The sequence below is a fragment of the Coffea arabica genome, chromosome 1e, assembly GCF_036785885.1.
Source record: "Coffea arabica cultivar ET-39 chromosome 1e, Coffea Arabica ET-39 HiFi, whole genome shotgun sequence".
In the NCBI taxonomy this organism is placed as follows: Eukaryota; Viridiplantae; Streptophyta; class Magnoliopsida; order Gentianales; family Rubiaceae; genus Coffea; species Coffea arabica.
The window spans coordinates 35,624,809-35,696,897 of record NC_092311.1 but is presented as its reverse complement, the minus strand read 5'-3'; the positions used below and the strand labels follow the sequence as shown (position 1 = coordinate 35,696,897).

The following is a 72,089-nucleotide window of genomic DNA, read 5'->3' as shown; positions in this document are numbered from 1 at the left end:
TATTTGTTCTTCCTTTTTCCTTTTGTTTCTTCTCGTGTATATATTTCTTCTCTTGCACTTTATATGGTTAGAATGTCAGATAAGTGATCCCATCTCCTTGTCAAATCATAGCAGGCACAAAAATGGCACCAATATTATAGCTCAATGGGCACCTTCCTCACTAATCCATGTTTAATTCATGCACTAGCCATCAAATTTTTGTTATTGCTATTAAGTTTAATTAACTACTTTAGATGCCTTTTTTTTCCAACTACACAGTAGTAATAAACCCCAACTTCAAAGGACATACTAGCAATTTTGGCCTCCGTGATGTCAGCAAAGGGGCCCAATTTTCTATCAAAAGAAGTCAATGAAATTTTTAGAACCTCAAGGGATGTCAGTGAAAATGTCAGAAACCTCTCCTGAGGTTTTTGAAATTATCCCTATAAAGAATTCACAAATCTTGTGATAGTTTATTATACACATGATGTCAAGTCATACTATTCTAGCAAAGTTATGATAGCCAGATGACAAATTGTAGGTGTCAAAAGGATAGTTTTACAAAGTGGGAAAGACCCAATTGACCTGTTTATATTTATGAAAATATTTTGATACTCTCTTATTTCTACAAAAGAATAATAGCTTTGGGATTAGTATCCAAAGTTAAAGAGACCAGCATCTAAAGTTCAGGAATGAGTACTAAAAATTAAAAATTGTTTACCCTAAAGAATACTCACGTGACGAATTAATTTTCTATATTGTTGAATTCAACATTTTAGTAGCACTCTAGACGAAGTATATGCTTTAAATTGTTTCGTTTGCTAATTTTCTTTTAATTCTATTCATAGACGTTGTATTATCTATAGGTACATAGGGCAGCAGTCCAAAATCCTAGTATTATAACACGAACATAGTGGAAAATTACAATTGCAGTCCAACGCCTTCTAAAACCAATGCAGATAACAAGGGGGTGGCGGAGGAGGGGATGCGCAGGAGTTTGGCACTTGTGATTTAAGATAGTCGGCAGTTGGTGTTTTATGTAATAATACTATAAATAAGGAAATGAATTGACATAAATTTATTAATAGGTGGAATGAATTAAAATTATCATTGCACAAATTGAAGTGATACAATTGACGGGTTTTTTTTATATCAATACAAGTTTAAATCCGATTTTATACTCGTTAAACTGCAAGTATATAGGCCAAAATTGTAATGTAGAGTATGTATCGGGTCGATCCCGCAAGGAGCAAATTAATCAATTACTAGGTCCTTGTTTTCTCTATTATTTAGACTTATGAATAAATTTGAGCAGAGAAAGTATATTGCTATTGTCTACAAATCTAGTTTAACAAATGCTAAATGCAAATGGAGAAATTTCACTCAAGGATGAATCTAGGTATGTAGATTCCACTTATGGCATAAACAATACAAATGAATGGATTTGTCTCTTGTTATTATTTTTGTTAAACCAGAGATTCATTTCCAATATTACCAAGTCTCATTCTCATGATGAAATGGCCTAGAGTAGTTCAGTTTTCCCTATTTTCATGGTGAAATGCTAGTTCTACTCTGTTTTCTTTCATAAAATGATAAGTAATCCACTTAAGTGTATTTCTATTTTCATGAACATACAACTTAAGCTCTACTCATGTGTTTCCATTGTTACTACCAATTCTCATTGAACAATAACAACTATAAACATGCTATTGGTGATCAATCAATAACAAGTAATCACAACTGCACAAATAGACAAATTAATACAAGATATAACAAGTGTAAATCATATTCAATTCATATCATTTAGCCATAAGTTCATCTACTCCCTAGATTAAGAAGTTTAGCTACTCATGAATGATATAACAATCAAATTCACAAATTTATTAATGCAAAACATCATAAAGTACAAGTACAAGAAAGATAAGGGAAAGCTTAGCCAATTGATGGTGAAGCCCTCAAATTTCTGCTATGTTCTTGTACAAGATGATTTCAAGTGAAAATTCCAAGTGCTTCTTCAAGGACTCCGAGCTAGAGAAAAAAAATGTTAAAAGAAGAAAAACTAGCTACGTATGGTTCTCCCTAACTTCTCCCTTGTGTTTCTGCATAAAAGGTGGTAGAAAGACACTTTTTTTTTCTTTATGATTTCAACCACTCAGATTTTGTAAAGGAAGTCAAAAGATATGTTGTTTTGACTTGTCAATAACTTATTTTGTCTTCCCTTTTGTTGCAGAAGCATGTGCCACCGAATTCTCTCTCCCAAGATAGCTGGAAAGTTGTGTGAAAGGTGAGAAAAACGGCTGTGCCACTTGCAGAAGAGAGAGGTAGATTCGAGCCTCGGATCCGAGTGGTGAAGAACGATTCGAGCTCAGATCATTGCTGATCCGAGGTCTTTCTCCTATGGATACGAGCTCAGATCGTTTGACCTCGGTTGTACTGCTCCAGAAATATAGACGAGGGCTCGGATCTCCATTTGTTCACACGAATCCGTGCTGGTTAATTTCCAGTTTTTTGTTACTTCTTTTCCTTTTTCTTCATTTTTGCTCCTAGTATCCTTGTACTTTATCCTCCAGATGATCCTTACAATTTTTTGTCATCTCGTGCATGAATTCCATATATCAATATCCTTCACATTTTTACAAAATTAACAGTTAATCCACTCATTTATCAAATTTTGAACACTTAAACAATATTTAAGCAATTATCACCCAAAAGAGTTCAAATAAGGCTTTAATCTTTTCAAAACATACCAAAAGTTCATGCCAAACTTGTATAAAATGTATGTTAAATATTCACTTATCAACAATTCTCCTATAATTTTTTTGAAATAAGAATTAAAATTAAAAAAATTCAAATAACTAAATTCAAATAAATCTGTTCATTATTTTCAGAGAAATAAATGCATATTTTTTATTTTAAGTAAAAAATTCATATTTTTTATAATTGAGTTTTTAAATCCAAGGAATTTTTGTGATGAATTTGAAGAAGATAAATTTATTTGCTAGGACTAAATTATAAGTTAATTGAAATATTTCTTGTATTTAGTTACAATAAAATAGAATACGTTAACCAAACACTTAAAAATTTATCTGTAGTTAAGGATGCCTATTGTAGTCAGAACTCATTGGATTATAACTAAATTCAACTAAAAAATTGTTCTAAATGTGGTCATTTGTTTTATTAATAGGTGAAAAGAATAGTAATATAATTTTGTTATGGTGATGGTATTAATAATAAGATAAATAGATAGATTTTTGACATTTGGTCGCTTATGTAGAAATATTAAAAATTAGCACAAGTATTCAGCGAAAGAGCAAACAATGACCATAATTAAACCATCAAACGTGAGGTATCCCTAGAAGTAAACTATCAAACCATACATATAAATATATAAATAGATCAATTTTATTATCAAAGCAGATCACCAATACAAACAACAAGCTACTAATCAAATGCATCAGGCATTCCAAAAGTCAAACAATCTCACATATAAATCAATTACTTTTATAAGCAAAGTAAATCAGCAGCACAAACTACAATAACAGGAAATCAACAGCACAAACTACACACTAATAGCAAAATAAATTCCATACCTAAATACATTTATATGAAAATATTGTCAAGTATTGCATATCAATAATAAACAGTTGCGTACCTTATTTAAAAATATTCCCAGCGAAACTTCTTCTCACAGTCGCTCCAAATCTATTAAGACAAAAGGCACACCATTACAATTACACAAAACAAAAATAAAAATTGTATGTAAACAACATCCAATTTAACAATGCCTCTATTGAATTCCTAACTAAAACTACCATTTAAGAAGATAAATAACACCATCAAAGTGGAAAAAAAACCATAATACTTACCTCAAATTGAACCACTAGGAGCAAGGCAAAAAACGGAGTACAAAACTAGGACAAATAAACCTTTACAGGAAGTTTGAAAGATCATAACAGTAGAATTTGAAGCAAAAGGCATTCAGAGAGGTGCAACTGAAACTAATGCTCAGGCATGAAACAGTCATTATCTTCTTCCATTAATGTTGTGGCAAACCATGCTCTCCAAGGTTTAATTGAGAACTAAGGAGCTTTAAGTAATTACTCCAACATAAAGGCTATTAGCACTTTACCAACTGCTTGAAGGTCACTACAATAAAATGACATTCCCAAAATACCCCTCCCTAATTAATTCCTGTCACTAATTTGTCAAAAATACAACCAAAATAATGGTACATTCCTACACTATCCATTCCTTTTGGAAACAACACTTTATGGGCATTTGCCACATAGAAGACCATTTATGCCAAAACTAAAAACTAAAGTTGTATCAACAATTGTACTTTGCGCTATAACAACACTTTAAACAACATCACAACCCTAAAATGCCACTACTGTTGTGGTTGAAATCTAAAAACCATCTTTGTCCTAAACTCGTTCTCATACAGTATAAGGAAGGAAATTCATAGAAATTCTATAAAGTACATACATAAAAGGGATTTATGTGTCAGCTGTCTACAAAATGTTGTATTTATTAAAATTAATATTTTATGTGCTATGAATAAATTTTATATGTACTCGAAATTCAACAATATTAGTTCTTTCGTCTAATATGGGTAACTTATTTTACTTTTGTGCTTCTCCCAAATTATATGTCTATTTCTTTTTTAAATAATTTATCAATTTACTAATATACCATACTTAATATACAATTGAGATAATTTTAAAAACCTCCCTGAAGGTTTTTAAAAATTTCACTTGGTTCTCTTAAGGTTTCAAAAATTACATCTACCTCCCTTGTCCAATTAAAATGACAATACCAACTTTAATATTTTAATAAAAACTCCCTCATTGCCATGTTTATACAAAGGATGGTTTTTGTAAATTTTTCCTTTTTTCTTATTCATTTATCTTATATTTCATTAGAAGTCCAGAAGATCAATATTATTCCTAATATTTATCCAGATCAAACACTAAACTAGTAATATTTTTTGATAACTTTTAATATCATCCAATTATTTTGTAACTCTTTTTTTTGTGTCAAAATCAAGAATAAATCAACAATAATTAAAAATAAATAGCCTAAAATCACTCCCAAATTATGGCTCTGTTTAGATTAGTTATTTTTTTGGGTGTTTTCAAAATATTTTACTGTAACAATGTTTATGAAAAACTTTTACTGTAGATATTTTTGTTGGTAATTTAAAGGTGTTTTTGAAATATATTTTGAGATATTTTTAAAATTTTTAGTGTATTTTTTAAAAATTTAGTGTATTTTTTTAAAAATTAATACTACTACTCACCACCATCACCTACCACCGCAACCTCTCTCTCCCTCCTCCGCTCTTTTCCTCCTCCTCCCCTCACTCTTCCTCCTCCTCCCTCTTTCCTTCTCTTTTCCCTCCCTTTTCCCATCACAACCCCGTCCCTCCCCTCCTTCCCTCCACCCAATCTAGTTACGGACAGGTCGAGGAGGGGAAGAGGGGAGGGGCGGAAAAGGGGAGGGAAAGGGGGGGAGGAGGAGAGGAGGAAAAAGAGCGAGACACTACAACAAATTTGGTCTTTTGTGACAATAAAAAGTTATCACTAAAAATAAAAAAGTCATCATTATATGAGTATAGTGATGACTTTTTCTATTATCACATATTTGTCACTAATTTTATGTCACAAATGGGTACGTGTGACAACACTTTCAAAGTCATCACTAAATCTTGTTATTTAATGACGAGGACTAAGTCGTCACTAACGGTTATCATTCTGTGGCGAATTGTCTTGTTACTATTTCACATATTTTTTTATCATAAAACGTAGCAAAAGTCGTCACAAATTTGAACTCTACAGTGATGACTTGAACTTGTCACTGTCATTCCTAGTATTCAGTGACAAGAATTGTCATCACTTAGTGAACTTACAACTTTGTCTAGAAGAACTGCAATTGTTCATTACAAATATAGCATTGTCACGGCTCTCGTTCCGATAATTATAGTAAAAAATTAAATTTGGCTAAGAGTGACAACTTTGAAGGTTGTCGCTGAGTTTTGTCTTAAGTAGTTGAAATTGGCCACTACAAATATAGTTTTTCCATGGCATTTTCAACAATTATAGCAGAACATTCAATTTGACAAAAGACAAAATTAACATAGAATATATGTCACAAATTCATATATTTGGCCATCACACATCTATAAATTAATCAAAACAAAAGTGAACCACAAATGTTGGGTCCCAAATCCCATATATTCAATTCAAGTAGTAACAGCCAATGCATATCATTCTCAAAAGATAGAGTACTAGATTTCTAAACTAAAGCATAGACTACAACACCAATGTCAGATTCAATCATCTCTAGCAGCATATCCAACAGTCTTCTCACGATCAATATGAAGCTAGACTGCATTGAAAATAAACTTTTCTTTAGAGTTTTAGCATATCCAACTACTGTGAACTTAATAAGTAAAAACAAGAAATCAAAAAAAGAGTTTCAACCAAAATAAAAGCAAAGAATTTATCTCCTCACCTTTTTTGAAGTCTATCATTTACGCAAGTCTTTCATTTGGGCAATCAACTCTCCATACAGCCCCCTAATTTCAAGTTGTTGATCTTACAAGCTCTTAATTAGCTCTTTTCGGGCATTGAATTTCTCTGCAATTTATGTAGCTCATTGCTCTGCCGCATTTGCCCTTCTTCAATGTTCTTCAATTTCACTCCTCAAGTGGTCAATCTCCATTGTTTGCCTCTTGGTTGTGCTGCGGCTATGAAGCTGTCCAGGTATGTATTCAAGTTGCCGTTGACAAATTTCCTTACTACTCATTGAAGTTGTAGCTTTCATCTCTTTCATTGTTGCCTAGACAAGACAGTATAGCTTTGGTGTTAAAAGGCATGTCACAAAGGAGTTGTAAATGCATAAAAATAGAATGGCATCTCGCACCAAAGTTTCTTTCGTTATATCATTTATCAACCCTCATGTCTTCTTTGATGTACGACTGATGTCAAACATTTCTATCTCTGAAAGCTCCACTCCCTCTTTCTTTTTCTGTCAAATAATCAGTTTAAATTAAGTGTGAGAATGTAAAAGGACAAAAAGCATAATGGAATCTCCAAACAACAGAATTGATTACCTTCTCTTCAACAACTCTAGCAAGTGACTTTGTTCCCACAGTAGTATGAGTTTCATTCTTGGCACGATTTACTTTGTTACGGTCACTGATTTTCTGTAATATATAAACAACCAAGCTAATACTAAATATTTGAAATAAATTTTATATTTAGGTAAGACTAATTCAAGTATGTAACTAGACCTTGAATTCTTCACTTCCAAAATAGTTGCATATCCATGTCCAATCCTTAATCGATACATCTTCAAGAACATGTTGAATTGCTTCCTCCTTTGTTTCAAAAGTTAGAAAATACTTGTGCAACCGATATCGGTGATTCCGATACAAGTTGTTCAACTGCCTATTTATAGCAGTTTTTGAGGTGGTGTTATTCTCAAATTGGAAGTCATCCTACAAGACAAATACAAGTACTGAAAAATTTAAATAGAAGTACATAAGAATATTGCTTAAGTATAAAGATCAAACAATTTGTTCTAGTAGTGATATAAGCAAAAGAATACAAATACCGTAACTGTCTTGTATAAGTTGTCTCTATATTTAGCTTGCAGATGTGACTATTTGTCAACATTAAGCCTTCCAAACTTCCTCACAATACATCCACTCTCACTAATAAAGTATTGAAAGTCCTTTCCTACTATGCGCTGAATGGAAGGGTCAACTTCAATAGTTAGAGTTTTATTATCCTCTTGTTTGCGGGCCAATGTAATGTTTCTAGTACGACTCCTTCTTTGTGGTAATGGCATAGCTATGGTTAAACAAAATTCAAGAATAAATTAGTTATAATAGTTGAAACAAAATAAAAGAACTAGAAATGTAAGTGCAGAAGTTTGTACCACTATTATCATTTTTACCATCATGAGATCGCACAGTCTCATTTGCATCTGATGCAAATGATTTTGAAGTTTGAGGCAGCGCATTGTTTGAACCAGCAGTAACATTTTGTAGTGAAGATGCTGGCGTCACAAAGGTAGCAATGCCATTTGAGTTAGTATTTGCAGATAGACCTTGTTGCTGATTTGAAGGTGATGATGGTTGCTTTTGCTGTGCTTATCTTTTAAGTGTTTGGGCCCTCGTTCTAGGTCCAGCCATCTCAAATCAACAACTAACCAAACATTAAAAAAAAAAAAATTCAATGTAGTCTAAATATCTCATTTTTATGTAGTTTAATAGGCAAAAGATAAATCAAACAAGATGACAGAAGCAATACAATTAAATTAGAAATTGTATTCGGGATATCAACAACCATTAGATTCAAATATTGAATCGATGTTATCTAATATGAATCAGTGTCACTGTGTGACAGCCCCACCTCCCCATAAGGCGAACCAGAGGGTTCGGCGGGTCGCCTGCCCAACTCTCGCCAGGACTCAGTCGTTCACTACAATCCTCAAATGAATTACAAGAATAAACCTCAAATATTACAATATAAATCTCCAATATACATCAAATTCTCCAAAAATTACATGTCATAAGCGAAGCGGAAACAATTCCCAACTATACATAAAATGATTTCCAAATCCAAATTGTACAAAACATAGGCCATCCAGTCACGTGCACAAGTACTACAAGTCCTTCCTTCGCCTTGAGCCCTGTGGAGGGGAATAAAATATTTTTGGGGTGAGTTAGAAGCTCAGCGAGTAACCAGTAAAATCATTAAACAAATATATTTCACAATGTTGCATTTCGATCATTTCGATGATGTCATGATTCAGAGATCAAATGTTCGTTTAGTGCTCTCGTGAGCCAGGGAAATCATAGCACTTGAACACCCAACGCTCAAATATATCATTTAACATTAACATTAACATTAAGAGGGAACCCCTTCTTGAGCTCCAGATAAACATGAACATGAACCATAAACAGAGTGGAGACGTTGGTGTCCAGCACAAGACTTTCCCAGAACTCATTGAAGCCAAATCATGTCATGAACTCACATGCAAGCACACATGATATGCAATCGAGTAAATAATGCAAGAAACAATTCATAAGTAGTTTTGGAAACAGTTTGGGGTCACTCACCTCCATGGCTCAGAAACCATCCATCATATATCATTGCCTTGCTCAAATCCCAGTCTTAGATCACAAACTCAATGCAAACAAGTCCTTTCAAAGTTCGGACAGCACTTCCCCTAAATTTGTTAACTTTTCCAGCCATCATGGCTTCATTATTTCCTCATCCAGTCCCAAAGGTACACACACAACAACAAGTTCATCCAATAGCCATTCAGCAAGCTCCAAGTAGTACTAGTACAAGTCAAGTTAGGGAAAAGTCCGGAAATGAAAGTTAAGCTCAAAACCAGAGAAACAGTTTTGACGTCATTTTGCGGTAATGGTGCCAAAGGCGCTACGATTGTCGGATGAAGGTACAAGACCCATCGTTTCGAAGCTAAGAGACAGGGCTACAACATTAGAGAAGGTCACTCAACCCAGTTTTGAGTGTAACTAGGTCAAAAATGCAAGATACTACACCAGAACCGGAAAAACAGATTCACAGAACGCATTCTAGCGGAAACATCATAAATCAGGCTATCCAAGTCCAAATCCAGAAATTCCAAAACCAGATGAAAGCTAAGACACAGGGATAAATTTCATCAGAAGACCTCAACAACCAATTCGGGAGCAATTCCAGCCAAAACAACCAATTACAGACACAATTCTTACATTCGGGTAAAACCAGGACAGCAAGGGTAATTCTGACTTTTCTCACTCTACGCTACTCCGATTGACCTGAAATTTTGTAGGCACCTCTAAAATTTCATTCCCTACAACTTTCATGTTTTAAGCCAAGGCCAATTCGGCCTCTATCTATGAGCTATAAATTCGGGCAGAATGCACAATCATAAACCCTAACTTTCCAAAATTTCTTCCAAAACAGAAATTGTTTGCAATTTACCACTTTTTCCACCTCATAGAGTCCTTAAACATCATTTCCAATCATCATATATAACCACACAACCATGTTCATATTAAAACAGAAAAATCCCCAAAAATTATAAAAGTTCATCAATTCAACCACAACTCAAAATATAATCCATCAAACCATCTCTTTAGCCATCACAAGTCACTAATTCACCATTATTGGAAACAAACAATGAATCTTTACACACCATACCTTGATACCTCACAAAAGATAGTAGCTTAGTGGTTCCTTCTCCAAAATAACTCCACCAAGACCTTGGAATCTCCTTAGTAACCAACTTTTATGGAGTGATTTGCAATTCCATCGGTTAAAACTCAAGATTGAAGTAAGAAATTGGAGTGAAAGATGAAGGTTTTTCTCTCTCTCTTGCTCTCCAAGTTTCAGCCATGAGAAGGAAGAAATGGCTTGATTTTTGGTCAAATTTTGGTTTTAGTAAGTTAAGGTAAGATGGTCAAAAGTCCAATAGTGAATAGGATGGTGACACTTGTCACCTTTTGATTTAAAACTTATCTTTTTGTCTCTCCAATACAAATATCTTAACACTTTGTAAAATAATATCACTTAATACAAAATGCCAACAAGTTGTCAAAAATATAATGCATTTACCGCACTAGCGGGTCCCACGTACAAAATACGCTTTTAATTTCTCAAAAATTAACCGATACTAGAAAAATCATTTTAAAACTATCTTTGCTCATAAACTTTATCTGGGGAATTTTTCTAATATAGAAAATGTAGAAAAGGCGGGCGATTAAAAAAAATAAACCCTAGAAAATTAGAAAATTTCCGGGTTCTCACACTCGTACTTTTCGGGGCGTCACACACTGCCACTAAGAATATCCTCATATTCTTCATTATTACAATTGTTGGGGTCCCCATTGTCACTGTCATCAATAAAGTCTTCTTCAACTTGTTGATTTCCTTTCTTTGATTGGTCACCATGAATAACGGATGAAGGCACGCACTTTAAGAGATTGCCATCTTCTCTTGAAATTGGTGAGGGGTTATCGAGATCTATTATAATATTGAATTCCCTCCTTATGTTTCCTCTTGATATATCTTCTCAACTACTGCCTCTTTGTCCACATGTTCAAGAACATCATAACAGGATCGAACCTCTAAACTACAAACCAATTTCTACCTAATTTCAAGTCTTGAATATAAAATACTTGTTCCACATGTTGAGGAAGGATATAAGATTGGTCTTCATACCATCTTCTTGATGAATTCATACTTGTGATACCCCAATCCTTGTCTATTTGCATGCCAGAACTATCATCTATATTTCACCAGTCATTTAAATAGGACAACATTTTTCTTTCCAAATCAGCACCTCACTTCAATAATTTCTTTTATGACACTATAAAAATCAATGGTATTATTACCATGCTCGCCTTTCACTATGATGCCACTATTTTGTGTTTTTCTCTCTCTTTCACGATTTTCAGTGTGAAATTTATACCCATTAGCCATGCAACATGTATACATATCAATTTTATTGTCTAAACCTAAGGCCAATGAGCGAAATTTATCATTGCAAGGTTGAGAACCGTATAACACTTGTTCAGAGATTGAGAAAAGTTAACATGATATATTATTTAAACTATAGTCATAAGAAGTCCAAACAACTAATCAGTAAATTAGACCCTACACGTTCTTTGAACCATGTGGCAAACTCCTTATCATACCGTTGAATAACATTTTCAATGTATTCAGCTTCTAGCAAGGTTTTATACTCATTGGAAAAAAAAATATGTTAGCATCATTTTATAGGTGAGTCACAGTCATAAAATTAAGTGCAATTAAAACTAGTATATTACTTGATGTAGTCATCGAGCTCATCATAGTTATTTAGCAAAAAGGTATGGATCTTTGCTAGCTCTGAATCAGGTAAATATCGATGTTTAGACCCTCCAAATGGACGAGCAGAGCATGAAAATATTGACAGCTACCCGTGCTTGTCAACTCTTTCATTGTTACGCTCGGGCCTGTTGAATATTGTCTCGACATTATCCAAATACATAGAACAGAATGTCGAGCATTCTTTGTCTATGTATCGATCGATAATACATTCCTCTGGGCGAGCCTTATTCTGCACATAACTTTTAAGTATTCTCATTTTCCTTTTTTAATAAAAATAGGAAATATCAGTATCTCATTGGAGTAAGTGAGATAGATTATAATAATTGACTAACAAAAAGACACTATGTACAATGGCATACCTCTCAAATGGGAACATCTAATGATATTGAGTTGGGCCAACAAGAATTGCTTCGGCCGGTAAGTGAACTAGCACGTGTAGCATTATGTCGAAGAAGACAGGAGGGAATAATCTCTCCAATTTGCAAATAATCACAGGAATTTTTCTATCACACTCCTGTAGTACATCCCTATGCAATGTTCTAGCATACAATTTTTTAATCAAATCACTTTATTCAAACAGCACTTGTCGAACTTCTTTAGTTAAACTTTCACGAATTGCAAGTGGGAGTATTTGTTGAATGAAAATGTGAAAGTCATGGCTCTTCATTTCGGAAAGTTGGAATTGCCTATTCTTTATGCATCGAGATATATTTGAAGCAAAACCATCCGAAATTTTGATAGAAATTAAGAAATCACATACTTTTATCTTTTCCTCCTTTGTTAGGTGGTAACAAGCAAGAGGCATGATGTAAAAATCACCATTCTGAATCAAGTGCAACTCTTTTTTTATACCTAACTCCTCAAATCATTGCGACACTGCCAGTTGCCTTTAGTTTTACCATCAATATCTATAATAGTAGCAAATACACTCTCTGATACATTTTTCACTACATGCATGACATCTAAATTATGTCGTAGTTTTAGATTTAACCAATAAGGTAAATCAAAAAAGCAACTTTTCTTCGTCCAATTAAGACAACTGTCATCACGTTTGCGCTTCCTTGCCTCGATTTGCTAAAGAGTTTTTCCAAACTGCATTTGAATTTTTTCTACTTGTTCCAGAACAGGATTCCTAAAATCCACTTTACCATCAAATGGCTTTCTTTCTCTACGCCAATGATGATCAATATGCAAGAAGCGACGATGGCCTGTTTAGCATAATTTTTTCCTATGTTTCAAATGCATACAGGATGTTTTTGCCATGCAAATTGGACAAGCCTGATACCCTTTAGTACTCCATCCAGATAACATAGCATATGTGGGGAAGTCATTTATAGTCCAAAACAAAGCAGCACGTAGTGTAAATTTCTGACCAGTATGTGCATCATAAGTTTCTATACCATTCTAAAATTCATTCAACTCATCTATTAGAGGTGCCATGTAGACGTAGATCTCATTTTTCGGGGATTTAGGACTAGAAATCAACATTGAAATGAAAAAGAATGGGTCTTTCATACATTTTCAGGGAGGCAGATTATATGGTACAACAAAAACAGGCCAAATGCTATAAGTTGATGTCATCGTTCCAAAAGGACTGAAACCATCAATCGCAAGGCTAAAACTGAAATTTCTAGGATCATAAGCAAAATTTGGATATAATTTATCAAAATATTTTCATGCCTGGGTGTCTGTCGGATGCCTCATGGTGTTACCATCATCTACACGCTTTTCTTTATGCCACCGCATATCTAAAGCTATTTCCTTGTGGGCGTATAAGTGTTGAAGCCTGGGTTTCAAGGAAACATTGCGAAGAACTTTTCGTGAAATTTTTGAACCCTTTGACTTGTAGCGGGACTCTATGCAATTTGGATTTGGACAAGTGTCCAAATTTTCATATTTCTTGTGGAAGAGGACACAATCATTAACACAGGCGTGTATTTTTTCATATGTGAACCCCAAGTCTCGAATAATTCTTTTAGCATCAGAGAAAGACTTAGGAACTGAAACTTCGGGAGGTAGTGCCTGTTAGGGTGGTGTTTATATTTAACCTTTGATAAAAACAATCACCTATTAAACCTAAAATCTATATGGTGATTATTAAGAAATAAATTAACTATAAAATTTGCGGAAGCGTACCTGGATTCATATCGATAAACAGATATTTGAATCTTTTAAATATTTGGGTGCCCTTCTAGATCAACAAGTATTTGTCAATCCTTGAAAGAACACTTTAGTTTCTATTTGGTATCTATCCTGACGATGGGATATCAGGAAAGAGCTATTTTGTGGTACTAAAAAATACGACAAATAGAATACCTGTGACCTGGGGACCATAATCCTATTTATAGATAATAATCCTGTTACCCTTTGGATCTCTATTTCAACCCATCATAAAAATAGAAAATACCTATAAATCTTTACACATTAAAGGCTCACACCCTATTAAGATACATTAAGTCCAAATCATATTTGATCACTTTAATTGGATTTAACCTTATTTGATAGTTTGTAACACATAATTATTCACATATAAGTCTAATGTTGGATTAAAGATCCAACAATTTCCCACTTGGATTATATGTGTAACCTTATAGTTTTATTTTGCAATTAACTATATGAGTTTAACTTTACTGTCATTACCAAAATATATCTGTAACCAATTCGATCTATTAATTGCATCAATATAGGATCAAAACGGCTTTTGTTACAGTTTCGCAATTCGACCCATCAATGGTCACATATATTCATATAATTGAATGATATAAATCATGATTTGGATGTGTAGCATGGAAATTTCATACAATGTGATCATAACATGCCTATTTTTAATTGGTCCATCTTAAATTTTCATGAGATCAAACCATACCAAAGTCAGAGTGTAAAATAAATCCAAACTTTATTTATGCATAAAATATCCTTAAATCATTAATAACCGAAAGATATCATAAGAGCATTTAAAATAACAAACTTTCACTAAAACTGTATATCATTTAATAACATGACACCCATACGAGCAGTATGCTCATGAAATATTTTAGGTGACAATCCCTTAGTAAATGGATCTGCAACCATAAAGTTTATCCCGATATGCTCTATCGATAATTATCCACTCTGTACTTTTTCTTTAATAGTCAGGAACTTGATATCTATATGCTTAGATTTCATCGAGCTCCTATTATTATTGAAATATAGGACTGCTGACTTATTGTCACAAAATAATTTGAATGATTTTTTAATACTATTCGCTACACGTAATCCTGTAACGAAATTTCGCAGCCGAATTTCATGATTGGATGCCTCATAACAAGTTTAAACTCTACAGCCATAGTAGAAGATATTATGAGGAACTGTTTAGCGCTCTTCCAAGATATGACACCTCCAGCCAACAAGTAGATATAGTTTGACGTTGATTTCATAGTATCTTGGCATTTAACATAATCGAAATCAGTATACCCGATGATCTCTAACTCATCTGACTTTCGATACGTGAGCATGTAATCTTTTATTTTCTATAAATACCGTATGACCCGTTTAGTTGCTTTCCAATAATCTAATCCAAAATTATTTAAATATCTACACAATATTCCAATAATGTATGCAATATCCAGACGTGTACAAACTTGAGCATACATCAAACTCCCTACCACTGACGCGTAAGAAATCTTTTGCATTTCTTTTTCCTCCAAAATATTCTTAGCATACTGTTCTAGACTAAATTTGTCTTCTTTAACCATAAGGGTGTCACCTGATTAAAATTTTTCATGCCATACCTTTTAAAATTTTTTTCGATATAACTCTTTTGTAATAGTTCTAAAATACCCTGAGAGCGATTCCGGTGTATCTGTATGCCTAATACAAAAGATGCATTACCAAAATTTTTCATCTCAAAATTTTTAGTTAGAAATTTTTTGGTTTCATGCAATAGATCCATATCGTTGCTGGCAAATAAAATGTCATCAACATACAATACCAGAAAAATATACCTGCTCCTACAGAACTTATGGTATATACAATCATCTACTAAATTCATCTCAAAATCAAATAAGATGATCACTTGATGAAATTTGAAATACCATTGTTGAGACGCTTGTTTGAACTCATAGATGGATTATTTAAATTTGTAAACCATATACTTTGGATCTCCTGATACAAAATTTTCTAGTTGCACCATATAAATCATCTCATCAATATTACTATTGAAAAACACAGTCTTTACATCTATATGATGTAAGTCAAGATCGAAATGCGCCACAAATGCCTTGATAATTCTAAAGGAGTCTTTTGAAGAGATTGGAGAGAATGTTTTTATATAGTCGATATCTTCTTGTTGTGCAAATCCCTTGGCGACAAAACGAGTTTTGTTTCTTTTGATTTTAAATATTCATTTATAACCAATGAATTTCACTCCTTCTGATAATGGGACAAGATCTCAAATATCATTTTCTTTTATGAATTTAATCTCCTCATTCATGACATCGATCCATCTTTTAGAATTTGAACTTTTCATGGGTTGACGGAAGTTGATTGGATTATCTACCATCAATCTAGTGTCATCCTCATATTCTTGGAAAAAAATAATGTAATCATCTGGTACTGTACTTCTAATTTCTTTAGTGAATTTTCTTAATGGCACTGATTTTTGGAGAGAAAAAGTTTGTTCTTCGACATTGTCTTGATTTATCATGTCATGATCAAGTTCGGGAATAGGATCCTGAACAAGATCAATGACACTTGTGAAAATATTAAAATATTCCTTGTTAAAGACAATATCCCTTACTGCATTTTCTCCCCCAAACTCGACATTCTCAAAGAATCGGGCATTTTCTGTCTCAAAAATTGATTTAGTTGTGGAATCATAAAACTTGTAACCTCTGGATCTTTTAGAGTATCCAATAAAATAACAATTGATTGTTGTTGAATTCAATTTCTTTTCATTTGGCCTGTAAGACCTTGTCTTAGTTGGACACCTCCAAACATGTAGATGCTTCAAACTGGATTTTTTTCCTGTATAAAGATCATAAGGAATTTTGATAGTTGTTTTAGTTAAAACTCTGTTAAGGATATATGTTGTAGTCTTAAGTGTTTCTCCCTAAGTGACTTTGGTAAGGTAAAATGACATATCATACTCCTTACTATGTCTTTAAGCATTCTATTGTGTTTTTTAGCTACACCATTCATAGTGGGTGAATCAGGTATAGTGTATTGTGGGACGACACAGGATTTCTTTAGGTATTTAACAAATGGTCATAGACGTTGTTCACTTGAATCGTCATATCTACCATAGTACTCACTATCACGGTCAGATCTGATGCTTTTAATTATTTTGTTAAGTTGATTCTCAACTTCAACTTTAAAATTTTTTAACACGCCCAGTAACTGACTTTTCTAAAATGATATATATGTAGTCATATTTTGAAAAATTGTGTATCAACATTATAAAATATTGTTGACCATTCTATGCAGATGTAGGAAATGGTCCACAAATATCCGTATGTATAAGTTCTAAAACGTCTAAAGACCTATTAGTTTTAAATCTCATTTTATTGATTTGTTTTCCCTTTATACAGTTAATACAATCATTAGAATCTATAAAATTCAAGGGTCGAGAATTTCATTTGACACAATTCTTTTTATTTTTCGTTTAAAGATATGTTCCAATCTTTTGTACTATAATGCAGTCGAATTCTCGTTGGTTAATTTTCTCTTTATTTCTCTAGTACTCGAATGCAGAGATTCATTAAATGAGTCAATTATATCAAGTAAATATAAATTATCGTAATTCATTAAAGACTCAGAACCAACTAATTTTGAATCATGAAACAATTTAAACTTTCCATTTTCAAATGAACAAAAATAGCCAAATTTGTTCAAAGCAAAAATAGAAATCAAATTCCGTCGAAAAGACGGTACAACAAATGTCTTATTGAGATCCAAATAAAAATATGATTTTTAACAATAATCTAAAAACTCCAATTGTCTCAACTTGAACTGTTTTGTCGTCGCCCACGTAGATATATCTTTCATTATCATTAGATTTTTGATAATTCAGACAATCCTGCATAGACACACTGATGTGAGTTGTTGCACCAGAATCTAACCACCATGTGTGTCTAGGTACCGAAGTTAAATTAATTTTAGAACAAACCAAATTAAGAAGCATACATTTTTTAGTACGCCAAGCGTGATAATTTGTGCAATGTTTCTTTTTATACTCTTCAGTTTCACAGAAGAAACAACTATTCTTTCTCTAATCATCTGATTTCTTTTGTTGTTTCTTTTGTGGCGTTGTACCTGTAGCTCCTTTTTTCTTTTTTCTCTTAAATCCCTTGCTTTTATTATTAGTGGTTGACACTAGATGGGCATTTTCTATTTGATTTTGTTTCAACCTTTCCTCTTCCTCGACACAGTGTGAGATGAGTTCATTTAGAGACCAAGTCTCCTTTTGACAGTTGTAACTCACCTTAAACTGGCTAAATGGTGTAGGAAGAGATATTAAAATCAAATGCACTAATAACTCTTCAGAAAGTGTCAATTTAAATGTATTTAATTTTGAAACAAGATGAGACATTTTCATAATGTACTCTCTGACATTACTTTTACCATTAAATTTCATTGAAACTAGGTGTGTCAAGAGCGTACTAATTTCAACCTTTTCGTTCTTAATAAACCTTTTTTCAATATCTTGAAGGAACTCTTTAGCGGTTACTGTAATTTCTGACATTGTTCCTATGAATGCTTCTGAAACGGCCTTTTTAATGATCATCAAACACAAGCGATTTGATCTCTCCCACCTTTCATTATTTCTCTTTTCATTAGAGGTACTCTGATCAGTAAAAGACGGGGGAGAATCATTCCTTAATGCAAGGTCGGAATCCATTAGTCTAAGTACCCAACTAGTTATATTTTAAAATAAATTAATTTTTACAATAGAAGTCACTTTGGTGGCATTTTGTTTCAATTAATTTATTCCAAAAATATATATATAATTATACCAATATTCAAATTTAAAATTATACAAATTAAATAAAAAATTTGATCAAAGTCAACTTTGGTCAAACGTGCTCAAACCAGTGAAATCAGGTCAAATCAGTCAATTGGATCAATACTTATTGGACCAAAAGTCCATATCCATAATTTGACCCAATTTTATCATGCAAGCCCAAACTTTTTTTTTCTTGCAGTCCATAATGTCTTATAAACTGTATATTTAGTGAGCCAAACATATGGACTTTTGTAGGGTTTAAATATCTTGTTTATCTTTATTAGGGTTCACTTAAATTAAAGAAACCCTTATATCCTTAACATAAATAAAAACATATTATTTCTCAAACAAGAACACAAGTCACGAAAGCTATATAATCAAATTACTTAAAAAGGAACCCTCGGTAAACGAAACAATCCTCAGGTCGCCAGGTAAACAAGAGTGGTGCCTTTAACATATAAATCATATAGGTCCTACGATGACTTGTGCAATAACATGATACCCGTAACATGCCTTATGTAAACAATTATAAATATGAAAGCTTTATGAAGACTTGTCCATCATGGTAAGATCCACAGATTAATATGTAATAAAAAACATAGTAAATCATGACCGCCGAAACATGAAACCGAAACATAAAGCCGCACCGAGAAACAATCATGACACGAACAAGAATCCAATTAGTGACCAATTGGCCATTACCAAGAGTTTTCTTGTTTAGCCGACAACCATATAACCAAAACCCAATTCGTGAGACATAAATATATATATATACATATATATATATATATTACTGAATCAAATTATTTCTCAATAATCAATCATATTTAGCTATGATACCACTTGTTCGAGTAGTGTTTATATTTAACCTTTGGTGAAAACAATCACCTATTAAACTTAAAATCTATATGACGATTATTAAGAAATAAATTAACGATAAAATTTGAGGAAGCGTACTTGGATTCATATCGACAAACTGACATTTGAATCTTCTAAGATATTTAGGTGCCCTTCCAGGTCAACAAGTATTTGTTAATTCTTGAGAGAGCCCTTTACTTTCTCTCTGATATCTTTCCTGACGATAGGATATCAGGAAAGATTTATTTTGTGGTACTAGAAAATACGACAAATAGAATACTTGTGACATGGGGACCATAACCCTATTTATAGATAATAATTCTGTTACTCTTTGAATCTCTATTTCAGCCCATCATAGAAATAGAAAATACCTTTAAATCTCTACACATTAAAGGTTTACATCCTATTAAGATACATTAAGTCCAAACCATATTTGATCACTTTAATTGGACTTAACCTTATTTGACAGTTTGCAGCACATAATTATTCACATATAAGTTTAACGTTAGATTAATGATCCAACAGTGCCTTTTTAAAGATCTCTGGCAATGTGTTAAACGAGTTTATAGTCCACCCATTCATCGTTTTGAAATGTAGAATAGTGACTACAAAAGATAGTTTTGAGTAAAATTTGTTTCCAGGATAAAGTTCCGTTTTTGCATTTTCCAACAATTTTAGGAAGGCATCAGTTTCACTAGCATTCAACATTGAACTCCCTTCACCATCATCTTCCCTACTAAACCAATTCCCACCCCACTGTGCAGTGCCTATGTCATTGAGCATATGATTTAAATCCTCATTGTCAGTATCCCCTTCTTCATCACTGCTCTGATTACTATCCTCTCGAATTTCCTGTCGAAATTGTCCACCATGGTGTATCCATCTGGTATAACTTTTTCTAATTCCAAATGTAAATAAGTGGTCCTCCACCACACTTTTTGTATGGTTGCAAAAGTTATTGTATTGTTTACAAAGGCAAGCTATTGTAAGTGTTTTGTCTTTCGAGAATATGCGAATTTTAAGAAAGCAACCACCCCAAGTTTATAAGACTCGTCCTTTCGATTATCAAGTTTCATCCAATTTTTGTCCATTTCCTAGAGTTACAAATCCAGAACATAAGTCACAAATTTTATGCTACACATTACAACCAGAAATAAGCATGCATAAGCTAGTTATGAAACAATAGATTTCTTGAGGTGAATCTATAAAGATATAAGTGCAATTCCTAATGTGCATAAGTAGGCATGGGATAGAAGAGTAAATTACATGCTTTCACTGTACTGAAACAATTTACATGCTTCAAGTAATCAGGTGTTCATATAAGACAAGAAAATCTCTACTTCTCTGTGTTTTTTCCAGATTATATGTTAAACACACAATTTTGCTAGCTTAGACAATCATCCATGAATTTCATTTTGAAGGAATAAGGAATGGAACTGCTAAATGGCAGCAACTGCAAATCTGTTAGTGTTGTTGCAGTTGCATCCTTTAAAAGAGAGACTGACAAGTCAAAAACAATCTATTAAAACATAGTTTAAAGAAGTTACCTGACAAGTAATGAAAAATTAGAAGAATAGAGGTAAAAATGGGTCTAATTGTCTCTTGAGTCCAGTGTAAAGCAGCTGCAACAATGGCAATGAAAAAGCTGTGAACCATTTTTCAACTGAGGCTCCAATGAAAAAACTGATTAGTTAAGAAATATACAGAAAACAGAACACCAAACATAATGCACCAAGTGTAACAACCTATTTAATAGGAGTAGATATGTTACCATCAGAAACAAAATCAGTTGCACAGAAGGCTGAGCAAAAGAATGAACTACATGCATAAAGCTTCTAAGATTCAGGAGATGGCTAGCTATGTGTTCTGCCTTGCATTTAGCTTGTTTCCTAACTGTTCTGCAAATGTACTGCTGGGGTGATGGTGTGATGGGAAAGGTTGTCGAGAGTGGGAGCAAAATTGGATAGATTGTGGCCTAAGCTGGTGAATCTAACCAGGAATGCCTGTCTCAGTTCAGAACTAATCCCTCTGGTTCTAGAACTCTGATCATTACACAAAACTACCTTTTAAAGTTTCTTCTAGAGGGATTACATTTTTAAAGTATTTTTGGAGTTTTTTCTAGGGAATTACCATCAAGTACTTTTCAAAGTTTCAATCATCTTGGTTCGATTATTGAAGACTATCTTTCTTTTGCATCTAAGCAGTACCACATGTAGCAGCATGTCTAGCCACGCAACAGAATCTTTTATTCAACTTGCTATATAAGCAAATAACCTGCTCCAACATGCCATGCGGCCGGAGATAGGGTGCAGCCAAAAAGATTATGGAAACTCTGTTTTGGACTTTTTTAAGAGGGTACGAATTTAAATAAACTGTTAAGAGGTTTAAGTTTTGTTACCCGTATGCTTAGATTTAACTTGTTTGTCTTCCAGTATCTTAGTAGTGACTGCATTTCCATGCAAGACTCGATCTGGATCTCTACCCACGATTCAGCTCAACATTCAGCTTGCAACCCTCCTTCCCACTTCGTTTCACTCTCACAGCTCAACATTCAGCTCACACGACCTATATTAGACAGAAATGTTAGAAAATAGATGGAAAATATTGAGATTATTTACCTCAAATTATGCCGTGACAACCTTAGGTCTTCAGCTTCCTTATGATTCATTTAACATATTATTTCTTATGATTCAGTCTTCAAGCTCTAGTTTTTCCCCAAAATTCATGGTCAATTTTCCGTGGTCTTGCCAGCAAGCAACTATGACGAACTAGGGATATTTGTTATTTGCTACTCTACTAAAGCTGCCCTATCAGTTTGGGTAGCTCAATTTAAGGATGCAAATGGTGGGTCAATTTAGGGATATTTCCTATCTGCTACTCTACTAAAGTTGCCCTATCAGTTTGGGTAGCTCAATTTAGTGATTATCTCAGTAAATTTAGCAAGATCCCAATGGAGAAAAGGAGAAGAGAATTCGTGTCCGAAGGCAAAGAAAGAGGGAAATGAGTTTTGTCTGAAATTTGGATAAGTGTTGTTGAGTGTTTTTCTTCCAAATCAACTTCAAATGACGTCATTTCTGCTTCTTTTAGAACCCCGTCTCTACTCCTTCAATTTTCAGCTTCCTACTTCCGCTATTGCACACTAAAAAATAATGCCTTCTCTCTCTAAATTGTTGAACCTATTTTATAAAAGTAATGCCTTCTATCTTTTTTTCTTTTCCCAATCTTTGTGTAATTAACATTGTTTATTATTTTGAGCTTTTTTAGTTCACGAGTTGTATTAAAACTTTGGAATATGAAAATTTAGTATTTTTGGATTTTTTCTTTTTTCCTAACATAGGTTTTTTAGGATCTCTTCAAAAAATAATGTTAAAAAACTAAAAGACTTATTAAAAATATGTTTATGATTCAAAAAAAGATCTTTTAATGCAAATATTTTTGGCATCAATTTAATAATTTTATCAATTATGCATGAATTGTGATTTGACAAGACCAAACAATCTATTTAGTTGATCAAATAACCAAAATGGGTTACTAATACATGCATGAAACACTAAATCTATTTGATACAAGTACTGATTCATAAACCATAAACAATTTGATTATTGTAAATTGTAATACGTAACAAACTCCAATCATGCAATTGTCAAGATTTTTACTTAATTTCATATTAAATTTTATTATTCGTTGCCATTATTTTCACACTATGTTAATTAGTAATTTCCCATCTGTTGTCAAGAGAGCTAAATAATGAATTCATGATATTTTTTAACTTTATAACAAGGTTGGCTGAGTTTGGAATAATTAAAATATAGGTATACATTTTTTTTACAATACCTTCCTCATTTTGCCAATGATAAACACAACTAAAGTGTAAAGCATAGGGTGCCATAATAGAATTAATGAAATCGGTTTATCATATACGAGGCTAAATTGCAAAAGATAAGATGTTATGGTAGAGTTAATGAGATTAGTTTACCACATACAAAGCTAAAATATAAAAGTTCGGGTGTCATAACATAATTAATTAAATTTATTTACGGCATATATGGGCCATATAGAAAAAATTAGGGTGGCATATGGGGCTAAAATGTAATAGTTAGGGTGTCATATAGTAGAATTAATAAAATTTATTTACAACATATAGGCCATATTGAAAAAATTAAGGTGGTATATGGGGTTGAATTGTAAAAGTTAGAGTGTCATAGTAGAATTAATAAAATTTATTTACAACGTATGGGCCATATTGAAAAAATTAAGGTGGCATAGTAGAATTAGTGAAAGTGAGATGGGAATAAACACTTTGGACAGTGACGACTAGTTGTTGTCACTAATTTAGAACTAACAACCATATTGTGATGATATTCTAAGTTGTCACTGTAGGACAAATTTTAGTGACAACCTATTTTCCAATCATCACAATGGTGATCTCCCGCTACACTGGCTAGTTGCGCGCCCTCCATATTGTGACGACTTATCCTATGTTGTCACTGTTGACGGTGAACCCATGATCAACTATGACGACATTAAAACTCGTCACTAAAGTTTCTCAACTGAGACAAGTTTCTTTGTTGTTAGGCCAAATTTCTTGTAGTGAGAGAAAAGAGAGATGAGGAAGGAGGGGGTGGTGGCAATGGTGGGTGGGGGTCATAGATGGAAGAAGAAAATTGTGTACATTTAATTTTTTAATTTTTGGCAGTTCTATCACTAAACTAGTCCATAAACTTTTATTAAAAAATAATCTATAAACTTAAAAAAATGGATAACACTTTCTTCTTTATCTTAGAAAGAATTTATATCCCCAATAAAGCACTATACAAAAAGTAAACTATTACAACAAAAGATTTATTGTTATAGTTGATAATCAAATAACAAATATTGGCATGAGAAGCTTGAGACCCTTTATATATATATATATATATATATATATATATATATATATATATATATATATATATATATATATATAATTGTGTCAAATTACTTTTCAATTGTTTAGAAGAATAAATTAAATTTTATAAGATAATGGCATTTTAGGGTATTTATTAAAATTTTGACCCTATTTCAAGATTTGATTACCAAAGTGTCAATTCAAGGAAGGAAAGTGCAATCTTTAAAATTTCAAGGGAACTAAGTGAAATAGTTAAAAACCTTAGGGGAGGTTTCTAAAATTATTCCTATACATTTTTATCAATGAATACTATACTCTATTAATTAATTATTGTAGTTAAAAAATATATAATATCACAAATAGACGTCTGATCTTCTGAGATATCGAGTTAAATATTCTATAACTGTATTCAACATAAGTAATTCATACCATCCTCTATTATTATACCATGAATGAATATTGTCATGTTTTCTTGAACCATGAATAAGAAACTAAAAGACGATTCGCATCTCATTTTAGTAAACTGTGCAACTTTGATTGGCTTGACCCTTGCATCAGTGAAGTAAAAAAGTGATTGGTTCCAAAAATTAGTTAGTTATGAAAACCATCTAGTTTTAATGGAGTAATACGAGTTAATTAATATTCGTGTAGGGATATATGAAAAAAGTATTACTTTAACTTAATTAACTTACATTAGTCAGAAAAAAAATCGTAAGCCTATTTAATTGGCTAAAAGGAGTTTATGACAACTACAAATTTGAAAAGAAAAAAAGACTAGAAAAGAAAGAGAAAGAAATAGATTTATAGTGTTTGATTTTTAATTATTATTACAAAAAAATTTTGAAATAATTGTTATAATAGTTTTTGTAATGTGACATATGTAGACGAAAAAATTGTTAAGAAAATTTGTAAAAAAAAAATTAATTGAAAAATGTGTAAATAATAAATATTTTTTTTTTTAAAAATTCACAAATCCAAATACAATTAACTTCATAGTCCTTTCCCCTCTCCCCAAATTTGAAGAAACACCACTTTCACTATCACCGGAACTAGGGTTTGTGGTTGCTCCTCCCCTCCGACAGGTGTGGCATACATGGTCGGAATCCGATAGGCTTGCTCTTAATACCCCCGGTCTTTAAGTATTCACACATTTGTGATGCAATTCCTGTAATCGCTCGGAGTGCAAGCTCAAGTCTTTGGTAAAAGCTAATATGTCTTTGGAATTTGGGAACAAGTTTTGCCAACTTAGTAATGAAATGTCCAATATATAAAATCTCTTCGTTTATCTGGGGTTTCTTTGGAGGTAATGTCTTTTGACTTTGGATATCTTTAATTCACTGGCACTTTCAGGATTTCATAGCTTATGGTACAAATTTATTGAAGTGTTGAATGACCTTTGCTTTCCCTATGACGTGAAGTTTCTGTCTAGTAGTCCGATAATTTGTTACCTAACCATCAATCATTTGGGTTGTTGGCCATCACCAAAGCCTTTTAAGGTTTGGTAGGGGTAGGAGGTCAGAAGTTTAAATCTTATCTCCTATCACTTGCCGCTGTACGTGACTTGTCATTTTAGGTGACTTCCTCTAAATCCATACGGATGCGTAGTGCACCAATCTGTTTCGATAGTAGTTCAGTCCCAGTCGGTTCTCCTGTAAATCCAATTGGGCCCTCTGCTAGAACAGATTAGAGTAGGTGTAGAGTAGATAATTGGGAAAATTAAGAGATTCTACTAAAAGAGTGCACCACATTTGGAAATGCTAGTTTGTTACATGGTGAGTTAGGATTTGAACTAAGATTCTTCGAAAGGAAAAGATATGATGGTTGTGGCTTTTCTTTTTTAGACTGATTAAGAGACAAAGCCGCAGATTTTATTGTCAAGTTTTCTCTTTGTTTTTTCTTTTTCTTTTAAAGCAGGGGGAAGATGAAAGAATCCCTTTCATAGACCTTTACCCTGGTGCTAAAGAGAAACCACTGTGATTAAGTCAACGCCTTAGGGAAGTTGAAATAAAAAATTTCTCTTGGTAGCAGCACTAGTTTGAGATCGTAAGATATCTTTTGCAGCATGGGGCCATGTTACAGAAGATGTCCATCCATACATGCTTCAGGAACAATAATGCCAAAGAAATGGTCCTCCTCTGCCCACAAGAAGATGATGAAGTTCTCAAGGTATCCTAATTTTCATTTGTATGTTTTTAATTATGTGATTCTAGCTCTCCCACATCTAAGCGGATATCCGATCCTTTTTTGATCCGATCAGATAATGCGGATCGAATATCTTAATTTTTAGATCGAATCGAATATAACGAATCTTCTGATTAACCGGTATTTTTGCCCACCCCTTACAAATAAGAGCCGCTAGTAAGCCAAAGATAATAGCTTTAGACCAATTTTGATGTTTCCACAAAAAACCAGCTCTATGAATAATATTGTAATCTTGTATTTGAGTGTGTGTAAATCTCTATGGGCAAAACGAAACGGAGGAAGTGCTAATGATAAAAAAGAATAATTTCAGAAACCTCCTTCAAGGTTTCTGACAATTACACTTAAATACCCTCTAATATTAAAAATTATACTCCCCTCATTTTTCAGATGGATGTGACCAAATGTCACCATCAATAACTTCCAAATGACTAAATTGCCCTGAAAAAAGTTGTACATTTTCTGCTAAAAAATGAGAAAATGAAATTGCATCAATTAAATTTTTTTAATAATTCTTGGCGCCAGTTGCGGGTGATATAAGAACTTGAGGTGCCAATTGGTTACGCAGTACCAAGAGAAACCAAACTACTTTTGAAAGGGACGGACTCAAGAAACCAAAGCTTCCTCTAGTTGGTGATCCTTCATCCGGTGAAGAATTTGGGCAAAAATGTGCATGATATATAGCTATTTCAGCTCCATCAACATCACTATAGGTAAAAGATCAAATAGTTTTAATTTATTGAGCTTATTTAGAAGTTTTTTTAAGTACCGTATCTTGTTGATCATCTTAATACTTGTCATATTACCATGGAAGCCCTTCACAGTAGCATGTGGCCAAGATATAGGTGTTAGATTGCTTGTAAAAGTAGGCTAAAGGGTTAATCCTCATTTGTGGGTGTTCATTGTCTAATGAAGATGAATCAGAGGTCATGTCTATTGTGGTTGATTTTGACATGCATGTGGTGTGCTTGATGTTTTTGGAGCAAGTGTTCTGGACATAAACTAATGATGAAGTCTGCTTCTACACTTTATTGTACTGATAGTTCATTGTTGATGATCTGAAGAATTTGTGCTGAGATTTTAGTAGAAATAAAGATGTTTGATCATTGATTAGGGCCTTAATCAACTGGACCTTGCATGTTTAATTGATGTCTGTTCATGTGAGAAAAATTTCTCATTCTCTGACTTTGTAATAGACAATGAGCATCATTAAGTTGGAATTAATCATTATATGAAATTCTAATGCTTGAAAGTGTGAAAACAGGATGCCTAGTGTAGTTGTCCATGACATTATTCTTCACTACAAAGGAAAGAAAATTAGAATTCCCAATGTGAATCCTGACGAGTATTCTTACATAGTGCTTCTTAGTGATGTTTATGAAAGGGCACTTCATGAAGTTCCTGGGAATTTTAATTATCTGTTACATTTGAGACGTGTTATTCCGAGAAGTAGCGAAACTATGGATGTGAACATTGAAGAACTTGTTTTTGAAATGTTCAAGAGGCATGAAAATGAGCTATTTTTGGATTGGATGAAGAACCTTTGGAAATGGTTCCGAAGCCAGTGCTTGCTGTGCTGTTCCTGTATCCCATCACGCCAGAAACTGAAGAAGCAAGAATAAAAGAAGGCAGCTTGATCAAGGATCATAGTGCTGCAGTATACTTTATGAAACAAACTGTCGGAAATGCCTGCGGAACAATTGAGTTTCTTCATGCCGTTGGGAATATTGCTTCAGAGATAAATCTTGCTGAGGGCTCATACCCGAACAAGTTCTTTAAAACTACGGCAAACATGAACCCAGAGGAATGTGCAACATTCCTTGAAAATGATAGAGAAATGGAAGTTGCTCATTCTGTGGCAGCTACTGGTGGTGACACACAGGCTAGAGATAACGTGGGCCTCCACTTTATTTGTTTCACACGTGTGAATGGACAACTTATGAGCTTCATGGAAGGAGGTCCGGACCAGTTTCACATGGTTCTTCCTCTTCGAGCAGCTTGTTGCATGATGCAGCTAAAGTTATTCGGAAGATGATTGAGAAAAACCCAGATTCACTCGACTTGAACATGATGGCCATTCAAAAAGGGTTTGAGGAACATAGACGATGCAACATGAACATCCATTGCTGCCATTGAGAAGCTGACCCACCTGGCTCTATAAGCTTCCTGGCCTAAACCTTGAGGACTATTATTTTGTGCTTGTCATTACATGCAATGACAGAATCAGTTTTACTAGAATTATTAAGCCCTGGAAGAAGTCAGCTGTAACTCCAAAATTACCAAGTTATAGTTTTGCCTGATAAGTAAATGATGACTTGTTACTGCTCATACGTACAATGAGGGCAAATTTGGTACAAAATTATGTATCAGCACTTTTTCTCAAATTTTAAGAAAGCTTTTACCAGCAGGGACTGAAATTGTTATCAAATATGTCATTCAAGGGGAGGGGAGTGTAATTTTTAATATTAGAGAGTAATTAAGTGTAATTGTCAAAAACTTTGAGGGAGGTTTTTGAAATTATCCCTGATAAAAAACTAGTCAGAGCCAGATTGATTGGATAGGATTGGATAGAGACAAGAACCGGAAGAAGATGATAATGGAGGTCTTGGAGGCTTTGTTTTGTTTTACTCCATTGTAATTGAGGTGTGGATTTATGTCTCTTTGTCAGGCATCAAAGTCTCTAATTTTTTAATTTTTAGTAGATATTTCATTTATTTCAAAAAGGAAAAAATACACATGTAAATAGTTCATTAAGACAGTTTTTTTTTTCCTATTTTGCTGTTAGCTCATTATTTTCTTTTTTGGGCGAGGAACATTTCCCTTGATGAATTAGAAGTTGATTTCAATTTTTTAAATTGTCTTTTGCCTTTTTCTTTTGTCTTTGTTTTTCTCTTCTGAAATAATTACTTAAATATTTCTTATTTTTTAGATTTTTACTTAATTAGCTCCAGTTTACACACAATAAAAAATACTATATGCTTTCAATGATATGTAAGGTGCTATAAGAGCATTTTTGGGTGTTAACACAGATTTTTTTTTGCTGAGATCAGCACACTTAATAATGGTTGTTGTCGTCAGCGGGTCCCTGATAAACATTTGTCCATTCTAAGGGTTGGACTATTATTTGTCTAAACCCGAGGATCTATTTGGCAATTTGGCCAAATGTTGGGAAGGTGGATGTAATTAAATCTATAAAAAAGGCATAACTTTTGAAAACTTTTGAAAAAGTGAATTTGACACAATTTTTGACATAACTTTTGACTGGAATATAACTTCCTCAAAGGGAGCGATCTCTGAATAATGTAACATTTTTTGAAGATTTTGTAATTTTACGTAAATTTTTTGTATATTTTTATAACAGATGTATAATATTTTATTATTATTTATGTAGATCTCATATATAATAATTATAAATTTTTTTATTAAATTCTACGAATAATTCATGTAAAATTATAACTTGCCCAAAAACTATTATATCGTTGGTGCCCTTGTTCATGGTTCTTGTTACTAAATAACAACCATTCGTGCCTTGGTCCGTCTTGAAAATCATCACAAACCGCTTCCCAATCAATTCTCGCTTCATTTCCCCCTCCGCTCCACCATATCACTGGAAGAGGGGGCTTGTGGTGCTCCTCGCTCGCCTGCAGTGGTCGCAGTGGATGAGGTGGTGGCAAAGGGGCTTCTTTCCCTTCAGCGCCACTGCCCTTTTTCCTTCCCCTGATCATCGTCGTCACTCTCTTCACTTCACCGACAACTCACTGCACCCCACAATATCTCATGCTCTCCAACTGATCTTCAGTTTCCCCACCCCAACTGGTGAGGTCTATGGCAGGAGAAAACCCCAAATGCTTCAAAATTTTGGAGCAAGCCCAGATGATGATTGTCAAGAAGATCGACTCAGTGCCTTGTCGGACAGCGTCCTCTGCCACATTCTCTCATTTGTTCCCACAAAATTGGCAGCTTCCACATCCATTTTGTCCACCAGATGGAGGTACATTTTCTTTGGTGTACCCAAACTTGACCTTGATGATTCTCTGCTTATCCATCCTCAAACACAAGATGGCTCAAACACAAGATGGAGGTACAGGTACCCATGGTGTCAAGAAATTTACAGATTTTGTTAATAGACTACTTAAGTATGCTGAATCAATTTCTTCTGTAAGTGAGTTTCGTCTTAGATTTCAGAAACTGGCTGGCCAAATAGTTGTCTTTAATTCATGGATATCTTCAGTGCTTTCTCGCAATGTTCAAGTTCTTGGCATTGTGGTTGATACAGGGGCGGATTTAAGTGGAGGCACTGGGGACATGGGCTCCCACCAACCCTTAAATTTCTATAATATTTATATAATTTTAAGTGTGCTTCAGAGTTTTTTTAGAAAAAATGTGAAAGAATTACGTGATTTTTTAAATTAGTTCATAAATAAAATTATAATAAGATACGTGAGGCACAAATTCTATTTCAAATAAGTTAAAAAAAAGTCTTTTCATTTTAACTAGCAAGTACCAATCATATCATTTACTTTCTTTGGGTCTCACTCTCTAATTTCCCTTCCCTCCTCTGGCTTCCATTTTTTTTCCACAATCGAGAGCCACTATCTTCCACAACCAAGTGACTAGCTATTCTCTTTCTTGATCAATTCATCCAATCATATCATTCACTTCCTTTGTCCCCACTTTCCAATTTTCCTTCCCTCCACTAGTCCCCATTTTCCCTCCACAATCGAGAGTCATTCTTACTTCCACAACCAAATTAGTTATCAAAATATAAGAACTCATAGTGAGCAATTGTAAATAGTTTAGTTTGTTTTTGAAATAAAATTATTATTACATTAATAATTTTGAATTTGTCTTTTTATATTTTTCATGGAATATATGCATCATTTTGTACTTGTTGGTGGTTTTTTTTTTTTTTTTGCTTAAAAAACTAGAAAAAGACTAGGTAAAAAATTTTAGTGTTGCTTTTGCCTCCACTAAGAATTTTTTCTGGCTCCGCCCCTGGGTTGATAGATTTAGCAATCGATATCGGAAAGTCGGAAGTCTTTCCAACTGAAATCTTTACTTGTAAAACTCTTGTAGTCTTGAATTTAGGTGGAAAGGTTGTCCTCAAGGTTCCAAAATTGCAATGCTTGCCAAATCTTAAGGTCTTGGATTTGGAAAAAATTATAATGCATGGAGATAACTCAGGCTGGGCACTTTCATCAAGCTTCCCATTGCTTGACGATTTGCGGGTTTCTGGGGTACAATTATGTGATGTTGAATTAGTTGATATCAACGTTCCTTCCCTAACGAAGTTGTCGTGGCTTTCGTACTCAAGATCAGACAGGCTTGTTTTTAATATCCCCAATCTTGAGTATTTGGAGCATATATATTTTGCAAGTCTCTTAATCGGCTCAAATTGCAAGCTCAAGTCTTTGGTAAAAGCTAATCTATCTTTAGAAATTTTGGAGGAATTGAATGAGGACGAGGTTCATCCGTTTTGCCGATTTATAGATGGGATGTGTAATGCAAAATTTCTTCGTTTCTTTGGGGGCTCTTTGGATGTAATTTCTTTAACGTTTGGACGCCTTTGTTTCAGTTGCATATGCAGGATCTCATATTTTATTCTACATATTAGAAATAGGAAACATCAACTATTAGAAAGTTGGTCTAATTATGCCAGCAATGCCTTCCTTAAACTAAAACTTTTCATGAACATTGAATACAGCTCTACACTATTACCAACCAAAAAATCATCATTGAAATTATTGCATCATCTTCTAAAATCTTTGTTCAATACAGATCAATTGTTGTCAATCATCTTCTAAAATCTTTATTAGCTGTAGTGACTCATACATAATATCAAGATTCTCAAATTTGCAAATCAATCACAACAAAAAAAGTTTCGATTTATTAGCCGCATTGACTCATACTTAGTATCAAGTTCTATTGTATCTGTTGTTAAATTACAAATCTATTATTTCAAATACATCTTCAACCTGCCACAATAGCAGAGATGTAAACCAAATCGTACTAGACAATTTCTAACAAACCGTTAATAAAATTTATTTTGTATCAGAAAAGTATCAAGATTCTCAATTTTGCAAATCAATCACAACAATGGGAATTTTTTTCATCTCTTTCATATCACCAAAATATGTCAACTGACTTATGATAGGATCTTTTTATCGGATCACTACCCAACACACAATATATCACAAAATGCTTCTTCTCATATCTCTGTTGAATTAGGCCAATCTTTTCTATTTGTCAAATAACTTAACTACCCTAGGACCAATCTAGTGGTCCAATTTTATCCAATATTCGACTACTCTAACTCATCAAAAATTCACATTTCAAAATCTAAGTGTTTAATCCCCATAGTCTAATAATAAGTTGCATGGGCAACATTTCAACATTAAATCACATCACACTTGTATTACACTAAAATGGTGCCCCCCCCCCCCCCACACACACATATATGAATTTTTATTGGATCTCTAACCTTCTAATTAGTTGTCTGCTTGAAGATTTAACATTTTCAACTTATAATCATCTTCTACATATTTTGATTTTTACTGCTTGTGTATCTTGGATTCAAAAGTAGAACTGAAATATATCATTGAAAATTTCAAGAAAAATTAGTTTGGGAATGCAATTTAAAAGCTATTACTATGCATTCGACTTCACAGAAAGTGAACTAAATATTATTCAAAATTTTGGGGACATTAAGGGTAATTCTAATCTTTTCGGGAGTTCAAAATGTATCCTTTTCTTTTTTTAATAAAATAGAAGATAATATTATTAATAAACTAGCTAAAAATCGTCTAGCATGATTTGCTTGATAAAGAAAGCTGTATTAATGGTAGAAAATACATAGGACATGTCATAAATATATCTAATTTAAAAAACGTTAGATTTAGTACAGTTACAAAATAAGAAAGTTTAGACTATGAATCACAAACCATCAAATTTGATCAATTGCATGAACTGCTTCATAAATATATGTCCATGTCTATTCCCTCAAATCTGCTTTGCAACTAGTTCAAGTTTAAAATTGATGACACAAAAAATTTCAGAACTAACATGTAGATTTGAAAAAACTCTTAAGTATGAGACAAATAAGAAAAAACTACACAAAACTCTCACTAGGATAGTCTAGAGAGAAAAAAAAATTCACTAATAAATATTAGAAGAGAAAAAACTCTAACTAAAATTGTGAGGACCCGAATTTTTTTTATTTTACTTACTTACTTTTATTTTATTTTACTGGTTCATTTAATCATTTATTTAATCTTTTACCCCAATTAATTTATTTCATTTATTTTAATTTCATTTACATAGAACAATGTCTCATTTTATGTTTTAAAAAGTTTCGCTAGTAAAATTAATTTTTCTGCAGCTCATTTGGTAAGAAAGAGCGATTTCACGTTTTTCGAGACAAAATTCGGTCCGAGAGTGCAATAATCTTGGAGAATTAAGGATAATCAATAGTAGACTAAGAAAAGTTAATTGAGGGATTAGAGGTGAGTGAGATAAATTAAGCTCAATTAGGAGCACTAATTGCTCACTATTCAATTGTTGACTTTAGGGAACAAAAGCACCTTTATGTCAATCTTTCTTTCACACCATCAAATCACCCAACTACCACCCAAAACCTTTCTTCCTTCTCTCTCCCTTGGCCGACTCCCCCTCCCTCATTTCCTACCAAAAATTTCAGCTCCCTTGTCTTCCATTTTCCTCCAAGAAGACTCTCCAAATTTGCTTCTTTTCTTGGTTCTTCGTACAAGCTTGAAGGGTGGCTTGAAGGAGGAAGGGACTTTGGTGGTTCAAGAGCTTGTACCCTAGTGGTTGGTATTCATTCTTGGAAGCAAGGTAACCCTCCAAGTTCTCATCTTTTCCCTCTCAACTTATAGTAGTTAGTTAGTTTATCTAGTTAGTCTTTGGGTTGTTGATGGGTTCACAAGAACCTTGACACTAGGTAGAGGACTTGAGGTGACTTTATAGGTAGAGGCTTTGAGGATTATTGTGTGTTTACTTGCTTGTTTGATGCTTGTTTTGATGAGATATGGCTAAGTTTTGGGTTAGAAAGTTGAAAAGAAAACTAGAGGAAAGAAAGAGGCTTGCTGTCCGAATTTTTGGTTGGTTGAATCTCTCATGTTAATTTCGAATTTTGTTGTTATTTTGGTGCTATAATGCTTGATATATGTTGGTGTTTATATGTGTTAAATATCTCCCAAAAAGCTTTACAATTGGTTGAGTTAAAGTATTAAGTGAAGAAGAAATCTGGAAAATTTTCTTACCAGGAGCTCCGACCAGTGTTCACGTTTTGGGTCATAACTTTTTGTATGGGAGTTGAAATCAAGTGCCATTTGTGGCATCTGAAACTAGACTTCGAGGGCTTTCCAACGGTATAAAATGTACCTCCTAATTCGTTTCCTATGAACCGTAGTGAACCGCAAATATAACTGATTTTCCTCATTGTTTTCATCCGAGAAACCAACCTAGCTGCAGTTTGTAGCTTGATTTCTCTGATCTTGCAAAACAAATTTTAAGACAGTTCCTTCTAGTGAATTGTAACCTTTTGAACCTAGTTTTCAACACCGTAAATCACGCTAAATTTTGAGTTGTGTAGCTTCAGTTATGATCAGATTTTGAAAATCTGTACTATTGTATCTTGGTGTAGAAAGGTTCGAATTGAGTTTCGTTTGTTGCATTTGAAACTAGATTTGGAATTCTATGTGTGATATAAATTTTAAGGGTTGATTTCATTTTTACGAATTTTGCCGAATTTTCAAAGTTTACTAAAATTGCAAGTCTGTTTTGCTCTGTCCTGTCTGGAACGGTGACTTTGAACTAAACTTTGAATGATTCGAATTGGAGTTTGAGAAAAGTGTCTTCTAAAGAGTTTTAGTACATCAAGTCTATTTCTAACGGTATAAAGTTTCCAATTTTTGGACTTACAAAAAAAACCAATGCTCTTGTTATAGCTAGAGCTGTTAATCAAACCGAGTCGAGCTCGAGCACCTGATAATCGAACTCGACTATAATCGAACTCGACTCGAATTACTAATCTAGCTTGCTCGAGCTAATAGTTGTATTGTCTTAGGAACTCAAAATTAGCTATAAATAAAATGAAATATACACAAACTATTAGGTAAAATAAACACTTATCAGTAGCTCCGGTTGCACTCTTGGCAAAAAGCTCCTTGCAATGGTTGCACTTCACTTTGACTATCCCATTATCCAGTACAAATATTGTCATTTCATCCCCTATACTAGATTTTTTCTTCCTTTGCTTTTTGTCAAAAGGTCCAGCTCCATCATCTCCATCTACTTTCTATCCTCCTTCATTGCCCTCACCTTCTACCATTTCCAGCTCTTCTTCACTCATCTCATCAGCTCTTTCTTCGTTGTAGTTCAATTGTTCCATGTCTTCAATGTTTTGCTCCATCACAGAATTTGATGATGAACCTTGGAATGAATTGAATGGAGAGTTGTACGTACCTTAATCAAAACACATGCAATAACCAATACAACTTCTGATTAGCCAAAACAGAAATTTAGATTAACATTTCTAGGAAATAAGGTACAAAACAGATAAGGTACAAAATAGATTCCAAGAAATAATCTTCTTTCAAGCCAGTTTTAACATTTCTCTAACTTGTTCCTATCTCAAGCTTAAATTCTGATTATTGAAACAACAAAGAAATATCTAAAACCTATGATTAAAACTTTCAGCTATTTCCCTCCATATATCTGAACCCTTTTCGGCTTGGTTTCTAAAATTTTTTCCTTATCAGCAAAACAATAATTAATTTAATCAACAAAAAAGCAAAGCAAAATACAAAATTTTCCCTATTAGCAAAAATTTCGTTACTTGCTTACTTGTAATTAAATTTTTCCCTAATTAATCTCTAAATTCTTGGTATAAGGTTCAAAATAATTTCAATGTAATGCAAACAAAGATATGGGATTCCAATCTCCAATTATATTGGTATTTCAGCAAAATAATATATAAATAATTAAACTGAAAAAGACAAAAAATTAAGCAAAACCTAGACATCCTCTTACATCCAAAAATAAATTGCAAATTCAACAAGTGGTACCAGATATGTAGTCAGTCGGTGATATGGTAGTAGCCCCTGGCTCTACTGAGGTGGCTTCATGGTGAACTCATGGCAAACTGCTCACGAACTCACGAAAACAAGTGGCGGAGCGTCGCTAAACCCTGAGATGATGGATGGATTGAGTGAGTTGGTTTGGGTCAAGGTGGAAAAGCCGAGAAGGTAATGGCTGCGGTCCTGTGGAAGACGGGAAGAGGAGAAAAACTTAGGACAACGCCGCATTGGGAGGTCGAAACTAAGGTGCCAACGACCAATATTCTCCTGATTGGTGATGGTGGTGAGATGGTGGACAGATTGATGATGGTGATAAGAAGGTGCAGCTGCGGGCTGTGGAAAAGGGAAGAGGAAAGAAAAATTAGAGTCAGGAACGGGAATGAATTAGGATATAATTATCAGATAGGCAATAAAATGACACTAATGCCCTTATATTTCGAGCTTGTCAAGTAGTTAACGAGTCGAGCTAAGCTTCGCTTGTTTCACAAAAGAGTACATCTATAACTCGAACTCGACTCGTTTATTGAGAAAAACGAGCTAAGTCGAGCCTTTAACGAGCAGGGTCGCGGCTCGCGAGCTACCTAGTTTGCTTAACAGCCTTAGTTATAGCACTGGTAAAGAATGCTGCTATAACATGCTACAAAAAGGTAATTTCACCGCTGCCCACTACATAAAACGCTTGTCTCGTATGCACTAAAATAATGACCAATATATCTAAAATTGACAAATACACCCCAAGAAGGCAGTCGAAACTCACACATCAAATGCAGAACCCAACTTCTTTTTATATATGTATATATTTCTTAAGTATTGCATTGACTTTTGTTTTTTCTATGATGTGAAGTCTCTCTACATGGAAGATCATTTGTTACCTGAATTTATAAATTTGACATATTTGGAGCTTCTTTTAAGGTGGGATGACAACTGGGAATTCTTAGAGATTCCACTCAAGAGTGCGCCAAATTTGGAAGTTCTAGTTTGTGACATGGTCAGTTAGGATTTGAACGTGATTCTTAGAAAGGAAATAGATATAATCATTTTGGCTTTTCATGTTTTAGACTAAGTATTACAAAAACTGCTTGAACTGATTTCCAAGTTTTTCCCTTGGTTTTTCTTTTCTTTTTTTTAAATCAGGGTCAACTTGAAATGGCTACTGATACATACCTCTGCTTTGGTTCTAAAGAGATACCACTGTGCTTGAATCAGCATCTTAGGGAAGTGGAAATAAAAAATTTTTCAGGGTTTGACGAGTACGAGTTTGATATAGTAAGATATCTTCTAAGCATGGAGCTGTGTTATAGAAGATGACTATTTTCTGCTTCAATAAGGGATATATCAAAGAAATGGTCCTCATCAGCTCGTAAGAAGATAATGAAGTTCTCATTGCGTTCAGAAAGCTGTGAAGTTGTGCTTATTTTGTTGGTGCTTGTTTGTATTAACTTTTGGTGAAAATCATCACCTATTAAACTCAAAATCCTTATGGTGATTATTAAAAAATAAATTAACAGCAAAATTGTGCAAGCGTACCTGGATTCTCTCTGTATCTTTATGATGAGATATCAGGAAAAATGTATTTTGTGGTACTAAAAATATGATAATAATAATACGTGTGACTTGGGGAACATAACTCTATTTATAGATAACTTTCCTGTTATCTTTTGAATTCTTATTTCCACCCATCATAGAAATAGGAATTATCATTAAATCTCTACACATTAAAGGCCCACATTTTATTAGATATATTAAAGCCCAAACTATAATTGATCAATTTAATTGGATTTAATTTTATTTGATAGTTTGCAACACATAATTATTCATATATAAATCTATCGTTGGATTAAGGATCCAACATATCTAACTTATGTTGTAATACTTTGCACTATAGATTCTCAAAGGGTTCGAGGAGATCCATATTTTTTACTTAAGAGGAATAGACGTTGAAGCAGAACTCTGTTGTAAAATTCTGTGCTGAATGTTTCTTTCAAGAGATGCCGTGTGTTAAGAACATTCTATGAACCAAGCTTACAAGATGATGGTGCATTCTTTCATTCTTCGCCTGTTCATTACTTCTGCAATTGTAGTACAAAACAGCACTGTAGTTAATCCTTTATGCCATCTTTTGAGATCGCTTAGGACATATAGAAGACAAGAAACTACAGGAATTTCGTAGATTGTCAATACTAATGATTACTTTGCCGTATTTGATAACTAATTCAACAATTAAATTTAATGAATTTAGATCTTAACATATTTGGATGTGTTTGATAATCAAAAATTAAACATTTAAATTAATTAAGTGGCACTGAATTTTTTAGACAAGAATTGCTCTAAAAAATAAGTGATAAACTATTTACTTACTACTTAATGTGAGAAATATTCAAATATATCACATGTAATACTTAACAATTCAATAATTTAATAATTTCAAATTTCAGTTTTAGGAATTGCAGTCAAGGATCTATGGACAGAAGTTCGGATTCTATACCAAAGGCAGACTAAAACACACATTAACTTTCTGATAGCTGCTTTGTTTTGACTGCATCTTAAAGTCTTCCTTATCAAACAGGCTTTAAGTAAAATATACTTAAAGCAGTTACACAGTGACGTATGTGCACAAATTTTGTTACGTCATGGAACGATTCTTGTGTTGTCCTGTGATAAATTGACAATATGCTCTAAATCATGGAAAGTGCAGAATATCCTTGTTCAGCACATGATCTAGCACAATTTAGTCTATGGAAATAGCTTGTAGGATTTCTGCTGAAGACTGAAATTTCCTCAATGAGGTCTAGATTTGTTGGGCTTTTTCAAGTGCAATTTTATTCAAACATAATAGGTTCCATACTCTTTCTTCAAGCGCTTGCTTAAGAACAATATCATTCACAGAATATGATAAGCCTCATAGTCTTTCTTCAAGCGCTTGCTTAAGAACAATGTCATCCAAAGAACATGCTGTATTTCAGCAGTTTATCTTTTCAGGTCATTTTTAATCTAATTGTTGGATCTTTCTATCCTCCTAGTGTTGAAGTTTGCAAAATATGTACTTGTTTTTGTGGAATGTGAAAAGAATTATATTTTGGGATGTTATAATTTGACAATGATTAAAATCTTTCAAAATCCGCTTGAATAAGTTACTCTACTCTTCAATCAGCCCTTAAAATATGCTATGGTCCTATTCTGGCCATGTAATATACAATTGCAGAAAATATGACCTACAACAATCTTTGGAAGCCTTTCCCATTGTAAGGTGGAACTCAGTAAGAATTTGTTTCCCAACTTTGAGCTAAGATAAATTTTGCAGACGATCGAATTAAGCCTATTTATCTCTAAGACCTAATATAGTTAATTGATAGGGATATTAGTTAAGTAACTGTGAGGTTTTTAGTTCAACTCTCAAACCCTCATCGTTTCTCCTTCTTCTTCCCTATACAGTTTGGAGTCTCTCCTTAAAAGGCAGAAAAAAGAAGAAAAAAAAAAGCCTTGTTTTGTTGTTTCAGATTCAGTAATTACAAGTTCTTGTTGAAAAACAAGATTGTCAGTATGCTAGTGCATTGAATTGGTGGCCGCTAGGAGAACCAAAAATCTCTCTTTTGGTTATATTACAAGTTAAGGATTACGCATCTTTTTATCACATTTAGCGTTTGGGGTCTCATTGAGACACCATAGCTGAGTTATGTATGTGGGATCCATTTTACTTCTCAAATTCTATCCATTAAGGGAAAAAAATTGTCACATTCTGATCTATTGGCATTTGTATATACATACTCAAGGGAAGATATAAAAAAAATAAACAATAAAAAAGTGGTCAACTTTGATGCTGACATTGATATTTGGTAAAACTAAAATTAAAACCTAAGAAAGGCTATTGCGTTTTTTTTTAAGACTTGAACCAAAACCTCTCACTTACAATTTATCTTTTCAAATTCGGATCTGACAATGACTCGGATGAGCTCAAAGGTTAGGAGTCAATGGGTTCAACCAGAATTGAATCAGTCTAAGAACTGGATGATGTTATAAAAAAAATTATTTAAAATTAAAATATGATATAAAATAATTAAGAGCATGTTTACATACCTAAGAGCATGCATGCTAATATTAATAAAGACATATTTGTATATATTTCATGTTCCAAAGCTATTTACAAAGAAATTAAAACAATCAAGTAGATTATTCAATGAACATTAACAAGTTTAGAATCAAAATTTTGGACTTGTTTAAAAAATAATATCAAACTCTAGGATACCATTCATAGAGTATGAAATATTTCAGGTATATTAATAGTTTTCAATAACCAAGGGATCAAAACATAATATTGAAAAAGCTTGACCCCAGAGTTATACTTCCCCATTCGACCTCTAATCCCTAACGCAGGCTGCCACAGTACTACTACTCCATTTTCATCGTCTTCTTCTCCTACCGTTCTGTAAGCTCTTTCTTCACTATTTTTAGGGATAATTTCAGAAACCTCACCTGAGGTTCGTCGTAACATCATTCAGCTCCCTTCAAGTTTTTAAAATCTTAATTACCTTGCTTGTCAACTTGACTAGACTAAATATTCCTATCAAAGGTAATAAATTGACAACATTACCCTTATTCTTAATAACTATTTAATCAAAAAGCCAAAACAAAATAAAATTTTAAAAGCAAAAAATGTAAATTAAAAAAATAAATTGCTAGCTCATAATGGTCCATATTTGATATTTCTTTACATTGGGCTAATAGTGGGAAAACAAAGGATGTGGATAAATTAAATCTAATCAAGATCAACCACTTAAAAGGATTTTGGAGAGTAATTAATATCTTAAAAAATTTCGTGCAAAGTTAAAATTAAGGAAGTCAAGATATTTTTTGGAGAAATATGTTTTAATTCATGGTATAGTTTAAGTTGTATTGAAAACTAAAATAATCTCTTCATATGTGTGAATTTTTCAAGGTGTAAATTTTGCTTTTGTTTCAATGCAACTAAAATAAATAGTTTACGTCAAGGAATTTACACCTTATAAACATTTAACCTTATATTATTTTTTATTGTTGTTATAAATTCCATAAGTAGGATAACATAAGGGTAGTATTGGAACAAAACTTTTATCTTTCTTGTATTTCTTTCAAAGGGGTTAAAATGTTATAAGAAATGTCAATCCAAGAGAGGTAAGTGAGATTTTAAAAATCACAGGGGAGCTAAGTGATATTATGGAAAACCTCAGGGGAGGTTTCCGAAATTATCCCTTTTTTAATTTTCATTTCCATTCTTATTTTGTTAGTTATTTATTCTCAAACTCACAAAACATCAAATTTTATCTGTTTTCTTCAAACTTTTCTCTTCTCAATCTCCCTTTTTTGGTTTTTTTTTTTGGGTCTTTTCTCTTTTTGGATGCAAGATCTACGATTAGATCTTGTTTAAGAAAAGGGTCAAGCATTGATTTTTGATGACTGTATTGAAGTGAGAGAAGTGAAAATAGATTTGCAGAAAATATTAGAATTTCTCTTCTCCATCTCCCATTTTTGCTTTTTTTTTTGGGCCTTCTTTCCTTTTGGATGCAAGATCTAGGATTAGATCTTGTTATCCTAGATCTTGTTTAAGAAAAGGTTCAAACATTGATTTTTGATGGCTGAATTGAAGTGAAAGAAATGAAAATGGATTTGCATAGAAAATTTGAAGGATTTACCATGAGTTTTTAGGAAAATTCGGATCAAACGCTTGGCCGATTCTCAATTCAACTATTTGGATCGATCAGCCTGGTTTAAGTTAAAAAAAAATGGTTTAAAATCCCTCCCACCTTATCACCCTATTTAACTCTCCCTTCTTCTTTTTTTTTTTTGTGAGAATTTGAAATCAAAATTTCATATTTACAATTTCTCTCACTTTATCATCCAATTCATTTCTCCCCCATTAAGTTCAATTTCAATAAAAAATTCATTCTCTCATTTAAAAATTACATTTGTCTTATGAGTGCCTCGTGCCCCCGAGAGTTGAGACACTCGTTAATTCGGTGTTAATTTGTTAAAAAACATTGAAATTAAATAAAGAGTGATAAATATATGCAAAAGAAATACAAGAAAATGGAATACACGCATTTACACGATAATTCTTGCATATAAAAATATAAAAATGTTCATCGCGTTGCAACGCGTGTAACAAAACCTACTTTTGAGTTTTCCTTTTTTGACCTCTGACAGTCAAAGTCAAACTGGCGAACCTTCCGATGGCATCCACGGTGGCATTGAATCATCAGCAGATTTTTTAAACAGATTCTCTTCTGATCCACAGAAATTATTAAAACAAAAGTATATCCTGTTCTAAAAAATGGACGGATTCCAGATGCAACATATCAACAATGATGATAGCTTTTGCCACGTAATCAAATCCACTTAGAATCCATCATTCCAAAATCCACCCTTCTATCTCCCATTGGATTGGTCTCTTCAAAACTTTCCCAAGTCAACATTGCCGCCTTCTGAAAATAAATGGTGGCGCCTCACTTGTTTCAACGCGTTTCACTTTCTTTCTTGTCTCCTTCCTCGACCGACATGTCTATAAATGGCTTCACATATCCCTGTTTAAGTTATATAAATCTCCTTTTTAACATTTCCAAGAATTCAGATTGAAGAACGGGGGAAAATGATGGCTTCTTCCACTTTTCATGAAGTAGAAGGAGATCTTTTTGACAGATTACCAGACCCTATCGTGCATTTAATCTTCAACAAAGTGCAAGATGCAAAGACTTTGTGTTTATCCATGTCCGTTTGCAAGCGGTTTTATGCAATCGTTCCAGAAGTCGACGCGATTTTCCTGTCAATGAAGAAGGAAAATCAACAGAATCCTATTAAGAAGAATTCCAATGAGCTCAAGAAATCATTCAAGAATGTTGTTGGGAAAGTTCTCGCGAAGCCCTTTAAATTTCTGAGTCAGTTGCTCAAGTTGAAGTCAGGTTCTTGTCATCATGATGATGATGACTATTCTTATCATAATCCGAATGAAGTCTTGAAGCCTTTTAAGGATGTGCGAAGTCTGGAGCTTGTGCTTCCGAGGTCCAGTGGTGAAATTGATTCGAATTTGTTGAGATGGAAGGCAGAGTTTGGAAGCCAACTTCAGAGCTGTTTATTCCTAGGTGGCACAGAGATCATGAAGATTGATGAAAGCAGCGAATTATGCAGCTGTGGTGATGATTCACTAACGCGAATTGGTGATGAAGAGTTGAAGTTGAGGATTGTTTGGACGATTTCTTGCTTGATTGCAGCTTCAACTAGGCATAATTTGTTTCAAAGGACACTGATGGAACATCAGACTCTGCATAATTTGATTATCAGAGATGAAAGCAATCAAGGAACTTTTAGAATGAATCGAGAACAGATCAAGGAATTCGTGAAATGTATGGATCATTCAGGGTCAGGGGAGGTTGTTGATAAGGAGACATTAATGGAGAGGACTAAACTGCCTCCTTTGAGGATGAAGATGTGGTATGTTCCAGACCTGACGCTGCCCGCGTCAGGCTTTGTGATGAAAGGGGCGACTTTGGCGGTGATAAAGCCGATCAAGGAGGGGAATAAGGAGGTGGAAAGAGGGGCAGATTGGGTGGTGAACGCTTTTGATGGGGAGGGGGAAGAGGAAAAGGTGTTTGGTGAAGCTGTGAGGAAGTTGTTGAAGATGAAAAGAAGTTACACATTGGAGATGAATTCATTTTGACTAAACTTTCTAGAGGTGGACCTTTGTTAATTTCTTTTTTGGATTTTTAAGCTAGGCTGCAATGTTGGTGCAAATTTTGGAATTTTTTCTTGTGTGTAATTCACCTAGAAGGTTAGTTATTACTGTAAAGAAAGTGTAATTATTGTCAGTTTTGAGTTTCTTATCTAAGGTTTATTTTTTTATACTGAACTAAGGCCTTTTATCCTTTTCATTTTCTTTTTTCTTTTTTCTTTCTTTTTTCTTTTCTTTCCTTCCTTCCTGCTTCTTCTCCCTTCCCCATCCCCATCCCCATCCCCCTTCCCCTCCCTCTTCCCCTTCTCTCCCCTGTTCCCTCCCTCGAAACTGCTAATGAAGCAGCAAAAGAAAACCTTTTTTTTTTTTTGCTTTTTTTCTCTCCCCCCTCTCCTACCTGCCACCTCTCCCTCTCCCTCTCCTTCTCCCTCTCTCATCCCCTCTCCCCTTCCCCCACCACCCCTCTTCTCCCATCCTCTCCCTCTCCCCCTCTCCTCCCCTCTTCCCTTCCCCCTCTCCCTTCCCCCTCTCCCTTCCCTCGCTCGCCAACTCTCCGTCCCCCTGGCAGGTGAAGCAGCAACAAAAACTTTTTTTTTTTTTTGCAATTTTCCCTCTCTTTCTCTCGCCTCTCCTTCCCCTGCCACCCTCACCCTTCCCCTGTGCGATCTGGTCTGGCGACCAGATCGGCCAGAGGGGGAGGGGAAGGGTGGTAGGGGAGGAGTGGAGGAGGGAGAATGGGAGAAAAAAAAGGGAGGTTCAAATCTGGCAAAGGGGGAGGATGGCGGGAGAGGAAGAGGGGGAGAGGGAGAAAGGCAAAAAAAAAAAAAAAAGGACCGGCACCGGAAGAGGTGATCGGCGGCGGAACCGGCGGCGGAGGTGGTGGTGGGGGAGGAAGAAGAAGAAAATGGGAAGGGAATTTTTTTTTTTTTTGTGTTTTGGGTATTTTGAAGTGTGTAGGTAAAAAATTAGGGAAAATGACCTGTTTCGTCCCTCACATTTCGCAAAAATATTCTTTTCGTCCCTCACTTTTAAAATGAAGCAAATTCGTCCCTGACATTTAAAAATTAAAGCTATTACATTCCTGAACCTAATTTTCAATCTGAATCAAACCATCCAATAACCCAGTAATAAATTTCGGAAATATAATTGATAGATCACTTGATCAACTTCATCATATTCACATGACATTTATTAAACCAAAAAAATAAAAATTATAACATAAAAGGACATTCTTTGGAATAGTAGAGTTTTTTTGTGTAATCTTTTCATGCACCGTTAGTATATCCCGCTTGCGAATCTGGATATGTATCATAAATATAAAATTTGGTGTTTAAATTTAAATTAAATTGATATGACAGTACATAAAACCGTCAGTGTATACAATGATAATGTAGGAAAGATTAATCTTTCTTTTTTATGTTATAATTTTTTATTTTTTCTTTTTAGATTCATTAAATTTCACATGAATATCAAGTTGAATTAACCAAGTGATCTACCAATTACACCCCCAAAATTTGTAATCAAGTTGATTGGTGATTTGAATCATATTGAAATTTGGGTTCAGGGATGTAATAACTTCAGTTTTTAAATGTCAAGGACGAAATTGCTTCGTTTTAAAAGTGAGGGACGAAAAGAATATTTTTGCGAAATGTGAGAGATGAAACCGATCATTTTCCCAAAAAATTATGAGAAGTTTTTTAGATTATTGTAGCTAAAGTTAGTAAAAAAACTAGTATAAGACAAACTTGAATAAAAACTCAAGTGCCAAACAGGCCCTAAGATCCTATATTGATTTACTTTTCTGGCTTTCTTGTAATTTAAGCGTACGTATCTTCTGTGTGGTCATAACCAATTGGTATATCAAGTCTGCAACAAGTTAGTTGACATTTTCAATTACGGAATAGAGAATATGGGGATTTGAACCTTGCTTTGGTCAGAAGCTATGCTTTTTAGCCAGACGGACCAAAGATTATGGTCCTGCCGACTTTGAAACTCAGGCCACAATGGTTAGAGGTCATTGTCTTGGAATAGTTTGTGAATGAAAAGGAAATGAGATTTGTTACCATAAAAAAGATTTTGGAAGCTTACGACCCCTCTAACCCGTGAAGTTGTGACCCTTGAATTTAATCACAACCCACAATCAACAAAATAGCGAATCAAGATGTGTTGGTAGAATGGCGCCACAATTCAACGTGATTTTGAATTGATAAGTCAAAACTTAAACAAAGGAGACATGACTCATTACAATGGAATAGAAGAGGCTTATTTATAACTAAAATCTAAACTACTAAGACTAATCCAATTTGGATAAGGATTTAGTCACTTATTTTCACTAACTACTTTTAAATGGTTCAAATAGCTCATATATCTGGTCATATTTATTTATAATAATGACTAACTAACCAACTAAACAAGAAAAATCAAGCAAAATAAAAGAAATCAAAAACTCAAAAATCACATAACTGGCGCTCGATCGCCTCCATGATTTCATGTATTCCAATGGAGTGTTGAACATCATGGATTGGGTTGAAAAGGCTCTCAAACATCTTGACACGAGTTAGTGGTGGTTCTACTCCTCGTATCATTAATGACACGAACATGTGATCAATGGCGTCAAATTCTAAAGATGATTCAAGATAAAAGAGCTGTTGATCCATTGTAACTCCACAAATCTGGATCTCTTCCTTGGTTTGGAGTAGTTTTTCATAGTCTAGATTATTTTAGCTTAAAACTATTATGTGTCATTTGTTTGGAAAATTTCAGTCATGTGTGTTTCGCTATTTCTATCAAATAGTAGGTGGTTAATTAGTTAATGTTGAATCATTAGTGTTATACAATAAAGACTAAGATCATGTTGACTATAATTAAGCCAATTTGAGTTAGTTAGTTTCCTATTCTAGTCTAGTTAGAGTTTTAGAAAAGTAGTTAATTGTTTCCAAGTTGGTTTAGATCTTTGAATCTTGTAAAAGGCTATAAATAAGTCTCAAATGTCAACGTTTTTTAGGGTAGACAATTATGAGATGAATAAAAATTAAGAGTTTTCTCTTTCTTGTTCTTTTGGGAACGTTCCTTGATACAAAGTGAGTCGTGTCTTCTTTGTTCAAGTTTGGGCTTATCAATTCAAGACCACGTTGAATTGTGGCGCCATTCTACCAACACATCTTGGTTCGCTATCTTCTTGAGTTGTAGGTCGCAATTAGATTCAAGATTTGCAATTTTATGTGTTAGTGGGGTTGAGGTTGTTCCATCTTTGTATCAATAACTTGATCGGGATAGATCCTTCCACTATCTATGCAATTCGTTTCCTTCAGAAATGAGGTGATCATCTTGCCTTGAACACCACAAGTATCTAAGCAAAATACTTGATACAGTTCAAGAAGAAATTCAACTTCCATCAAGGAACTCCATAAAAAGAGACAACTCACTTTTATTAATTCATCTCTCAAAAAGTTGTCTTACAATGGAATAGAAGAGGCTATTTATAACTAAAATCTAAACTATTAAGATTGATCCAATTTGGACAAGGATTTAGTCACTTATTTTTCTAACTACTTTTAAATGGTTCAAATAACTCACATAACTGGCCATATTTATTCATAATAATCACTAACTAACCAACTAAACAAGACAAAATCAAGCAAAATAAAAGAAATCAAAAATCCGAAAATCACATAGCTAGCACTCCATTGCTTCCATGACTATATGTATTCCAATGGAGTCTTGAACATCCTGGATTGGGTTGAAAAGGCTCTCAAGCATCTTGACACGAGTTAGTGATAGTCCTACTACTCGTATCATTCCCCTCCTCTTGAAAACGATTTGTCCTTGAATCGAGATTTGATCAAAAGAAACTTGCGGTTGGGTAGATTTCCTTATGGCTGAAATTGGAAGTTAGAATTTCTGAAAATTTTTCTTTTTCCCACGCAATTAAGGATTGGAAATAATAGCTTTAATGGACTCTCAAAAATGCTACGAATTGAACAGCAAAGAAAAGTTACGCATAACAGGAAAAGGAAAGTCACGGACTTACTAATTCTAAGTGGACCAGGAATTAGAAATCCTAATGACTCTTCTACCACTTAACCACGGATGGATAACAAAAACGAAGAAGCAAACACAAAAATACGATCTGAAATTTTTTTTATTCGAGTAAAGTAACTCGAATGAATAGTATGCTACAGTAGTGATGAACAGTAATCGCTACAGTACCATGAACAATAATCGCTACAGTACCATGAACAGTACCGATTTTTTTTTTTACACCTCAATACAGGATCACGATTTCACTTGGAAGAAATTTAATGGGAGTTAAACCCTTGAAAAACCTGTTTCCAAGAATTTAATCACACCAAAAAATTTCAACCTTTATTAATTAAGGGAGTAGGTTAGACTCAAGCGATAAAAAAAAAAAAAAAACAAGAATCAAAATTTTTTAATTTTTTTTAATCAAAAGGCGGCTAATGTTTTGGTAGAAAAACAAGAAAAAAAGGATATTAACCTGGATCAAGATAGATTCTTTCGCTACCTGATCAACTTGGTTCTTCAAAACAGGTTCTTGTTGGGTCAAATTCGCATCAATTGGTATCAAAATTTCGACTCTTGATTCAGATTAATATTTTTTTCTTTTCTTATTTTCCTCTTTGTTCTTCTACCAAACCCTACCCAATTCAAAAAAAAAAATTCTATTCATCATTCTAGGGTTTGAATCTCGTGTGATCACCTTTGTTATCGTTTAATCAATTCTTATTTCTTGTTGAGTCATCTTTGTTTGTGTTTTAATAAAGCCAAAAAAAAAGAAAAAAAAAACTGTTCTTGGGGGGTACTGTTCACGGACACTGTAGAAGTTACTGTTCACCGTCACTACTATAGCAGTACTATTCATCATACTGTAGTAGTACTGTTCATCTGAAATTTTCTTTTTTTTTTTTTGCATACCTTGTGTTTATCTTTTGTTGTTTTTGAGTCTTGTAGTTGGTTTGGGTGTTTTCTTGAAGTTCTTGGATTGCATAGTTGGATTCTTGAAAATCTTGAGTCAAACCTTTAAACTCTTGTGATTCTTGAAAAAAACTCTAGTTCATCTTCTTGAATTTGAAATTGCGGTTGTTCTTGTTTCTTGATTTGAATTGAAAAACAAAAGAGAAAAAAAAATCTTGATCCGTGAAAAAAAGAAGAAGAAAGAAACAAGTTCTTGGACGGATCATAGTCTTAAATTTAGAAACAAGAAGATAGTCTTCAATTTGAAAACCTAATTTGACTTGAATTGTTGCCAAAATCTAGTCACATAAATCCTTGTCCAATTTGGTTTGTTAAACCGCTTGACACACTTGGAAAAACTCCTTAAAATAATATTCTGCTTTCCAAAAGTGAATCCAAGAATCAATTGATTTAAACTTCCAAATTCCAGTCAAGTACAATTGGGTAGAGTTTCTAAGTTTCCAAATTTCTGCCGAATTATTGTTTTATCACTTATACCCATTGTTTCTTCTATTCTTGTATAATTTTGAATCAAATTTTTCAGATTTTGAGTCAAGTCTCATTGACTTACATTCGAGCTATTTTCTTGAAATTCTATCCATTGTCACTTGTTAATTGAATAGTTGAGTGTTCTTGATCAAATTGTGAGCAGTTTATATTGTCACGAGGATTGTGATCAAGGACTTGAAAGAGTGGTGAGATTATTAGAGTGTGTAAATTTGAGTGATACACGAGTGACGAGCGCATACACGTGAGCTTGTGTGTTGTGAGGAATTTCTTTTCTTTGCTAATCAATTTTGTAGGTCACTTAACCATGTCTCGTGGAGCTACATCTCATTCATATCATCAAGAATTCTTGGAGTACGAATCTTCTTAAAGGAGGGGTTTTGATCACTCTAGTTTTAAAACTTCTTCGAGAATGTCGCATTCACAACATGAGTTTCATTCACTTCGGGAGGAAATAGATAATTTTCGTGCTTTGTGTGTATATGAAAGATATAAGCGTACTTGTGATGAGTATGAAGAGGAGCAAAGGAGTTTGCATAGTGCATCTAAGCCAAGGTCTTCATCAAGCAAACAAGCTTCATCTAAGGAGTGTTGTGACAATTGAGTTATGAAGTCTAAGAATTCTCGAATTGAGTCAAAGCCTCGTGAATCAAAGGATGATTTCTGAAGTCGAACTAAAGAATTCGTTGACTCTATGATAGGAGAAATTAGCCAAGTGTTGAATTCATACTTTGAGCAACTTAATCATGTGTCAACTGATAGTAATAAAGGAGATGTTCCTTCTAGTCCGCCATTGATTGAAGAAGTATCTATGAATGCTAGCAATGAACTTGAGCTTGAAAACCTTGAAGTTCCATCTACACAAGTTAGTTGTCATGAGTTAGTTGAGAAGGAAGAAAAGGCAAAAAAGTGCGCTAACTCTAGGCAAAATGCAAGGGCTTATTTTCCTAACGAACTTACCTTTGTTTTGTTTAGCTTTTCTTCTTTTATGCAGGTTAAGTAAGGAGAGATTGAGTTGATCATGGCATGTTCTATTCCTAAATCCATTGGTGAATATCAGAATTTTCATGGAGTTTGCATCTTAAGTGTTGTATCCCTTTGCTATCCATTGATATTCAATTTCACCAATGAGCCTGCTTTGCTTGTTGGGAGGAATAATGAAGTTTCAAAGAAAGTTCTTGCACTTGAATCTTGTCATATGCCTTCTTACCATTTCACAACAAGTGTTCCAAGTGATGATCAATGATGATCAATCTAATGAAGTTGATCATGTTCAAAGTGTTCTTCATTTTGTCAGTTGCATTATGGAGGATCCAAGAAGATGTGACTTTGCTGCCAATGAACCATACATTTCACCTTGCATCATGGAACTGAAACTACATGTGTTATCTTCAAGGAGTCATTGGAGTAAAGCCATGAGTTTTCCATGGCTAATCGTGAGCATTTTCAAACTGTCCAAGAGACATGTGCATCGAATTATAATAATCATGACGTATGTAAGTATCATCCAATCTAAGAGAGCCAATATGTGGAGATTTGGAGTTTCATACTACCAATTCTTGTTGGTGTCATTCATTTTCATCTACGATTCGAGGACAAATCTTTTCCAAAAGGAGGGGAATGATGCTAAATATGGGTTGCTTATGGGCCATGTTTCGGGCTGCAAGAGATTGAGTATTTTAGTAGTAGTTTAGTAGTTTATTTTCCAGATTTCTAGTTAATTTGGTAGGAATAAATTCGGTCCAAAATCTCATGTCGAGTTGGATCCGATCCGGAGTCTCTAGGCTCGCAATTACTTGAGCTAGTTATTAGCTTTTATAGGGTTATGTTCGGCCAGCTTAATGCCTTCATTGGGCCAATTAAGCTATCCATTAATTAGCCTTAGTTGTGATTAGTGAGTCATTAGTTTAGTTGTCAAGTCGAATAAGGAAATTTGCATTGTTTCCAACTTAGATTAGGTTTGCTTCATTGTAAGGTTATAAATAGCCAAACTTATGATATTCTCGATAGTTAGACAGTTATGAATAAAATTTGAGAGTTTCTCGTTCTTGTTCCTTGGGAAAATCCCTTGATACAAAGTGAGTCGTGTCTCCTTTGTTCAAGTTTTAACTTATCAATTCAAGACCACGTTGAATTGTGGCGCCATTCTACCAACACATCTTGGTTCGCTATCTTGTTGAGTTGTGGGTCGCGATTAGATTCAAGGTTCGTAATTTTGTGTGTTAGTGGGGTTAGAGGGGTCGAGATTGTTCCATCTTTGTATCCATAACCTGGTCAAAATAGATCCTTCCATTCCCTGTGCAATTCGTTTCTTCAAGAGCAGGAGTTTGGAGAATCGAGTTCGCATCAGTTTCTGAAACATTGGTTTAATAATGCCTTTTAATGTTCATAAATGTCCATAAACATGTGAAATAGTGGCTAAATAACTTGTGACCTTTGGACTGTCTTTTCATTATAAAAATAACAAGTCTCTAACACATAAACTAACTACTCATTTCTTTGTAGAGCAAACTTGAGATTTGTTATCAAGTTACTCTAAAAATCTTGTTGTATTCTAAAGGTAATTTGCCATAACCCTATAACAAATACTCTATGTAGTGGGGGCAAATAACACCTTAAGAATAGTGTCAAACACGCTTCAAGATCATCATCTTCATCCCCATTTTGTTTGTGAAATTTGTGTAATACATATTTTTGCACTTTTGTGTGGTTGTGCATAAATTACACCCACAATCTTAAGGTGTTATTTGTGCCATTTGAGAGTAATTTGGTGCAAGGGAGTCTACTGCTAGAGATGTACTAAAATATGACTCGGAATAGTGACCAATTTCTCCTCCACAAGATGATGATAGCAAGCCGGGTGAAGGCAATGCAAATGGACGAAGTGTTGTGTAGAGAGTCTCACAGATTATTGCATCACCCCCCAGAGAAGTTTGGACTGCATTGGAGTATAAGAAAATTCAAATAAGGTGCGGACAAATTTCTTGTTAAATATGATTTTGAATTTTATGTTCATGATGGTTCTTCTCTCCTTGAACAATTAATGATCTACTAGTGTTGGTAACAAAACTTAAAGATCATGGAGTGGAGATTTCTGTATTATTTCATAGTGGGGGTAAGTATTAAAAATTACTCCTAGTTGAAATGATTACAAAATGAAATTACTTCACATTAATAAGACATTCTTGGTGGATCATGGTCTAAAGCATCTTTGTACGAAAGAAAGATGCTACAATTTCTGGAAAGGGAAATTAATAATGATTCTATGGTGAATAATGTGGACAGTGAAGAAGAAGAACAACAACAACAATAGTCTTGTTTAATAATCTAAGAAAGCAAAATTTTCTAGATATAAGTACTAATTCAAAGGACAAGGCAAATTAATAATATTCGTGAATAGTATATTTGTTAAACAAGGCTATATGTCATGTTTAATATGGTTATTAATAAGTGCGAAAATTCTATTCATTTGATTGCATCTTCTTTTTGTGTGACATGGTAGTTTATGACATGTGAATACAGGTCATAATATTTTGTGTCAAAATTTAGTCTAAGAAAAGATGCGTGTAACATGCCTTCAAATGTGGTAATAAGTATTTTATTACCTTGATTGATGAATAGTCACTACTTGTGCATGTGTATCTAAGCCAATCGCCTAAACAATAACATGAGAAATATGTATTTGTATTACTCTCAAGTAAATTTAGGTACTATAAATGCTGGTAATAGCATTTTGTTCTGTATTCAGTCAAGTGTATGATGTGATCATAAGATGCTAATTGTTGAAATCAAAATTTTGGCTACCGCATGTGTAAAAAAGCCAAGTAGTTTAGGGTTTGTGGCCACACCCTATGCCTCTAGTCTTTTTATCATGCAATGTGTAACTACTATGTCTAGAGTTTTGAATAGGTGTAATAGTAAATCTAGTCACGTTAAGTCTAAAACTTGAGTGTCTTAAACAAATTTCATTAAAAGAATGATGTTATGTTTATTGCATATGAAAACTGCAACAATTAAGGATATCCGTTGACTAAACCCTCATCAAGGGACTTGGTGAATTTAATGTCATTGGATATAGGGTTGAAAACCTTAATCTAAAATAACTTGCAATGGGAACCCTACCTTGATTCTAGCATACCATTAGATGAAAAGGTTTAAGGGGTAATAACAAGTTGTTAAGTGGTTGGTGGGCACTAGGTTCTGTTGTGTATATTCCCACCCACTAGTGCATAATGTTATAAGAGGTTGAGTATACGTTGAAATTATACTCTTAATGAAGTGTAAATTCTTTCTTAGTGCTTGGTCCTATAAAGCATGAAAGTGTCTTCACCTATATGATCATAGGAGCAGTGCCACTTCTAGTAAAAGTTAGGTTTGTTTTTGCTTATGATCATGAATCTAGGATGGAACACATGGCCGGTAATAATGCTAAAGTTTTTTTGTGAATTGATCAATGTTTATAATACATGTATGTTGTATATCTAGTCTAATTTTCAAATCATGGTTTAATGTTATATGCAACATTGATTTGGTTAGATTTGGTGATATGCTTACACTAAAAGAAAAGTTTAAATCAACAATACTTTTCTTTATGCATGGCATTTTATGTGTTAGTTTGTTTATTTCATTCGCAAACTAAGTGAGGGATTGTTGGAATAATTTGTGAATGAAATAGAAATGAGACTTGTTACCATAAAAAAAAGTTCGGAAACTTAAGATTTTGTTGGAAGCCAAAAGTTTCTAAAACGTTTTTGGCATTTTCTATCCATTAAAGGGGTTTAATGGTACCTTTCAATATTCATAAATGTCCATAAACGTGTGAAATAGTGGCTAAATAACTTGTAACCCTTGGGCTGTCTTTTCACTATAAAATAACAAGTCTCTAACACATAAACTAACTAGAAAATTTGATCATTTTTTTGTAGAGCAAACTTGACATTTACTATCAAGTTACTCTAAAAATCTTGTTGTATTCTAGAGGTAATTTGTCATAACCCTGCAGCAAATACTTTGTTCGGGGGGGAGGGGGTAAATAACACGTTAAAGATAGTGTCAAACACGCCTCAAGATCATCATCTTTATCCCCACTTTGTTAGTGAAATTGTGCATCAATTGCACCAACGTCCTCTACTACTCAAATTATATAGTCTAAAACCCTGAGTTGCTCTTTGAGTTTGGATTCAACAAATGTTTTTGTTGTAGGCCAGATATTGTGGAGGCATTTTCAAGTGTTCTCTAAGATGTCAACAGACTAGATGGATATCCAAGTAGAAATTAATACAATTTGAAGTCAGATGATTGCTAGCTAATATGGGTTGTAAATGAAAATGAAGCAACCTGATATGTAGAAATATAAACCAAACTTTTGCTATTTATGTATGTTGTCATGTGGCTTTAGTGTGATTGATTGGTTTTATTTAGAGCTGTTAATCGAACCAGGTAGCTCACGAGCCGAGCTCGACTCGGCTCGATAAGGGCTCGGCTCGGCTCGTTTACAGAGACAAATGATCCGAGCTTGAGCTCTACTCAGTACTCGTTTAAGCTCGGTAGGCTCGAAGAGTAGGGGTATTAGCATCATTTCATTGTGTATGTGGTACTCTAACCTAAGTCATTCTCCCGTTTGTAGCCCTAATTTTTCTTTCCTTTTTTGGTCTTACCTTTTCCCGTTCCACAGCCGCAGCCACACGCCCGCACCCTCCATTCTCACCATCGTCACCGACTCACCATTCTCCAATTTATCCATCATCTCACCTCCATCAGGACCATCACCTATCCGTCCACCATCTCACCGCCAGGCGCCATCCCTAATTTTTTCTTTCCTCTTTAGGTCTTTCCTTTCCCCGTTCCACAGCCGCAGCTGCAGCCTCCATTCGACTCACCAATCCATTCATCTCACCTCCATCACCAATCCGTCCACCATCTCACTGCCATCATTCAATCCCCTTCTCTTGATTCCGTGAGCAGTGCCATACGGAGCCACCTCGGTAGAGCCAGGGGCCTCTACCATATCCCGATTCGCTGCATTCTGGTAACCATTTCTTCTCAATTTTTGCAATTTATTTTGGTTTTAAGAGGCTGTGTGGGTTTTGGTTAATGGTGGATAGCCCCGTATCCCGTATGGCTTCCTCGTATCCCGTTGGCTTCCTGTGTTTTATCTCTGTGTTTTATCCCGAATTTCACCTGGACGGATTGCTTATGCATCGCTTAGTGGTTTCAATTTTGCTTGTTTCCAGAATAATACCTACTAGCAGTATATTTTTGTACTAGTACCATGTTGATTGAAAAGTCATTTTAGTGTGTCTGGCAGTCAATTTGTCTTGATAGTGACTTAGTTTTTGAATTTGTGTGTGACTACGTGTTTAATCAGAATTATGAGAATCCAAACTTGGTCCTAATTGGTGGAAAATTTTTGGAAACTGAAAACTAGTGGAGTCAATTAACTATCAAACCAAAATGTCCTATCTTAGAACAGAGAAAGAGAAGGTTCTCAGCTTCTTTTCTTTTTACTAATGCTCTTTATTTCTTTTCCAATTTGGATGACGGAATTTGGAATTGTCTTGTTTATTTTTTTGGGGCTGGTGGTTTTTTTCGCCCGCCCCCTATTGGGGGGGGGGTTAGGTTGTACGGTAGTTTAAGATTCTTAGTGTGGTCTTCTTGAAATTTAACAGGATAAATGGTTTGAGTTTTCACTTTGTGAGAATTTTGTGGCCTGAGATTAATGGGATACTAATTGATAAAGTCCTAATTTTCCATTTTTTTGTTTTGACTAAAAAAGAAATACAAACTGTAATTTGAGTACAAAGCTATGAGTAGGTGAAGATGTTTTCTCTGTTTTGACCCTCTCCAAAAACAATTATAATAATAAAAATGCTCTCATCATTTGTGTTCAATCTTTTTGAATCTAGACATATTTTTATCTAGACAAATTGTTATTGGATAACTCTTTGATCTAGGAGACCTTGTCGGTAGTTTAGTTTTTGCTTTTGATTTTTGGTTTCAAATAGCATGTCTTTTACCCGTTAAATTGGATGTGCTGGCATTGGAGATTTTGTCAATTGCATTGCCTGCTGCGCTGGCTCTTCTGGCAGACCTAATTACTTCATTAGTAGATACTGCATTTGTTGGCCATTTGGGTAATTTCCTTGGAATCTTTTTACGCAACTTTTCTTCTAGAGCTTCATCCAACATATGAAAGCCCACCATGTGCGTTTTTGATGCTGATAAATTGCGCATATACATATTAACCTTTTATTAGGGTACGAGTTTCACAAATGATGACTTGCTAAAACTTGATCTTGGCTCTTTTTTTTTTTTTTGACTGAAATGTGAAGCAAGAAGTGGTAAAGAAATTACTGCCAGTGTTATTACTGAACACTCTTTGTCCAATCATTTCGTTTACAAATGTCCACATATTCAAGTTTGTATCTTCCTTGGTTCTTAACTATGGTGCATCATGTAGGATCGGTTGAATTGGCAGCAGTAGGGGTTTCAGTTTCATTTCGTTCAGACCATGGAATAATTGCTGCGATTAAACTTGTGTCTCTAAGAAAATAAAGAAGGAAACATCACTTTTTGTCTCTGTACTCTTTGATTTCTGTATTTTCTAATCCATGTTATAGAACTGACTGTTGATATTTCTTTAACAGAGCTAGTCATCTTCTGTTCTTTAGCATGTGATATTTCTTCCTGTTTTGCACTTTTGTTTAAGCTTGACAGTGAAAGCATTTTTCAACCTAGAAGATTCTGCAAGGCAAAACTTTCTTCATTTTAGTTTCTTCATTTCAGCAAAACTAACTTTTTGTTTGGATTGTCATTTTAAGAGTTTTTAAGAGCTTTTCTCTGTTATTTCATTAATCTGAATGTAAGCTTGAGAATTGAGATAGGAACAAGTTAAAGAAATGTTAAAATTGACTTGAAGTGGGCATTATTTCTTGGAATCTATTTTATTACTTTTGTACCTTATTTCTTAGAAATGTTATTCTAAATTTCTGTTTTGGCTAATCAAAATCTGTATTGGTTATTAAATGTGTTTTGATTAAGGAATGTACAGCTCTCCATTCAACTCATTTCAAGGTTCATCATCAAGTCCAGTGATGGAGCAAAATAATGAAGAAGTGGAACAATTGAACTACAACGAAAAAAGAGCTGATGAGATAAGTGAAGAAGAGATAGAAATGATAGAAGGTGAGAGCAATGAAGGAGAACAGCAAGTAGATGGAGATGAAGGAGCTGGTCCTTTTGAGAAAAAGCAAAGGAAGAAGAAATCCAGCATATGGGATGAAATGACAACAGTAGTGCTAGATAATGGGACGATCAAAGTGAAGTACAACCATTGCAAGGAACTTTTTGCCAAGAGTGCAACCGGAGCCACATCTCAGCACAAGAGACACTTGAATTCTTGCCTACAAAGAAAGATGGACATTGGGGAGCAAAGCAAACAAAAGCAACAAGTGCTGTCATTCACCGAAGGCCCAAGTGATGGTATCACTTCCATCACAAATTTCTCGTATGATCATGCAAAGGTAAGAGAGCTTGCATCACGCATGATTCTTGCACATGAGTACCCCTTTTCTATGATGGAGCATGTAGTTTTCAACAAATTCATGAAAGCGGTTTCTCCATTTTATAAAAAGATTAATCGGCAGACTGTTAAAGAAGATTGCATTAGTACTTATACAATTGAAAAAAGGAAGCTGAAATCATTGTTGAAAGGTGCTAGTAGGATTAGTATTACCATAGATTTGTGGAAATCTGGTCAAAAAATTCAATATATGGTTGTGACTGGTCATTTTATTGATTCTGATTGGGTGCTACAAAAACATGTGTTGAATTTTTGCAATGTCCCTCCTCCTCATACTAGAGTTATTATAGCTGATGCTCTAAGTAAGTGCTTTATTGATTGGGAGATTGAGAATAAGGTTTCTAGCATAACTGTTGATAATGCTTCATACAATAATGTGTGCATTAGGAGACTTAGAAAGGATTTTTCTCTAAAAAAGAGATTAAGTATTGGAGGAAAAATTTTTCATGTTAGATGTTGTGCACATATACTTAATCTCTTAGTGCAAGATGGTCTTGGTCAACTTGGTGGTGTGATTGATGCTGTTAGAAAAGGGATAAAGTACTTGAACAATTCTGAATCTAGGCTTCTTGAATTTGCCAAAATTAAAAAAAAGCTTCAGTTGCCCTCTAGAAAGCTAATTTTGGACTGTCCAACAAGGTGGAATAGCACCTATTTGATGTTAGTTTCGAGTTTAGAGTTCAAGGATGTCTTTCCAAGATATGCAGACATTGACCCCGGATTTCACTATGTTCCTACTGATTTTGAGTGGATGAAAGTGGAAGAAGTGTGTAAATTTCTAAAAATATTTCATGAAATCACTGATATGATTTCCAGGTCCGAGTATCCAAAGGTTAACATTTTTCTTGTGGAGCTCTATAGGATTAAAGAGCTTTTAAATGAAAAAGCCCTTAACCCTTTTGAGCATATTTGGGCTATGGCTGGAAGTACGTCAGCTAAATTTGATAAGTATTGGGGAGAAAGTAATGTGCTGCTATCTTTGGGTGCAATTTTGGATCCGAGATACAAAATGTTTCTTATTAATCATGCTTTTCCGGTGATTTATGGTGAGGATGCAGCTCCTAGGTTCGTGGCTGAAATTAGAGACTATCTTTATGAGGTTTACAATGAATATGTTGATTGTCACATTGTTTCCCATTCTGAACAACAACAGAGGCAGGTTGTAAAAAGAAGACAAAATGAAGGTTCTAGTTCTTCTAGTAAGAAACAGAAGATGATTGGACCCGCCGTTTTAACTGGTAAAGAAAAGTTTCACATGCATGTGAGTGAAATTGACAGGGCTCCACCAGAAAAATCAGATTTAGATGTTTATTTAGAGAAAAGTAGGTATGCTTGTGATGCAAATGCAAATATAGATGTTTTGGGTTGGTGAAAAGGGGAAAGATTGAGATTCCCTATCTTGTCAAGGATGACTGCCGATATACTCTCCGTTCCTGTTACAACTGTGGCTTCAGAATCTACTTTCAGCGCCGGAGGTAGAGTAATTGATGATTGACGAACTTCTATGTCAGTTGAGACGGTGCAAATGTTGCTTTGCGGCAACAATTGGATCCGCAGTCTTCATGGCCTAAAAAATAAGTCTCGCGTAAGTAATTGATTGGATGTTTTTGTTGTTGTTACAGTTTCCTTATATCTGATTTTGAAGAATTTTATAACTTTCATACTTTTGTTTTGTAGGAATCACTTGATGCGGCCGAATCAATCACATTTGAGGAATTTGAACTTCTTGAATCATTCACAACCTGATTTGGTGGCTGTTGATGTTGCTTGGTGGCTGTTTATGTAATTTTTCATGTTGTAATCTGATCTGGTTCGGGCTATGTTGTTATCTGATCTACTTTGGACATTTTGGTTTGGACATGTTGTAATCTGATCTGGTTTGGACATTGTAATCCAAGTTTGGACATTTTGTTCCTCCATTTGATGGTTTTTGCTGCAATTTTATCTTCTTTTTAACTCCATAATTATTAGGTTCTGGCTTTTTATTTCGAGCTTGCTGCAGTATTAGACTCTGCCTTGTATTGTCATTTGGCATGGCTTATCGAATTGAAGATGATATATCAGGGAATGTGTATCTTCTTTTGTCAGGCTAAATATGAGTGTGCAAGGAGCTGATATGTTGTCTCCCGTAAACGAGCTCGAGCTCGAGCTTCGAGCTTGAAAAGCTCGGCTTGATTTCAAACTCGAGTTCGAGCTCGAACTCGAGTTTTCTACCCAATACATCGAGTCGATCTCAAACGCCTTGTGAAGCTCGAATTACTAATCGAACGAGCTCGAGCTACTTCAATTAGAGGTTCGAGTCGAGCTCGACTCGACTCGTTTAACAGCTCTAGTTTTATTAAGGTGGGCCATGTGAGTATGAATTCTTTATTAGTATTAGTAGGAGTTTTTGTATAGGATATAAGTACCAAGTCTGGCTGTTTGCATTTGACATATTATTGTACAAACGAATAAAGATACTAGTAATAGTTCACGTGCTTTGCACGTGATTGTAATATCTTAAAATATATTATTTTTCAGATACTAAAATTTTTTATGAAATTTTGATCATCAACGTCATAATATAGTATTTTTATGTTATTTATTTTTTTAAGTTAGTTACTTTTAAAAATTTTATTAAATGAAAAAAGACAGAAAATATTTCAATATAGTTGACATATCCCTTAAGATTGAATCTGAAATCATGAACCAAACACTTTTTTATTTATAGCTTGAACTCTAACATATCAAATATTGATAATATTATGTTTTACCAAAATTATTGTAAATTCATGACTCTATTGCATATAAACCACAATCATCACAATTTTTTATAAACGAAGAATATAATTAAGTTAGAAAAATAAACATAAATGTAATTTGAATTCTTTGTATTATGTTAATTCTATTTTTGTCAATAATGGAGTATAAATGATCTATCACGTAAAATTTTTTTGGTTTGTACATTCTAACAATTGAAATTTTATAGATAGAGATAGTTGGAGTTTTTCTATTTTTCTTTTCTTTTATTCATGTTTTTAGCACAATCCAATGCGAAACAAGAGCAACAAGTCTACTTTTTTCATATCAGCACAATATTTTTTGTTTTAATATTAGTTTTTTTTATGATCATGAAATTGGAATGAGAATTGTGGCTAATTAATAATTTTAATATTAATTTTTTGTATACTGCAGTGTTTTAGTTTTTAATTGCCAACTTTGAATCCATAACTGCTATCATTATTATCAATTATTGGAATGCATTAAATCTGTTTAATTACAACTGTCACCATAAATGAAATTTACTTAATTTTAAAGCTTTTCATTTCATAACCGCTTCCATTATTCACTAATATTGCAATACAATAAATATATGTAATCATTAGAAAAATAAGGGTATTTTGGATATCACCAAAAACAATTTGGATATCATTTTCATTTTATCATTCTTTATTTTATATTTACTCTTATTATAATTCTTATTTTATCATTGGAGATGGTTTCTGACTTGATGGATGGATTTGGTTTGTTCAAACCAATACAAATGAAGTATTACTATATTATTGTCAATAACAATGTTTGTCTTCCCTTAGATATCAGTGATTTGGTTGTTGTCTTTGGTATTATTTGAATTATATTCTAACTTTTTAATTCATTTGCTATTTACTTTATGTCATTTTATAAATAGTTTTCAATCTTATTTTAGTTTTTCTTGTTTTGATCGGTTGCTATTAATGATAATAGTGGTTTGTATGGTGCTATTTTAGATTTCTTTTTTCTAGTTTAATACTGCAATTTCAGTTATAAAGGTGTCATCGTTTTTTGTATATTGAAATTTTATTGGGTGCAACATGAAAAATTCTTCATATTGGTAAAAGTGCATAATTGTAAAATTTACTCGTGATATTTGTGTGAAGATATACAGATGAATAAGGGTTTTTCTTTTCATTGTATGTTTCTCTATTTTCTAGAGAATATCTATTTTTTGAAATTGATTTTTTTAACAATCTCAACTAATGACTAATGAGAAATTTTCATGCTTCAATTAAGAAATTTTGATACGTATAATAATAAGAGATGGATTCCAAGGGTAGGTAAATAGTTTTTAATGAGGAATTTTTAATTATAATTACCAATACCATTAAAATGTAATTAATTGGAGTGTTTTATTTCTTTTATTTAGTGTCACTTAAAATGCAATAATTCTAATTAAAAGACATGAGGGTAATTTAGGAATAGCAAAAACTAAGATAAAAAAGTGCTTACACTTGCACTCCCTAATACCAACATTCATACTTTTTATATAGTAATGATAATGATAATGATTATAGTGAGAAACCTCTGTCCGTTGTGTTTTCTTTGTTTTGCGCCGCTGCTTGGTTTTCATCAATAAAGAATTTCTTTGCCTCTATATCGGTTCTTCTTGATTGTTCTTGTAGGTTTTTGTGTATTTATCAATTTGGGTCCATCATGATAGCCTTTAAGAATTAGTTACAAAGGTTATTTTTTGTAAAAAAGACAATTTGTAGACCGTCGTTAAACAGCTTTAAAGGCAACAGGCCTGAAAGATACATTTTGAGAGTGAGATCTTTTAAGGCAGAGGCTGGAAATTCTATTAGGTAGTGACTGCTGAAGGCTGGTGAAAACATAGTATTAACGTTAAATTTCCTGTCCTGATGCTTACGAGGTGTACTTTCCTTTTTTTTTTGGCTTGGAATTTCAATACTTCATCTGTGGACCTGAATACCTCCAAGAGCCATTATCTCTGTAAAAAAAAAAATGTTGGTCTGTAAAGAGGGAATAGAACCAACTAAGCAGATCGAAAGGAACACAACAGGAAAGCTAATGACTGTAAAAGATAGAGGTCAAATTGATTTCCAGGATCTGCATGAAGTTAAAAGACACGTGAAAAAGTGGACTGAGGTTTATCGCTGTATTGTGTACAATTAGGTGTGTTGTTCTCTCTCCTGTGTCTTTCCTGCTGAGGTATTTTGTCTCCTTGCTGATACCTTAGGAGGTTCAAAGTCCTATAATCTCGTCCATGTGTGTATTTCAATAATTTCACTCTGGCTGTAAGTAACCATTCGGTTGAGGATTCGATGTTCTCTACGCAGAAGTTTTGATTTAATGATCTTGAAGTTGCAGTGAGCTTTTGTTTGGTCAAGTTAATTACTCATTTAGAATCTTCGACTGAAATCCTTGGCGATATTAGGTTTTATTTTAACTTGATTGAGTCTCCTAATATTTACTCAAAGGTTTGCAACCAACTATTTGAGACTATTCATGTCCATCAACTCTCAGGCACATGTGATTGCTGTTTCACTCCCACTTCCAAATATCTTGATGTGTCATCTGCAATGGTCTTTTGCCATGTATGTCAAAAGTGTGAAAAAATATGCATCTTACTTAACAGGATTTTGTTCAATCCAATTATTGTTTACAACTCTGCCAAAGGGTATGTAGAAACCTTGATTTTTGTGGCTGTCAAGAGGATCAGCAATTTTGTATGACATCTCCTGTTGATTATCCGTTTATACTTGATTGCAGCATGTATGTATTATATGACACATTATAGCTTGTTTGGCAATGCTGATGTATATAATTATTGAAATGACTAAAAAGTTCTTCTCCCTCCTAATTCTACATCAGTCTTCAAGAACTCAAGAACAAGGATTAAGGGATTCCATAATGTGAACTTCCACATAAACAAAAAGGATCAAATACAAAGCTTAATCTCTATTATATCAAGGAATATTGAGTTCAATCACATAAGTAAGAGCATCAGTCTTGTAGTTTTCATAAATTTCCTTTGCGGCTTCCCTGAAAACCTCCTCTTCTTTAAAAACCCTGTTCAATATGCGATCTTCATCAGCAGACTGCTGATCAAGAAGCCTTACCATAACCACTGTTGCCCCTTCCATCACATGGCCAGAAGTTAACAGATGCATAATAGGAGCATGCCATATCTTCACATAGCCAGATGTTGGTAAAGTTGGGGATAAATCATGGAGTTCAGCAATCTGGTTCTCTCCCAAACAAAGTGTACCTTCTTTATTTGAATCAGAAACTGTCAAATCCTTCAGCTCCTTGTGATCCTCTATAACATGTCTTACAATGTGATTCCTCCATAAAGCATCCATTAATCGTTGTATCGCGTGATTAGCTCTCGATCTAAGCAACTCATTTGTAAGTGAAATTGGCCGAACATCATTCTCACAATCTTCCATTTGCATTATCCTGAAAGTAGTTGCAAATAGAACTACACAAAAGCTTAATTCACTCCCAAACTCGGCTTCCCATTTCAGCACTGACTGATTTTCGTGGAAAGATGGTAACTCGACATGAAGAGATTTAACACGTCCTAATTTTTTCAGAAATTTGGTGAAAGCTCGGAAAACAATGGGATCAAATGAGACAGAAAGTGGTGGCTTGGGGAGAAAAATGTACCTTAAATAGCGTACAGGTTTGGTATAGATGTTATCAACAAAAAATTGTAACACATTCTTTGCAAAACTTTCTTCATGGTATAAATCATTTTGCTGATTGGAAATGTTGTTTATGTTACGACTAGGGATTGCAAATGATACATCATGAATTTGAGTTATGATGGAAGCAAACCGTTTAGATACAATATAGCATCTACAAAGGCATTTAGCATCTACCAATTTGTTGAAGAGGAAAACAAGGAGTTCGTCAGGAAGATGGTAGATATGAGTTTCTGGATCTCCTTCAATTGAATCCTTCATTTTATGATTTCTATCTTCATGGCAAATTATGTTCCTACAAAGAATGGAGGAGAAAGACAGAGAGAACCAACTAAATCCTAGAGGGCAGATTCTAATATCTTGTCCCTTATTTTCTTGAACCACATAATGTCATTAGCCATATAGCAGCTATTTGTGGTGACTGGTTTTGGTAACTGCTCGAGTGGTGTTCACCAATAAATTTTACCAGTCTTAGCAAATGTTAATGCTTTTGTCTTACATCAGTGTTCCTAGAATTTGTGAATATAATCTGATCCTAAGTTTTATGGGTACGAATCAATTGCATATAAGGTAACTTTTGGGCAATGACATGTCCATATAATCCACAACAAATTTCTTGTAAAACATAGCAAGAAAAAAGGAAAGAAAATCCCCTTGTAAGCAAACCACCTATTTTATAGTTAAATTGCTACTTGTTTTGTGCCTGGTGTGGAATATTATTGTCCTGAAATTTACCAACAGTCCAAGCATTTCTTCCACTTTGTCATACTCTTTCTATCACCCTCGATCCAATGCCTTTATATGGTCCACCAATTAAACTGAAACAATACTGGAAGCTGGAGGAGCACCATATGACATGCAATGTGGTACCCCTATTCTAATGAATATTTGCTCGATGAAATATTTCATGTACTTTTTATAGCCTACAAATTCCACAAACTGCTTACCAAGATCTTGCATATGGATCTTCTGATAGAGAAGTTTTAACTATGGTATCGTGGAAGCTCAAGAAGGCTCCCTACAACTAGACTATCCAATAGTTTTTACTTTCCAATGTGAAGTATTTCCATGTTCTATTTTCACATACGAACGTTTGAACGCTAAAAATCGGTCCAAAATGTGTCCAGTCTTCCAACATCATCTCGGGGTGCTTCGAAATAAACTAGCTTTCAACAGATGAATTGGCCAAAAAACTGCGGTGTTTGCCCTGATCTTTGCATACCTGCTTCTACAGCCCAAATTCACTTCAATCTATCTCCAATTAGATGAATTCAAATAAACCAATTTAATAGCGGAGATTTCATCTCACCGTAAAAGAGAGCGAAATGACAATCCTATGCAGAACTATTTCTTCAAAGAATGATATACATTAACCAATGCTATACCTGCTCATTTCTCATATGTTATTGTTCGAAAAACACCATAAAAATGTATTGGAAGTTCTATACCATCTGCATCTGCCACAAGCTGCCATAAAAATTGGTTCCCGGCACGAATGCTTCAGATGATGTAATTCCTCAGCAGTGATCTCTGCTTGCTGACTTCTCCAATCTAGCCCTAGAATCTTGTCGAGGCATTGATTAAAAGAAACCGAACAGTTTCACACTCTGAAGGAATCAGCATTGAGTTTTTTTCCATCCACTCAATCCGTCAATCGTTGAGAATCAAAAGGTTAACTTGATTGTCTTCCAACAGCTGCAAAAATTACCTGATGCCAATAGCTTCAGCAAATTGTCACAACATCGAGGGTGAACTTGGAAGTAACCAATCTGCAAATACTTCATTCACATTCTTCTGTCACAAGCTTTCATGAAACATGTTCATTCAAGTATACAAATCTTGTCTTCTTGAACTCACTTCCTCAGAGGATGGCCCTTCTTCCACATCATGCTTTAGTGATTCCCCATTTCCACTACATAGTCGTGTAGACAATGTAGGCGACAAAGGTGTGTAGTTTCCTGCATTGCCTTTTCAGATTAAACCAATAAATTTTAATCAAATGATATAGGATATTGACTATATACATGATCTAATTTTAAACTATGGAACTGCCAATAATAGATTCCTTTTCACCTCTAAAAGAAGAGCTTCTCTCAAAATCCTTGGTCACGTGCAATAAGATCGTACCCGAGAGAACAACAATGAAACCACAGATTTCTGATATGATGCTACCAGCACTTTGACCATCCCAATCCTAAAATGTACATTAATTGCAGATAAAATCAGACAGCAAATGTAGGACATAATATTCAGAACAAGATACCTTAATACAAAGGAATGTTACCTTAAACATAATAATGCTGGCCACAATTGTGAGTGTTGTGAACAGGACATAATATATGGGAGAGACAATTGCAGTATTGAAGGTGTCAAGTGCCTAAAAGACCAATAACATGTTAAACAACAGAAGTACTGATCACAACAAGACGACGACTTAAAGGTCTTCTCAGAGGTCTTTTAGAGGAAGCTTATACACAAAACATACATGCAAATATATCAACCAAGCAAAAAAAAAAAACTTTGTAACCTGCATTGTGTAACCATGCACATAAAAAACAAAGAAGAATGCATGGACTCAATATACCAAAGGTCAAGAACAGATAAAGACTGGATGAAGTAAAGAGCTTTAAAAGCTCATATCCCTGTCTGAAAATTTACGTGTGTGATCCTGAAGTTGATCAATCCATTATGACCTGGATTCTTGCTTAAAGGGGGTAAATTAGCAATAGAGGGCTATTCTACAATGTTCTACACAAAAGAAATTCAACACCAGCCACACCATTCATGGAAAAGTTTTAAGGACTTATAGATAGGAATGTGCTAAATTGGGAATGTGCAGAAAGAACTTAAGACTACTAGTTAAATAGTCTGCAAGTGCAAACAATCATGCCATCTTACATGTTACTAACATCTATGGGAAAATTGCTCAAAACATTGGAGAAGCCAAAATCCAAATTGCCCCAATATTCCTTTTTTTAAAAAAATAATAAATTGCCCAATATTGTGACATAATAAAACTTCAAATTGAATTTCCAAAAAGCTTGTGTGCTGGACTAGGATATCCAACATTAATGTTTGTTACGAAATAAAACTTCAAAAATACAAACTCTTCCAGTTTTACTGATCAAAACACAGATGGCAGTAGCCAGATTCACTTATCAAACACTTCATGTTGCGGGTTAACCATGTGTACTTCTCTCCGTCCATGAAAACATACCAAAGAAGCACACTGGAGGATCATATTATTCTCGTTACTAAACTACCAATTCTTCACTTGACATTTTACCCCAGGCAAGAATAGAAATGAATTTTTTCATGGACCTTTCCACTAATTTTCTCAGATTTTCATCCTAGAAGTTACCTAGCAAGTGCATTAAGGATCAAGCAGTTGACGCTATGGAAAGCCATTGGAGATATTTCAACAATAGTAGATCATGAGACACAATTTCTTAAGACAGTTTTCAATTTCAAGAAATAGTTATGCAGGGGCAAAGTTGACCAGGAACCTGCAGAAACCCAAACTCCGCATAGAGTTGTAATGGAGCCAATTAGCCAAGGTAATTTTCCGACTGCCAAGATGCCTTTGGAAATAATTAGCTGCTTTAACATTTTCAAATGTTTCCTTGCATTATTTCCTAAAACCTAATTTATCACATAAAGTTGGTGCAATTTTGGACAGCCTCATTAGTGGTGCAATTTTGGACAGCTTCATAAGTCAGCACAGACAAAACAACCTAATTCAAAGTCTTAAGCTTAGTAGGCAGCTAGCATTCTAGGAGCATGCCTATTTCAGCCTCAAAATATCTGGATAACGTTTCATTGGAGTTTTAGCACAAGGGAACTTCAACTTGAGCTGTATCCAGTTAAAAGCCTTGTATGTTTTAGTCGAAAGAGAACTGATCACATATTGTTCTGCTGAGACCATATAGAACGTGTTGATGTGCATCAAAATAACCACATAACTCCTTTTCTATGGATATTAGAGAACCATCTGCATTATTTTAAAATCACAACATTTGTTTCTACAGCATGAACAGCTTTGTTGTCCACTTAATATCATAAGATCTGGGACATAAATTTATCTTCATAAACTATTAAGCCAAGTCATCACTCACCTTGTTGAGATAATTCATCTGAGTGATGACACAAGTTGCCACAACAAACATAAAAAACCAGGTTTCCAGGTAGATCAGCTGATTCTTTCCCTCGAATGTCAATTTCAGTGCTGTTCCAAGGGCTTTTACACTCATAACCTGTATAATCAACTTGAGGTCAAAACTGAACTTTTTTACACAAATTTATTGTCAGAGGAAATTGACAACAAAAATAGGGTGCAAATCATCAAGTAAATCTCAACTAAGTCATGGTTATGAAGATGCAAGTGTACTAGTACTCTGAAGGAAACAGGTTCAGAAAGCCTTTAGTAGTACTGGAAAAGATTATTGTTTTCATTGTTCTACATATTTTTCCCTTAGAAGCTATAGCAGAATGCTGAAAATTTTTCTAAACGCGTTTTACTTCTTGAAATAAAGCTAGGCCCATTTAACAACGGGGAAAACATCACAGGATGCATTTCATACATGTAATTACTTGTAGCTGGTTCAGAGTAGTCAAGAGCAATTCTTATTACTCGTAAATCCAAACAAATTCAAGAGAACTCCAACAAAAACCTATACTGCAAAGATGACAAGGACTCTGTTTAATTACCAAGTCTATTCTCAAGAGGTGTCTTGATAATGTACCTTACCAAATATTGGGCACTTAATTTCGCCCAATCCTTTTTATACTTCTGTGTAAATCAGAATCCATGTTTAGGTAGGATAAAGAATGAAGAATATGGACTTGAGCATTTAATAGACAGAATTTACCGAGAGAGAACCCATGAGCGAACAAATGCCAGTGAAGATGAGCACATTTGTGTGTCCATATTGAGGTGCAAAATAGAAGATAAGAATAAACACCAAAACCATCACTGATCCCACGTAAAGCAAGAATGCTGAAATTGAAAAGGCATTTGTGTTAAGCATTTTACTATGTTAATGTACGTAATATGTATGTGATCAGATACAGAGGACCTTCATACCAGGTTGAGTTGCCATATTCACAATTTGTTGAATGGATGAGATGGACCGTTCCTGTGGTGCATGAATGACAATTATGACAGAGCCAGCAATGCACATGACACAACCCAAAATCCCAAGCTTGTGCAACTTCTCCTTCAAGATAAAGTGAGCCAATACAGCACTGTAACATACCACTTGAGCTGTCAGGACATTGTCATTAAGTGTTTTGAGTGAAGATTAAATGCATTCCTTACCTGACAATTATACTTAATGCACCAAGGGGTGTAACAAGAACAGCAGGGGCAAATGCATAAGCCACAAAATTGGCAACCTCTCCAACAATCACTGTTTTAGAAACCACACAACAACAAACATTCTGCTGGCAATCAGTAAACAGTCAAGTTGCCGGGAAAAAAATAATGAGCTTTGTATGAAATGCACTCTTGCTTGATGGAATAAGCGAAGCAACAGAAAAAGATACACAAGCAATCCTTGTAAAATTCATAATGCCGTTTCATGCCTGTGGGAAACTCCCAATTCCACTCTAATGAAACAAAATCACATCATGAATACTTCCAATTGCACTTGATTGGTAATCAGATAAACACACTTTAGACTAAACAAAGGTGAGACAACATTTAACATTCTTTTAATCCTAAATTTGCTACACTATATCCAATACAGGTTATTCATGCTATATTCCACAAGATTAAAGGTGTTCATTAAAAAAAAAAATTCGAAGACTTACTCGTGATCATGCCAAACCACCAGAGGGGCTCCAAGAGGTAAGCATGTCCACCCATACCTACAAAAAATGCAGAGCACCAATCAAGACAAGAAAATATCCAAAACCCAAAAACCCAAATGGAAAATATTCAGAACTTTACACATATCACAAGCAAGAATTGCAAAAAAAGCAATATCATTCCAGATGCTAAAAAGACCAAAACTGTGAAATTATCAAGACAAAAAAAAAAGCGAAAATTAGAAAATTAAGAAGAAAACAAACAAACCAGCCCTGACACCAGAGGCTGCAGCAGCTCTTCTCAGGCCTTTTTTCTTGATGATGAAACTGGCACCTATGAATCCACTGGAAAGCAGAGCTAAAATAAACCCCGTCAGATTGTCTTTAGAAAAACCCATGATTGAATTTCAATATTCTTCTGTTTTCTGCTCGTCTTTTATTCTCTTTCTCTTCATGGAAAAGCAAATCTTCCAATCACCAGATTTTGGTCTCAGCATTCACATATGACATCACATGAATAATGATCGAGATGTCAATCAACAATTAATAGTTTAATACTATAGTATTATTCTGTTTGTCTGTTTAGCTGGAGAAATTCTATTGTGCAATCAAGATCCAGCTCATTGACACGTGGGACAGAGATGGGGTCCATTTGTTGGGCATGAATCAGGAAATCCATACAATTGGTGTCTTATTTGGCACGTTCCCTGTGGCGGTTAACTCATCCAGGCTAAGGCGGGCGAATGAAATTGGTTAAACAAGGGAAATTGGTTACGTTGTCTGAGGTGTGACTTGATTTTTCTTTTTTTTTTTTCTTAATTAGAATTGAAGAAAAGCGTGTCACTAGGGATGTTCACACAAAAACCAAATAACTGGCGGACCCAATTTAGAGATATCCGTAAAATGAAATTCGATCCAATCTCAAATTTTAGTAAAATAGTATGGGAATGAATATTGAAATTCGATTCCTGAATTTCTGATTATCCATCGAATTACTGAATTTCATATTTTATGTATTTCATGCCTACTAATATATAATATTACATATTAATATATTAGTCAATAATGTTATAAGCAATAATTTATGCTTATAAATAAATTTGTTACCTTAAAAGCACATTAAGTAATATATTAATAACTTTTATATTGTTAATTACATATT

The 72,089-nt window shown here is 34.1% G+C and overlaps 4 protein-coding genes, 2 long non-coding RNA genes and 1 pseudogene across 12 annotated transcripts; 4 read left to right on the top strand and 3 right to left on the bottom strand.

Annotated features, from left to right (window-relative positions):
* Positions 1–26,714: 26,714 nt before the first annotated feature.
* Positions 26,715–29,207, top strand: LOC113693554 (ubiquitin carboxyl-terminal hydrolase 3-like; annotated as a pseudogene).
* A 5,095-nt stretch (positions 29,208–34,302) lies between these two features.
* On the top strand, positions 34,303–38,518 carry LOC113689155 (uncharacterized). Its single transcript, XR_011825190.1, has 3 exons — positions 34,303–34,651; positions 37,810–37,885; positions 38,032–38,518. It is a non-coding gene; the product is annotated as an uncharacterized lncRNA (long non-coding RNA).
* Positions 35,954–37,795, bottom strand: LOC140021449 (uncharacterized). Its single transcript, XR_011825191.1, has 2 exons — positions 36,886–37,795; positions 35,954–36,283 (listed from the first exon to the last, which is right to left on the bottom strand). It is a non-coding gene; the product is annotated as an uncharacterized lncRNA (long non-coding RNA).
* Positions 38,519–43,439: 4,921 nt separating the features above from the next.
* LOC113702419 (F-box protein At4g18380-like) lies at positions 43,440–44,770 on the top strand. The gene has a single exon (XM_027223631.2). The coding sequence runs from the start codon at positions 43,517–43,519 to the stop codon at positions 44,579–44,581; it is 1,065 nt and encodes a 354-aa protein (XP_027079432.1). The 5' UTR covers positions 43,440–43,516; the 3' UTR covers positions 44,582–44,770.
* Positions 44,771–58,488: 13,718 nt separating this feature from the next.
* On the top strand, positions 58,489–60,027 carry LOC113693546 (zinc finger BED domain-containing protein RICESLEEPER 2-like). Its single transcript, XM_027212086.2, has one exon. It carries the CDS (start codon positions 58,489–58,491, stop codon positions 60,025–60,027), a length of 1,539 nt encoding a protein of 512 aa, XP_027067887.2.
* Positions 60,028–64,378: 4,351 nt separating this feature from the next.
* Positions 64,379–66,082, bottom strand: LOC113693536 (F-box protein At5g46170-like). Its single transcript, XM_027212078.2, has one exon. The coding sequence runs from the start codon at positions 65,378–65,380 to the stop codon at positions 64,379–64,381; it is 1,002 nt and encodes a 333-aa protein (XP_027067879.1). The 5' UTR covers positions 65,381–66,082.
* Positions 66,083–66,359: 277 nt separating this feature from the next.
* Positions 66,360–71,503, bottom strand: LOC113702382 (probable magnesium transporter NIPA6). 7 transcript variants are annotated; one of them, XM_027223587.2, is made up of 10 exons: positions 71,196–71,493; positions 70,931–70,987; positions 70,437–70,527; positions 70,203–70,363; positions 69,988–70,115; positions 69,235–69,372; positions 67,404–67,496; positions 67,193–67,313; positions 66,977–67,077; positions 66,360–66,897 (listed from the first exon to the last, which is right to left on the bottom strand). In XM_027223587.2, the coding sequence occupies exons 1-10, from the start codon at positions 71,323–71,325 to the stop codon at positions 66,784–66,786; spliced, it is 1,134 nt and encodes a 377-aa protein (XP_027079388.1). In that variant the 5' UTR covers positions 71,326–71,493; the 3' UTR covers positions 66,360–66,783. The 7 variants fall into 7 exon arrangements, with proteins under 7 accessions (XP_027079388.1, XP_027079394.1, XP_027079373.1 ...); XM_027223593.2 differs by having other exon boundaries at positions 66,360–66,888; XM_027223572.2 differs by having other exon boundaries at positions 66,977–67,086; positions 71,196–71,490.
* Positions 71,504–72,089: the final 586 nt, after the last annotated feature.

Excerpts from the sequence above, each read along its gene's own strand:
- LOC113702419 (XM_027223631.2), top strand. The coding sequence starts at position 43,517 with ATGATGGCTTCTTCCACTTTTCATGAAGTAGAAGGAGATCTTTTTGAC.
- LOC113693546 (XM_027212086.2), top strand. The coding sequence starts at position 58,489 with ATGGACATTGGGGAGCAAAGCAAACAAAAGCAACAAGTGCTGTCATTC.
- LOC113693536 (XM_027212078.2), bottom strand. The coding sequence starts at position 65,380 with ATGAAGGATTCAATTGAAGGAGATCCAGAAACTCATATCTACCATCTT.
- LOC113702382 (XM_027223572.2), bottom strand. The coding sequence starts at position 71,325 with ATGGGTTTTTCTAAAGACAATCTGACGGGGTTTATTTTAGCTCTGCTT. Across the intron at positions 70,116-70,202 it reads GAATATGGCAACTCAACCTG|CATTCTTGCTTTACGTGGGA; the intron begins GTATGAAGGTCC and ends TTTCAATTTCAG. Across the intron at positions 66,898-66,976 it reads AAGGGCCATCCTCTGAGGAA|TATTTGCAGATTGGTTACTT; the intron begins GTGAGTTCAAGA and ends ATGTGAATGAAG.